The following is a 72,089-nucleotide window of genomic DNA, read 5'->3' as shown; positions in this document are numbered from 1 at the left end:
TCTGGGGTGCAGGCGGCAGGAGTATGTGCTCCTCCCCCAGCTTGAGATGTGGCAGGAGCAAGTGGAATCAACCCTGCCTGAGCTAGAGTGCCAAACATGCTCAAAAACTAGGCAAGAGTCTCCTGAAGTGCAGGAGTAGTAACAGGCATCTCAGGTGCCTGATCTCCAACTAGAGCTATTGGTGGCTCTGTTGCAGCAACTCGTACAGGTGCTCTAGCTACACCACGTGGTCTTCCTCGGCCTCTGTCCCGGCCCCGGCCTCTTGCGGCTCCAACAGGGGGCATGGGTGTCTAATCATCGGATCCAGTTGTGCGTGTCTTCACCATCTGTGAGAGAATAGAAAGACAATGGTTTAGAATTTCAAAGTCAATAATGTGCACGATAAGGAATCAAAGAGGTGAACATTTTCCTAACAGTTTCATAGCCCCCCGAAGATAAGTACAGACGTCTCTGTACCAATCCGCAATACTCTACTAAACCTGCTTGTAACTCATAATACCTATGAACCTGAAGCTCTGATACCAACTTGTCACGACCCCAAATTCCCTCCGTAGGATGTCGTGATGGAACCTAGTCTCTAAGACTAGGTAAGCCTATCAATGTGGAATAACTGAATATAAACTGAAATTAAATCCTTAACAGTTGAATAAATAAGAATTGCAAATTAAACCAATACAACTCCCAAAATTCGGTATATATAAGTCATAAACTTCTAAGAATTTATTCTAAGTGTCTCTATACATTAGAGTTTAAAGAGAATGAGGAAAACAACATAATAAGGATAGAAGGGGACTCTGAGGTCTGCGGACGCTGGCAGATATACCTTGAAGTCTCCGCGTACGGCTAGTTCACTGATATCTGGTCTGATAGGAAGTACCTGGATCTGCACAAACAAATACGTAGAAGCGTAGTATGAGTACACCACAGCGGTACCCAATAAGTATCAAGCCTAACCTCGGTAGAGTAATGACCAGCCAAGTCAGGCCCTACTGGAAATAATAAAAGTCAAGGTGAAAAGTTTAATAACATAATAATAATAATAATAATAATAATAATAATAATAATAATAATAATAATAATAATAATAATAATAATAATAATAATAATAATAATAAATGAGAATGGGAATGAATCAAGTAAGTAGTATGTCACAATATAACTACACTGAATAAGAACAAATAATACCTCGCAGAAGGAAAACAGAAATTTACAACTTTAAGGAAATCACCAAAATAACAAAAGGCAAATACAACCATAAATAAATATCAATAAGGGCACTCCCGAGGTACCGCCACGTATTCCCAAATCATAAATAAGTTCACAATATCTCATTTTCTTATATCACCGGGGGAGCCTTCACAATAAATTTTAAAGAAATATTTTTTCCCGAAATAGCATCCCGCGTTATAGCCACCCTTATCACACCGCATGACTTCTAGTAGTTCCTCTACTAGCCACGCGTATCAAGCCACCCTTATCTCACCACATGTGTTTCAACACCCAGACCTTATATCACCGCATGTGTATCAATATCACAATATATCACAATTTGCAGTTCAAGTGTCCAAATATTTTAACTTGCCAAAATAAATCAACAACAATAATATTTTCCGCAATAAGGAGCTCACAGCTCAATCACAAAGACTACAAAAATCTCACAAAATTTTTGGGAATGAATAACTCAGCCAAAATAATATTTCACAATTTCTAACACGTAGCCTCAATACCAAATTTAAAAATGTCAACTACTTTATATTAATAATAATTCAATTAAAAAATTCAACCTTCGATTAATGTACAGAATAAAATAAACAAAATTCCAACTAAACAAGTAAGACAATTAGCAAGAAAAGGTCAGGCAAATTTCAAAAAATATAAAAATAGATCAATGATGATGAATATAACATGATGAAATGATTTAATTAATATGCAACAGTGATCTACACAATTTATAGACATAACCTTTCACATTTAGTCCGTATACACACTCGTTACCTCGTGTACACGACTTTCAACACATCACATCAATACCAATCCTAAGGGAAGTTTCCCCCACACAAAGTTAGACAAGTCACTTACCTCAAACCACGCTCAATCAGTCAATAAGAATGTCTTTCCCTTGATTTTCCGATTCTGATCGGCTCAAATCTAGTCATAATTAATTCGATTCAATCAATACAAATTATAGGAATTAATTTCATATGAAAATACATATTTTTTCAACAAAAATCCAAAATTTATCTAAAAAATCGCCCATACGGCCCACGTCTTGGAATCCGACGAAACTCATAAAATCCGATAACCCATTCAATTACGAGTCCAACCATATAAGTTTCACTCAAATCCGACTCCGAATCGACATTTAAATCCCAAAAATTTATTTTATGAAATTTCTATAATTTTACCCAATTTCCATCTCAAAATACTAATTAAATGATGAAAATAATGATATATTCATGTATATTAACCAAATCTGAGTTAGAAACACTTACCCCGATGAATTCTTTGAAAATCCAACAAAACAACGCCACCAACCGAGCTCCCAAAGCCCAAATTCTGTCGCCGCGGTCCAAATTGTGCGGCCGCACTTCAGTGTGACTGCACTACTAGGTTTTAGTAAATTGACCATAACTTTCGGTACAAATGTCCAAATAATTAAAGGTATACCTTTCTAGAAACTAGATTCAAAGACTACAACTTTTGTTTTTGAATCATCTCTAAATTCCTTGTAGATTAAAAGATATAAGCTTTCGAAATCGGACCATCGAACCTGAAAATTTCCTTTCTGCGGCCGCGAGAGAAATTCTGCAGACCGCACAATTTCAGCTGCGGACAGCATAATTTCAACTACGGTCCATACAATTACCCCTGCCTCTGCACTTTGAGAGTTTGCGGCCGCACATCCGCACTCCAAAATATGCCCTACGCACTTCAACTATCCCAAAACATCATCAGAGTGCCGAAATACCCAGACTCGCTCAAAACTCACCCCGAAACATACCCGAGCCACTCGAGACCCCGTTCACATGTACCAACAAGTCCTAAAACGTCATACGAACTTAGTCAAATCCTCAAATCACATCAAACAACGCTAAAACCATAAATCATACCCCAATTCAAGCTTAATGAACTTATGAATTTTCAACTTATACATTCGTTGCCGAAACCTATCAAATCAAGTCCGATTGACCTCAAATTTTGCGCACAAGTCATAAATGACATAACGGAGCTATGAAAATTTTCAGAACTGGATTCTGACCTCGATATCAAAAAGTCAATTCCCCGGTCAAACTTCCAAACTTAAATTCCTCTTTTAGCTATTTCAAGCCTAATTTAACTACGGACTTCCAAATAAAATTCCGGACATGCTCCTAAGTCCAAAATTACCATACAGAACTGTTAAAATCATCAAAATTCTATTCTGGGATCATTTACACATAAGTCAATATTCGGTCAACCTTTTTAACTTAATTTTCCATCTTGGAGACTAAGTATCTTAATTCATTTTAAAACCTCACCGACCCCGAACTGACTACCCCGACAAGTCGCATAACAGTTATAAAGTATCGAATGAGCTATAAATGGGGGAACGGGGTTACAACTCTTAAAACGACTGGTCGGGTCATTACATCTAATCCATGCTCTTATTGGCTACTATCCACAATATTGTCTTGTTGAGCATTAAATGCTTCAATTAGTTGACTCACTTGTGCCTCCAGGTTGTGAATAGTAGCATCTTGCCTTTCTATGTGCAGTTGTTTCTCATTATTTTATTCCACAAGGCACCTTAGCATATCCTTGATCTCTTTCAAGTCATCATCCCTGGGTTCTTTGTTCATATTAACTTCACAAGAAAAAGAAGAACCATCAAAGTAAGGGGTTGGGGGAAGATAAGAAATATAAGCACAACTATGAAAGTGATCATCTTGATCACCACACATATTCCACACATAAGATTGAGTTGGTGCACAAAACTCACTCTCAAAAATATTTTGATAATTCTGCCATGGGTGGTTTCCTCTACAATATGTATAAGGAGGATCAAAAGTAGAATTACTAACATCAAAACCCTCATAATTCCAAGATGACATGTTTCTAAAATCAACAAGTAAAACAAAAAATAAAAAAAAATCAAATACAAGAAAACAAAAACAAAAGTTCAAACTTGCAACCTAGCAATATGTACACCTACAGCTACACCGTTAGTTTCCCGGCAACGGTGCAAAATTTTGATCATGCCCAACTATGCCTTATAAAAAGGACTAAGAGGTCGTTACAAATATAATCCAGTTTACAAGTCCGAAATCGAATCTCACAGAAAACTAAGGCTTAGCTATAGTTGTTCAATATTGCTAAGAAACACAAGTCCAAACAATTTCCTAGTTATAAAGATTTGATTTTTTATTTCCACTAATTAACTAACAAATATTATAAAGCAGTAAAATTATCAACTAACAAGGATGAAATTGGAGACAAGCCTAAGGAGGTCTAGAGTTATGATTTCTCCAATTGTCGGAATCCTTCCCGCTACGTCTTCTGGAATTTCGCCTAAGTATTCTCTACCGATCGTGAGTACTTCGGGTGTAGTAATTCTCTCTCGAGCAACTACCACAATTTACTAGACGTATTCTCTCGAACTACGCTAGCTGGCACTAATTCACCGCTCATTACGATCGCACCAAGGTTTCGTTATCGATAATCTCACTTTTAAACCCTCTGTATTGATCTCTCACATACGTTAGGAGTGATGTTGTTCAACAACTACCTAAATGCATACTCTCTCTCTCTCTCTCTCTCTCTCTCCCTCTCTCTCTCTCTCTCTCTCTCTCGAGCAATATACACACTAAATAGGCACAATTAATTGATGGCCATTCAATCAACAACAATAAACACATAGTTGAACAAGTAGAGAAATCCAACGGCTCAATTATATAAAAACATAACAAAAATCTATCCTACAAAAGGTTCTATCAAAACTCTAGATAACAAATTAGCTATTCATAATAGTATGCAAAACTACAATACTAGAATTCATAACCAATAATGATAATAGGAAGAAGGAAGTGAAAAACTCATAGAAGAATTCTTTGCCTTGCTCCTGGTGTGTTCTTGCCTCCTTAGGTCGAAATCCCATCTCCAAAAACGTCCCATTTGGTTGAATCTGCCCTAAAAATGGCTCTCCCTCGTTCAGACATGTTTAGGCAGTATTTATAGGCTAGGGTTGAAATCCTTGAATCCAAATCCGAGTCGGAGTCTTTTAACCCGTGACTTTTAATTACCTGGCTATAGACCTCGTGAAGCCTGATCTGTAGCGCGGTCAAGCTAGCTATAGATCTCGCGAAGCTTGGTCTATAGCGCGGTCAACTTGGCTATAGAGCTCGCGAAGCCTGGTCTATAGCGCGGTCAACCTGGCTATAGATCTCGCGAAGCCTGGTCTGTAGCACGTTCTGGGTACTTGTCATTTTTATGCTCTTTTCTTGTATTTTTGTCCTCTTTTTTTGCAACATTCACTCGTCTTTGTCTTCCGATGCTCCTACACATAAAACAACATAATTTAGCTCAAATGTTGCACAATATATCAATAAACCAACAAAATATAGGGAGAGTAATGTGCTAAAAGTATAGCATTTTGGCCTACCATCAATATCTTTTTCCAAGCAATACATACTAAATAGGCACAGTCAATTGATGGTCATTCAATCAATAGCAATAAATAAGTAGTTGAACAAGTAGAGATATTCAAAGGAAAAATTATATTAAAATGTAACAAGAATTCATCCTCCAAAAAGTTTCATCAAACCCTAGATGAGAAAGTTTAACTATTCATAACCATACTAACAATCATGATAATAATTGAGAGCATTAAGATACAGATTAAGGAAGAACGGAAGAGAAAATTCTTATGATTCGTTGCTTCCAAGTGTTCCCGTAGTCTTTTGCCTCTCCAATAATGTCTCCCCCCAAGAAATAGGTTTAGAACCCTTTTTATACATGTTGGGGGCGTGTAGGGTCGAAACTACTAAGTCCTAGCCGGATTAGGACGAAATCTGCCCTTAGCCATCTCGCTTGGCGCCTCGCGCCAACCAAGACACCGAAATTTTTCACTATTCTGTCTTTGGCGTTTTGGTTGGTGCGGTGCACCAACCTGGGCACCAAACTCATACTCCCTCCAAATTCTTCCATTTTTACTTCACTTTGCTTTGGCGTTTTGGTTGGTGCGGTGCACCAACCTGGGCACCAAACTCATACTCCCTCCAAATTCTTCCGTTTTTACTTCACTTTGTATGCAAGCTTGACAAATCACTTCAAATTGACTCCTACACATATAAACACCATTATTAAGCTCGAGTCACAAATATTTACACAAAAGTTAACAAGATTGAGGTATAATACAAGGCAAATTACATGTGAAAACATGGATTTTTAGCCTAACATCAGTAATTGATTAGCTTTGGATTCATTTTCAGGTCAGTCGGAATTTGGGGTACTATTCCTAAAAAGAATATAGGAATGGTAAGCGTGGGGTGCTTCTGGCTTTTTACCATAACTACAACCTCTTCCGTTTCTTTTTTAAAAAATACAACACGAGATGGGAAGAGTAGTGTTGTTTCATGAAATAATTAGAATATGAAAATGCATGCTACTTACTGGAGTAATAAAATGTTGCTCAATCATGAGCTTTTGGCTTTAGAAATACTTTACATGATCAGCTAAACTGAATTAGAAAACTCGCAATAACTTTTCACTTGGTGTATAAGCTGAAGTAAAAGATACTAAGAGAGCTTGTGGGGATTCCAATCGATGCTAGCTAAAACTTGCATGCTCGAGTGTTTTTCTAAATTTTGTTAACATACATAAACATTATCCTTATATTATTGTGCTTTGTTGTCTCTATATATAGTCACATGGAACTTGGCAAAAAGAACTCTGACGCTGGAAATAGTATTGCAGCTGTTGCTAGAACTTTTTTCCTCAATTTTTTTAATTATACAAGGACATGAGCTCGAATATATTGAGCTGAGTAATTCCTCCCGGTCATCAGCATTATAGCTTTGTGTCTTACTTACACAAATTACATTATTCTTCAAACAAAGGAAATTGAATTTAGGATATCTCTAGCTGTCGTTCAATGTTGGGCTCGTGTTGTGCTGCAAGCACCAACTAGTTGTTGATATAAACCATATGGGGCGACGGATTAAAACCATCAGCATTTCCTTTTTTTACATATAGAAGATTTATTTTTACACGTAAGATATGTATCTTTTACACATAAAAGATCTAAAAATATTATTTTCCTAAATTTAAAATTGTAAAGATGTACAAATTGCACGACTTACTTATTGATCAACCATTATTTAAGTTGCTTCATTAAGCATTGATTTATTGCTCGTCCCGATCGCCTCTCGTATGTGTTCCACTGAATCCATTCTCCTCTATATGGATAAAACACGTAGCAAAATACAATAGGATTTAATGCTAACAGTGTAATATTTTATTTTTTTTTGCATCGTCTGTGTAATTTAAACTTTGAAGATAAGTTATTTACTATTTTTATTATGTTACTAATTAGTAATATTTATTACGAAAAAATTATATATTTTATACGTGACGTTTGTATAAATATTTTTTATGCCATCAATGAAACTTAAACTCAAAATAATAATTTGTTACCTAATTAGGAGTCCACTACACTTAGGTATAGTTCTCAAAAGTAGATGAAGCATCTCATGTCAGATTGTATACTACTACTATCTTTTCTAACTTCTTAATAGAAAAACTCAAGATATTCACGACAAGATTATATCAACCTAATAGAAATTCAATAATATGCTATGAGGTTAGTTAGCTAACCTGTTTTATTAAATATTATTGTAAGAATAGAACTTTCTTGCTTAACACGGATGAAATACATGTATTTTATATCTTTAAAAACAATAAAAAGTTTTATTAAACCAAAATGAGTTGTTTCATCATATTAACATATGCACAATTTTTAAGCTGAAGAATCCGACAATCCACAAAGCTGATTATATTTTCTTCATCCTTCAGGTGTAAGACTTTTCTTTTCCCCTCAAATCTGATTATGGCACAATGAAGTTGGAGGCTTAAATACAAAACAAGGAAGAAAATTTGACCAAGTTGTAGTAAATTGGAAAGAAAATCACTATATGTATATATAAATTAATGCAAATTGGTGTATAGGTAATGCATGATTAAGGAAAGAATCAGCCGAGGTCGGCCAGGGAACAGCGAGGTTCGTGGTAAAGATGGAAACAATGGCCGAGATCGAGCACCGTTGATAGAATAGCAACATCTAGTTTTTGAAATAGGATATTAAAGAGAATATTCTGCACTTATACTATTAGGGTTAGTTAGAGACATGTTACAGATAAATAAGAAAATAGAGAAGGAAAAGAAGAAGGTAATATTCACGGGATAAGAACACATTTCAGAGGAAGATTCTCTCTTTTTCTCTCTTGTAAAGATACAAAGACTACCTTTTTCTCAAGATTCTTGCCCATATTATTCCACACTTTTCCACCATATCCGAGAATAGTTCGAATAAATCTTGGATTAATCTGTCATTCATCATTGTCAGGAGAAATATTCGTCCAATCCATCCTTTATTGGATGAATCATCTCTCCTATTTACTTAAATGACATTTATTGCCATTTATTGCTAGTTACACCTCCATTATCGCTCATTCTTTATGAACATTTTGTGCCTATCATTGTCAACACTTCATAGGATATATCCCTTCTCACACACATTTTTAAGATTCGCATCTAGAGTTATTATCTTTAACTAGATTTAACCCATTATTACATAAATTTAATAGTTTAGCCGAAAGTTGTACTTTTTGGTCAAATAATTTGACATCGTCTGTGGGGATTATCTAGTTAACTCTTTTAGTTTCTTCTAGATCTACAACTCACACTCGTCACTAACATAAAAAAACAAAAACAAGAACTTTTTTTTCCTTTGCATACATAGATCTAATATGGCATGTAAAAGGGAAGAAAGAACGAGAATAATGAGTGACCTCCCAACCAACCTCATGAACATCATCCATGAGAGCCCTGAAGCACGGGACGAGGACAGAACGCCCAATTCCTCCCCCAGGCGAGGTGGGTCACCCCATCCCCACTGCAGCATCACAAAATCCCTTGGTAAGACAGCTTCCATATCCGCGGTAGAGGAGGCGCCGCCAGCAATAAAGAAGCTCCTTGAGGCCTGGCTAACTAATACGCTGACCAGCGTCCTCCATAAGCACGTCTGGGATACGGCCACAGAAAATGCAAGAACTTGTGTTATACCACCATTGGACAAGCAACATGATCAACTTCCTCCTCCTCCCGCAATGACGGGTATTACTCACAATGTTGTTAACAATGCAGGTGACGACGCTCTCACGGCCATTCTTAAAAGGATGGAGGAAATGAAAAATGAGAACAAGGTACTTCGGGACCAAATGAGAGAACACCAAGAAAGATTCGATAAAATACCGAGCGCTCCTAAGATCTTGCCAAATAGAGATGCTGATTGGTTCGTCGAGCAGTCGTATAGTGACAGTGCTGCCCCACATGCCATACCCAAGACCTTCAAAATGTCGCCCTATCTGAAAATATACGATGGTACAACTGACCCCGAAGATCATGTGACTCACTACGTCACCGCCGTTAAAGGCAATGATCTAGCCTATGAACAAGTATCCTCCATTCTATTAAAGAAATTCGACGAGACCCTCGCGGGAGGCACGTTGACCTAGTATTCACAACTGCCCACACGTTCCATTGAAACCTTCGAGGAAATGGCCAATAAGTTCATAGCCCATGCTGGGGCCAAGAAGGTCGAGGCAAGAGTGAACGACATCTTTGCTATTAAACAGTCTCTGGGAGAAGGGCTGAGGGACTTCCTCGCCCACTTTAACCGAGTAAGAATGACCTTGCCAAATGTATTGGAAGGAATGGCGGTAGCATCTTTTCAAAACGGGTTGAGCAAAAATGGTTTAAGGGCAACAAGAAAGTTATTAAGTCAACTTATGAAGTACCCCCCGATGACCTGGGACAAATAAATAACGCGTATTGCGCCGAAGTTCGAGCAGACGAGGAAGACCTCAATTGGCCAACCCTTCGACTAACCTCGGTGCAAGCAGAATCCAGGAAAGATCAAAGAAATAATAACATAAGAGATCTCATGGCCTCGCGACCTAACCGGGAACGACATCTCCCATATGTCAGAACCACCGCTGCATCTTCATCCCGCCATGAAGAGGGCCTACCCCGATCAAGAACAGGGACTCACCGAAATGAGAGAGGTATGCTCCCTTTATTATCCGCTCATAATTTTTATGTGTCACCTACAAAGATAGTCTACGCCTTGGAGAAGCTCAGACCAAAGGTGAAGTGGCCACAAAAGATGAGATCAAACCCAAATACCAGAACATCAGATGCCCTCTGCGAGTTCCATCAAGAGCGAGGGCACAAAACCGAAGATTGCATCTCCCTAAGACACGAGGTCGTAAACATGCAACGACAGGGACACCTCAAAGAATTTTTGAGCGACCGGGGAAGGACAAACTTTGCCAGAGGACGTGAACAATATCAAGGGCTGCCAAAACCGCCCTCACCGACCCGCATCATCCACATGATCATCGATGGTGGGGACGACGCTTCCATCAATAGTGTGAAGTTCACAACCCACAAGCTCAAACGGTCGATCACCCACGAACGGTATGATGAACTCAAAGAAAGTATCATCTTCGATAAGTCAGATACCCACGGTTTGGCATTCCCTCACTATGATGCTCTTGTTATCACTTTATGAATTTTAGATACCGACATAAGACAGATTATGGTAGACTGTGGGAGCGGCGCGTTCATTATCCATCCTCGAGTACTTGCACAAATAAAACTCGAGGATAAGATAGTGTCGCGTTGTATCACACTAACAGGTTTTAACAATGCAGTTGAGCGAACATCCGGCGAGATCACACTCCCCGTCCTAGCGGGTGGCGTCACTTTGGAAACCACATTCCATATCATGGACCAAGACACAGTATACAACGCCATAATAGGGCGACCATGGATACACACCATGAGAACCATCCCCTCCAACTTGTACCAAGTCATCAAATTCCCAACTCCAAGGGGAATATTCATTATACGAGGGGAGCAACGCACGTCCCAGGAATGCTACCGCATCGACTTAGACTGTACGGCCACCCAACAAATAAAGGATAAAGAAAAATAGGCATAGCAATCAACAGGGTCGAGGTCGAGGTGCGATGACAGCGAGGACGTCATCAGAGACCCCGATATGGTCAAGGCCGCAGGATCGACCATAAAGGACCTCGACCCCGTTCAGTTAGACAGCAACGACCACAACAAGAAATCTTACATCAGCTGCAAACTTCAGAAACCGAGTAAGTTTCGTAAATTTTTAACTGCTAACGCGGACTCGTTTGCTTTTAGACATGCAGATATGCCAGGTATCCCAAAGGAGATCGCCACGCATAAATTGAACGTCGATCCACTCTACCCCCGATGAGGCAGGTTAGGCATAAGTTCAACTCCGCAATTAATGACGCGGTATGCGAAGAAGTGGAAATATTGTTGGAAAATGGCTATGTCAGGGAGTCGAAGTACCCCCAATGGGTCGCCAACGTAGTCATGGTGAAAAAGAAGAACGGCAAATGGCGTATGTGCGTAGATTTCACTGACCTGAACAAATCTTGCCCCAAGGATTCATTTCCATCACCCCATATCGACCAACTCATCGACGCAACAGCTGGGCATAAACTACTAAGCTTCTTGGATGCCTACTCGGGCTATAATCAGATCCTAATGGAAGAAGAGGATTAGGATAAAACCACTTTCATCACCTACCAAGGGACGTACTACTACAGTGTCATGCCCTTCGGACTTAAAAACGCGGGGGCAACTTATCAAAGGTTGGTGACGAAGATGTTCAAAGACCAACTCGGTAAAACGATGGAAGTCTACATAGACGACATGCTGGTCAAATCCAAAATGAAAAAAGATCATATTGACCACATGAGAGAAGCCTTCTGTATACTCAGGCAAAACAGCATGAAACTGAACCCCAAAAATATGCATTCGGCATGGCCTCAGGAAAATTCTTGGGTTTCCTAGTGTCGCAGCGAGGTATCGAGTTCAATCCCGATTAGATCAAGGCCATAGAAGGGATACCAGAGCACTTGACCACCAAAAAATAGGTCTAGACGTTGACTGGCCGTATCGCCGCCCTTTCGAGGTTTATTTCACGATCCTCCGATAGGTGCCATAAATTTTTCGGGATACTCAAAAGAATAACGGCCTCCAATAGACCCTTAAGTGCGTCCAAGACCTGAAGAAGTTAAAGGTGTACTTGTCATCGCCATCGTTGCTTTCAAAACCAGAACCGAGATAGTCCATCCTCGTCTATCTCGCCATGTCCAAAGTAGCTGTGAGCGCGGTCCTGGTTCGAGAAAAAAAAGGTACGCAATCCCCCATCTATTACATTAGCAAAATACTAGTCGACACCGAGACAAGATACCCCCATCTCGAAAAATTAGCTCTGGCCTTGGTCGTAGCTTCACGAAATCGTAGACCATATTTCCAATGCCACCCCATCTCGATCGTCACGACTTTCCACTTAAGAAGTATTTTGCATAAACCCGAGCTATCGGGAAGGTTGGCCAAATGGGCCATCAAACTAAGAGAGCACGATATTACATATCGACCGCGAACGGCGTTAAAGTCACAAGTCCTCGCAGACTTCGTCGCTCACTTCAGTGCAAAAATAATGCCCGAAGTCAAAAAAGAACCGTCCACGCTTCTCCCCAAATACAAGACCTCTGGGTCCTATACACTGATGGCGCGTCTAACGCGTCAGGGTCTTGGCTAGGACTCGTACTCGAAGTTCCAACAGGCAAAGTGATTTGCCAGTCCATAAGATGCTCGTACTTCGAGTACGAGTCCTAGCATGAGGCCGTAATTGCAGGACTAAGACTAGCACTCAAATACGGGGCGAAGCGGCTAAAACTACGTTGCTATTCTCAACTCGTGGTCAACCAAGTCACAGGGACTTTCCAAATCAAGGATCAAAGGTTACAAAAGTACCAGACAAAAATCTGCAAGCTGCTACCCGAGTTCGACGAATGTCAACTAGACCAGATCCCCCGAGCATAGAATACTGAGGTGGACGGCCTCGCCAAATTAGCCCCAGCCACCAAAAACATTACAACCGGAGAAAGAAATGTGGTCCAACTCCTCAACTCATCGATAGATCAAAGCGAGGTAAGAACCATAAACCTGACTTGGGACTGACGCAACCGAATTGTTACATATTTGTAGGATGGCGTACTCCAAGATGATAAAAAAGAGGCCAAGAAACTGTGAATGCAAGCAGGCAGATACAACATCATTCATAACAACCTGTACAAGAGGGTGTATGGCGGCCCTTTGGCAAAAGGCTTAGGCCCAAACCAGACATGGCGCATCCTTGAAGAAGTACACGAAGGTCACTGTAGATGTAATGACCCAACCGGTTATTTTAACTTTTAAAACCCCGTTCCCTAAAATAAAATTTCTCGTATGTGCATTTAATTATTTATGACTTGCGGGGATGGTTGGTTCGGGATTTGAAAGTGTTTGGGTTGAAATCGGAACACTTGGTTTTTAAGTTAGCTTTAAAAGGCCAAGTTTGACTTCGGTCAATATTTTAAGAAAACGATCTCGGAATAGAATTTTGATAATTCCAACATTTTCGTATGGTGATTTTGGACTTAGGAGCGTGTTCGAAATTTTATTTGGAAGTCTGTAGTTAAATTAGGCTTAAAATGGCTAAAAACAAAAATTTAATTTGAAAGTTTGACCGGGGAGTTGACTTTTTGATATTGGAGTCGGAATCCAGTTCTGAAAATTGTTATAGCTCCATTATGTCATTTATGAATTGTGTGTAAAATTTGAGGTCAATCAGACTTGATTTAATAGGTTTCAACATCGAATGTAGAAGTTGGAAATTTTAAGTTTCATTAAGCTTGAATTGGAGCATAATTCGTGGTTTTAGCATCGTTTCATGTGATTTGAGGTTTCAAATAAGTTTGTATAATATTTTAGGACTTGTTGGTATATTTGGTTGAGGTCCCGAGGGCCTTGGGTGAGTTTCGGATGGTTAACTGATCAAAAGTTGGACTTAAAAGGTTGCTGCAATTTTTCTCTTCTGGTGGATATTCAGGGTTGTGATCGAGCCCAGATATCTAGCCCAGGGATGACGGCCAGGGTCGAAGCCAGGGACGAGGCTCAGGATCGAGCCCATATATCGAGCCCAGCTCTAGGGCCATGATCAAAGGCTCAGGCTCGATGCCATGATCGAGGCCATTATCGAAGGCCTAGGCTCGATGCCATGATCGAAGGCCTAGGCTCGATGCCATGATCGAGGCCCTGACCGAGGCCCAGCCTCGATGCCATGATCGAGGCCATGACTTAGGCCCAGCATCGATGCCATAATCGAGGCCACGATCAAGGCCCAGGCTCGAGGGCCATGATCGAAGCCACGATCGAGGCCCAGTTCCGAAGGCTGCCTGGGCAGATCTATAAAGGAGGGAATTTCGTCTCATTTGCCATTTTTGATGAACTTGAGCTTGATCAGAGGCGACTTTTGTCAGATTTTCAAGGAAAGATATTGGGTTAAGTGATTCTAACTTGGATTTGGTCTATATACACAAATATATCATTGTTTTCACCATTTAATTAGTGTTTTGAGATTGAAATTTGGGAAAAATTTTAGAAATCTCATATAAACGAATTTTTGAGATTTTGGAGTCGGATTTGAGTGAAACTTGTATGGTTGGACTCATAATTAAATGGGTTATCGGATTTTATAACTTTTGCCAGATTTCGAGGTGTGGACCCCACGGACAGAGTTTTAATTAATATCGGAATTTATTTCGGAATTTAAAGAATTATTATCTGTGCTTGCTAAGGAATTATTGTTATTCCTGTAAATGAGATTAATTGATAAATTGAAAATTTATTGGAATTGAAGGAATTTAATTACTTCTGCTGGTTAAATAAATTATTGTTATATTCTGTGAATCATGATGATCTAGATATTCTAGTTTTATTTCAATTATTATTATTGACCCATAGTGAGTGTCAAAGTCGGCCATCTCGTCTTTACCACTTCGAGATTAGGCTTGATACTTACTGGGTACACGTTATTTATGTACTCATACTACACTTGCTGCACTTTTTGTGAAGGACCTGAGGCAAGTACTAGTGGGGGACCTATCGTCTTACACCCACGTTATCCAGGGGCATAGTGGTGAGCTGCCTTTCTGAGCCGTTCTGCAGCTACCAGTGTCTCTTCTTATATTTACATTCTGTCTATTTCATTTGAGACAGTATTTGTAGTTTTATAAAATCTAATAGATGCTCATACACTTGTGACACCAGGTCTTGGCACACACATTGGTAGAATTTAGAATTGTACTATTTTTCTTGGATTTAAGTTAATCGGTATCTTTTCTAATTTCTTGAACATTGCTAGTAAAATAATAGAATTTCTTAGAAAATTTTTCATAAAATAATTGATATATGTTCAATTTATTTGCTGGCTTGCCTAGCTACAGTGTTGGATGCCATCACGACCTTTAGTTGAAATTGGGTCGTGACAACATGGTATTAGCGCATTAGGCTCACGTAGGTCTCACAAGTTATGAGCACACCTAATAGAGTCTTGTGGATCGGTACGGAGACGTATGTACTTATCTTCGAGAGACTATAGGGTGTTAGGAAACTACCTTTCTTCATATTCTATCGTGCAATTAAGGTAATACTAAATATCCTTCTCTTATTCTCACACAGATAGTGAGAACGCGCTTTAATGAGGTTCCAGACCATGGAAGAGCTACTCCCCCAGTTGCTAGAGGTCGTGGGAGGGCTCTAGCCCGTGGTAGAGGGCGAGGACGTCCTAGGACTGTTTCCAGTTATGCCGTCATTGGGTCCAGCAGAGAACCCCATTGTTGAGGAACAGGATGATATGCCTGTGGCAGAGCCAGCTCCGGTGGATTTCACATCTGCATCGGGATTCCAGGAGCCAGCTCCAGTATGTTGTGGTTCATGGACAATATGACTCAGGCCAGTTTATTTCCGACAGACCCAGCCACATCTCAGGCGGGCGGGGGAGCACAGACCCCTACCACGCAGGCTCATGGGCAGGCTGCTGCTGTATATCAGACCCAGGGTGCACTACCCGTGGGTGGAGCCCAGCTAGTAGCAGCAGCTAAACCTGAGCCCAGGCCAGCTGCAGCTGCTGATCCGCATAAACTATTGGATAGATGGACTAGACTTCATCCTCCTGTCTTTGGGGGTGAGCGAGATGAGGATCCCCAGGATTTCATTGCTCGGTGCAAGGACAGACTATACAACATGAGGATATTGGAGTCTCATAGGGTAGACTTTGCTACTTTTCAGCTAGAGGGCAGAGCCCGTAGATGGTGGCAGTCTTATGTTCTTGGCAGATCAGCAGATTCTCCTCCCGTGACTTGGGACAGGTTCACCCGTATCTTCCTGTACAGGTATATTCCACCCTCCCAGAGGGGAGAGTTGAGGTTTTAGTTTGAGTAGCTCCAGTAGGGTCAGTAATCAGTGACCGATTATGAGGCGAGGTTTTCTGAGTTATCTCGCCATGCACTTATGATACTCCCTACTGAGGCGGAGAGAGTGCGGAGGTTTGTTGTGGGTTTACATACTGGCATTTAGGCCACTATGGCTCGAGAGGTTGAGATGGGAACTTCTTATGAGCTAGTCATATAGATAGCCTGCAGGATTGAGGGTGTACGCCAACGGAGCCGAGAGCAGGTTATGAGAGATAAGCGGTTCTGGTATTCTGGAGAGTTCAGAGGTGCTCCGTCTGGGGGCAGAGGTCCGTTCGAGAGAGGGCAGCCCGGTAGGCCCCCATATCTAGAACCGCCGCCTCCTCGAGGTGCTCCAGTGCGATCATATCTCAGTGCTATACCAGAGAGTTCTGATCGCCCACCAGTTATTCAGGGTCCTCCCAGTGGGTATTCAGTTCCCCTGGGATAGACTCTTAGTCAACAGCACATCGCACCAAAGAATTGTTACGAGTGCGGGGACCCCAGCCACATACGAAGATTCTGCCCCAGGCTTCGGGGTAAACTAGCGCAACAGGGTCAGCAGCCTATGATTACTGGACCAGTTGCTCCACCAATTGCCCGACCACAAAGAGGTGGAGGACAGGTGGGTAGGGGTAGTCCTAGAGATGGAGGTCAGTCAGGTGGAGGCCAGCCAGTTGGCGATCCAGCACGGTTCTATGCTTTTCCAGCTAGACCAGATGTAGAGGCCTCAGATGCTGTGATTACAGGTATTATTTCTGTTTGTGCCAAAGATGCCTCAGTATTATTTGATCCAGGATCTACGTATTCATATGTGTCATCTTTATTTGCTCTATTCCTGGGTGTTTCTCATGAGTCCTTGAGTACTCCTGTTTATGTGTCCACTCCTGTGGGCGATTCTGTTATTGTGAACCGGATCTACCAGTCCTGTATTATTACATTCTGTGGTTATGAAACTAGAGCAGATCTCCTATTACTTGAGATGACCAATTTTGAAATTATTCTGGGCATGGACTAATTATCTCCATATCATACTATTCTAGATTGTCATGTCAAGACTGTTTACCTTGGCTATTCCAGCATTGCCTAAGCTGGAGTAGAAGGGTTCGTCTGTTAGTTCATTTAATCGAGTTATTTTTTTATAAAGGCTCAACACATGGTTGAGAAGGGTTGTTTGGCTTATCTAGCCTATGTTCGGGATACTACTACAGAGACTCCGGCTATTGATTTAGTGCATGTAGTTAAGGAGTTCTTCGATGTATTTCCTTCAGATCTTCCAGGTATGACACCTGATCGTGATATTGATTTTTGTATTGACTTAGTTCTAGATACCCAGCCTATATCTATCCCACCGTATCGCATGGCTCCGAAAGAATTGAAAGAACATCTTGAGGACTTACTAGCCAAAGGGTTCGTCAGATCGAGCGTATCGCCTTGGGGTGCACGGGTATTATTTGTGAAGAAGAAGGATGGAACAATGCGGATGTGTATTTATTATCGCCAATTGAACAAAGTCACTATTAAGAACAAGTACATGTTGCCGCGTATTGATGATCTATTTGATCAGTTACAAGGTGATAGAGTGTTCTCTAACATCGACTTGAGGTCGGGGTACCATCAGTTGAAGATTAGGGATTCAGATGTTCCAAAGACTGCTTTCCGGACCAGATATGGTCATTATGAATTTCTGGTGATGTCATTCGGTTTAACTAACGCCCCGGTAGTGTTTATGGATCTGATGAACAGGGTATTCAGGCCATATATTGATTCGTTTGTCATTGTCTTCATTGATGATATTTTGATCTACTCGCGTAGTAAGGAGGAGCATGAGCAGCATATGAGAGTAGTGCTTCAGACGTTGCGGGAACAAGAAATATATGCTAAGTTCTCCAAATGTGAGTTCTGGCTAGTGTCTATAGCATTTTTGGGGCATATTGTATCGGGCGAAGGTATTAAGGTTGATCCCAAAAAGATTGAGGCAGTTCAGAATTGGCATCGTATACTTCAGCGACCGAGATCAGGAGTTTTCTGGGTTTAGCAGGTTATTATCGTCGGTTCGTGGAGGGTTTTTCGTCTATTGCAGCACCTTTGACCAACTTAACCCAGAAGGGTGTTCTGTTTCGATGGTCCGATGATTGTGAGGAGAGCTTTCAGAAGCTCAAGACAGCATTGACTACAGCACCAGTGTTAGTGTTGCCTTCCGGTTCGGGAATGTATACAGTGTATTGTCACACTTCACACGTTGGCTTGGGTTGTGTATTGATGCAGGAAGGGTGAGTTATTGCATATGCTTCACGTTAGCTGAAGCCCCATGAGAAGAATTATCTGGTACATAATTTGGAGTTAGCTGCGATTGTTCACGCTCTAAAGATTTGGAGGTATTATCTTTATGGGGTATCTTGTGAAGTTTACACTGATCATCGTAGTTTGCAGTATTTGTTCAAGCAGAGGGACCTAAATTTGAGGCAGCGCAGATGGATGGAATTACTGAAAGATTATGATATTACTATCATATATCATCCGGGCAAAGCAAATGTGGTTGCAGACGCCTTGAGTAGAAAAGCGAAGAGTATGGGTAGTTTGGCTTTCATTTCAGCAGAGGAGAGGCCATTAGCTTTGGATATTCAGTCTTTGGCTAACAGACTTGTGAGGCTAGATATTTCAGAGCTCAGCCGAGTTCTTGCATGTGTTGTAGCTTAGTCTTCACTATTTAAACAAATCAAGGCTCGCTAGTATGATGAACCACACTTAATGGTTCTTTAAGAAACGGTACTACGGGGTGGTGCCAAGGAAGTTACTATTGGAGCGGATGGTGTTCTACGACTCCAGGATCATCTATGTGTTCCTAATATGGATGGACTGAGGAAAAGGATCTTAGAGGAGGCACACAGTTCTCGGTATTCTATTCATCCAGGTGCTATGAAGATGTATCGTGACCTGAGGCAGCATTATTGGTGGCGACGAATGAAAAAGGACATAGTCGAGTATGTAGCTAGGTGTCTAAATTGCTAGCAAGTTAAATATGAACACCAGAGGCCAGGTGGCCTACTTCAGCAGATGACTATACCAGAGTGGAAATGGGAACACATCACTATGGACTTTGTAGTTGGGTTGCCGCAGACCTTGCAAAGGTTTGATGTAGTTTGGGTCATTGTTGACACGTTGACCAAGTCGGCACATTATTTTCCTGTTGTGACTATGTATACTTCAGAGAGGTTGGCTCAGATATATATTCAGGAGATAGTTCAGTTGCACGGTGTGCCAATTTCTATCATATAAGATAGAGGCCCTCGGTTTACTTCACATTTCTGGAGAGCAGAACAGAGTGAATTGGGGACCCGTGTAGAGCTCAGCATAGCCTTTCATCCACAGACCGACGGGCAGTCAGAGCGAACAATTCAGATTTTGGAGGATATGCTCAGGGCATGTGTGATTGACTTTGGAGGTCAGTGGAATCATTTCTTTCCGTTGGCTGAGTTTGCTTATAACAACAGTTACCAATCCAGCATAGAGATGGCTCCATTTAAGGCTTTATATGGTCGGTGATGTCGTTCGCCCATCGGATGGTTTGAGCCCGGTGAGGCTAAATTATATGGTACTAATTTGGTGAAAGATGCCTTGGAAAAGGTAAAGTTGATTCAGGAGCGACTAGATGATCTATTTGACCAGTTACAAGGTGCTAGGGTGTTCTCTAACATCGACTTGAGGTCGGGGTACCATCAGTTGAAGATTAGGGATTCAGATGTTCTGAAGACTGCTTTCCGGACCAGATATGGTCATTATGAATTTCTGGTGATGTCATTCGGTTTAACTAACGCCCCAGCAGCGTTTATGGATCTGATGAACAGGGTATTCAGGCCATATATTAATTCATTTGTCATTGTCTTCATTGATGATATTTTGATCTACTCGCGTAGTAAGGAGGAGCATGAGCAGCATATGAGAGTAGTGCTTCAGACGTTGCGGGAACAAAAAATATATGCTAAGTTCTCCAAATGTGAGTTCTGGCTAGTGTCTGTAGCATTTTTGGGGCATATTGTATCGGTCGAAGGTATTAAGGTTGATCCCAAAATGATTGAGGTAGTTCATAATTGGCATCATACTACTTCAGCGACTGAGATCAGGAGTTTTCTGGGTTTAGCAGGTTATTATCGTCGGTTCGTGGAGGGTTTTTCGTCTATTGCAGCACCTTTGACCAACTTAACCCAGAAGGGTGTTCTGTTTCGATGGTCCGATGATTGTGAGGAGAGCTTTCAGAAGCTCAAGACAGCATTGACTACAACACCAGTGTTAGTGTTGCCTTCCGGTTCGGGAATGTATACAGTGTATTGTCACACTTCACACGTTGGCTTGGGTTGTGTATTGATACAGGAAGGGAGAGTGATTGCATATGCTTCACATCAACTGAAGCCCCACGAGAAGAATTATCGGGTACATGATTTGGAGTTAGCTGCGATTGTTCACGCTCTAAAGATTTAGAGGCATTATCTTTATGGGGTGTCTTGTGAAGTTTACACTGATCATCGCAGTTTACAGCATTTGTTCAAGCAGAGAGACCTAAATTTGAGGCAGCGCAGATGCTTGGAATTACTGAAAGATTATGATATTACTATATTATATCATCCGGGCAAGGCAAATGTGGTTGCAGAAGCCTTGAGTAGAAAGGCGGAGAGTATGGGTAGTTTGGCTTTCATTCCAGCAGAGGAGAGGCCATTAGCTTTGGATATTCAGTCCTTGGCTAACAGACTTGTGAGGCTGGATATTTCAGAGCCCAGCCGAGTTTTTACATGTGTTGTAGCTCAGTCTTCACTATTTGAACAGATCAAGGCTCGCCAGTATGATGATCCACACTTAATGGTTCTATAAGAAACGGTACTATGAGGTGGTGCCAAGGAAGTTACTATTGAAGCGGATGGTATTCTGCGAATCCGGGATCATCTATGTGTTCCTAATGTGGATTGACTGAGGAAAAAGATCCTAGAGGAGGCACACAGTTCTCGGTATTCTATTCATCCAGGTGCTACGAAGATGTATCGTAACCAAAGGCAGCATTATTGGTGGTGACGAATGAAAAAGGACATAGTTGAGGATGTACCTAGGTGTCTAAATTGCCATCAAGTTAAATATGAACACCAGAGGCCAGGTGGCCTACTTCAGCAGATGACTATACGAGAGTGGAAATGGGAACCCATCACTATGGACTTTGTAGTTGGGTTGCCGCGGACCTTGCAAAGGTTTGATGCAGTTTGGGTCATTGTTGTCAGGTTGACCAAGTCAGCACATTTTATTCCTGTTGTGACCATGTATACTTTAGAGAGGTTGGCTCAGATATATATTCAGAAGATAGTTCGGTTGTACGATGTGCCAATTTCTATCATATCAGATAGAGGCCCTCAGTTTACTTCACATTTCTGGAGAGCAGTACAGAATGAATTGGGGACCCGTGTAGAGCTCAGCATAGCCTTTCATCCACAGACCGACGGGCAGTCAGAGCGAACAATTCAGATTTTGGAGGATATGCTCAGGGCATGTGTGATTGACTTTGGAGGTCAGTGGAATCATTTCTTTCCGTTGGCTGAGTTTGCTTATAACAACAGTTACCAATCCAGCATAGAGATGGCTCCATTTGAGACTTTATATGGTAGGCGATGTCGTTCGCCCATCGGATGGTTTGAGCTCGGTGTGGCTAAATTATATGGTACTGATTTGGTGAAAGATGCCTAGAAAAAGGTAAAGTTGATTCAGGAGCGACTTCATACAGCACAGTCCAGACAGAAGAGTTACGCTGATCAGAAAGCGCGTGATTTATCATTTATGGTGGATGAAAAAGTTTTTTTGAAAGTTTCGCCGATGAAGGGAATCATGAGATTTGGGAAAAGGGGAAAATTGAGCCCAAGGCTTATAGGCCCATTTGAGGTGTTGAAACGAGTTGGGAAGGTTGCTTATAAGCTTGCATTGCCTCCCAGTCTATCAGGAGTTCATCCGATTTTCCATGTATCTATGCTCCGAAAGTATCATACCGACCTATCACATATGTTAGACTTCAGCACAGTTCAGCTAGATAATATCTTGGGTTATGAAGAGGAGACAGTTGCCATTGTTGATAAACAGGTTCGCCAGTTGAGGTCCAAGAGGATTTCTGCTGTAAAATTCCAGTGGAGGGGCCAACCAGTCGAGGAAGCGACTTGGGAGGCCAAGGAAAACATGCGGAGTAGATATCCACATTTATTCAGCACTTCAGGTATAATTCTAAACCCGTTCGAGAACGAACGTTTGTTTAAAAGGTGGAGAATGTAATGACTCAATCGGTCTTTTTAACTTTTAGAACCCTGTTCCCTAAAATAAAACTTCCCGTATGTCCTTTTAATGATTTATGACTTGCGGGGATGGTTGGTTCGAGATTTCAAAAGTGTTTGGGTTGAAATCGGAACACTTGGTTCCTTAAGTTGGCTTTAAAAGGCCAAGTTTAACTTCGGTCAACATTTTGAGAAAATGACCTCGGAATAGAATTCTGAAGATTCCAACAACTCTGTATGGTGATTTTGGAATTAGCAGCATATTCGGATTTTATTTGGAAGTCCGTATTTAAATTAGGCTTGAAATGGCTAAAAATAAAAATTTAAGTTTGGAAGTTTGATCGGGGAGTTGACTTTTTGATATCGGAGTCGGAATCCAGTTCTGAAAATTTTCAATGATCCGTTATGTCATTTATGACTTGTGTGCAAAATTTGAGGTCAATCGGACTTGATTTAATATGTTTTGACATTGAATGTAGAAGTTAAAGATTTTAAGCTTTATTAAGCTTGAATTGGAGAATAATTCATAGTTTTAGCATCGTTTTATGTGATTTGAGGTTTCAAATAAGTTTGTATGATATTTTAGGACTTGTTGGTATATTTGGTTGAGGTCCAGAGGGCCTCGGGTGAGTTTCGGATGGTTAACAGATCAAACGTTGGACTTAAAAAGTTGCTGCAATTTTTCTCTAATGCTCGATATTCTAGGATGTGATCGAGCCCAGATATCGAGCCCCGGGTCGACGCCAAGGGTTGAAGCCAGGGACGAGGCTCAGGATCGAGCCCAGATATCGAGCCCAGCTCGAGGGCCATGATCGAAGGCTCAGGCTCGATGTCATGATCGAGGCCATGATTGAAGGCCCGGGCTCGAGGCCATGATCAAGGCCATGATCGAGGCCATGACCGAGGCCCAGCATCGATGCCATGATCGAGGCTACGATTGAGGCCCAGGATCGAGGGCCATGATTGAAGCCACGATCGAGGCCCAGTTCCAAACGCTGCCTGGGCAGATCTATAAAGGAGGGAATTTCGTCCCATTTGCCATTTATGACGAACTTGAGCTTGAGCAGAGGCGAATTTTGTCAGATTTTCAAGGAAAGACATTGGGGTAAGTGATTCTAACTCGGATTTGGTCTATATACACAAATATATCATTATTTTCACCATCTAATTAGTGTTTTGAGATTGAAATTTGGGAAATATTTTAAAAATCTCATAGAAACGAATTTTTGAGATTGCGGTGTCGATGCGTGGTCGAATTTGAGTGAAACTGGTATGGTTGGACTCGTAATTGAGTGGTTTGTCAGATTTTGTAACTTTCGCCAGATTCGGAGATGTGAGCCCCGCGGACGAATTTTTAATTAATTTCGGGATATTATTGAAAATGTAGTATTTTCTTATAGAATTGATACCTATAAATTTTAGTGATTGTATCGAATTATTTTTTTGGTTAGATTCGAGCCAATCAAAGTTGGATAATCGAGGAAAAGGCCTACTAGTAGACTAAATTGGAGCAAGACGAGGCAAGTCTCTTGTCTAATCTTGTGAGGGAAAAATTACCCCATAGGTAATTAAAGTAATAATTATTGCTAAATGTTGGGGCTACATATACAGGAGATGACGAGAGTCCGTACGTAGCTACTATTAATGCTAAAGTCCGGGCAGTTTAGGACTCAAAGCATGAATTATATATATTGTGAATTGTTAGATAAATATATTAAAGGATGGAAATCTCATATGCTTGATTTTCTGTTTAAATTAATTAATTATTAAGAGAAATTATTCTTTCTCTCGAATTTATCTTATAATAAATATACTCTCCTTCACGAGGTATATAAGAAAATGTCCTCCTTTCTTGTGGAGTGGGTCGAACGCCTCGGCAGGATAGTTGCATCTATGGATCGTGCTGCACGTCCCTCGGTAGTGTACACGACACTCTGGATCGGGCCATAAAACCTCAGCAGAAATCGTGCCTAATAATAATAATTACACAATACTTTGACAGTTTATTGAAGCTTGTGAAGCTAATTGATAAATTAGAAATGCTTGGAATTTAAAGAATTATTATCCCTGCTTGCTAAATAATTATTGTTATTCCTGTAAATGAGATTAATTGATAAATTAAAAATTTATTAGAATTGAAGGAATTTAATTACTTCTGCTGGTTAAATAAATTATTGTTATATTCTGTGAATCATGCTGATTTAGATATTCTAGTTTTATTTCAATTATTATTATTGACCCATAGTGAGTGTCAAAGTCGGCCATCTCGTCTTTACCACTTCGAGATTAGGCTTGATACTTACTGGGTATACGTTGTTTACGTACTCATACTACACTTGCTGCACTTTTTATGCAGGACCTGAGGCAAGTACTAGTGGGGGACCTATCGTCTTACACCCACGTTATCCAGGGGCATAGTGGTGAGCTGCCTTTCTGAGCCGTTCTGCAGCTACCAGTGTCTCTTCTTATATTTACATTCTGTCTATTTCATTTGAGACAGTATTTGTAGTTTTATAAAATCTAATAGATGCTCATATACTTGTGACACCAGGTCTTGGCACACACATTGGTAGAATTTAGAATTGTACTATTTTTCTTGGATTTAAGTTAATCAGTATCTTTTCTAATTTCTTGAACATTGCTAGCAAAATAATAAAATTTCTTAGAAAACTTTTCAGAAAATAATTGATATATGTTTAATTTATTTGTTGGCTTGCCTAGCTACAGTGTTGGGCGCCATCACGACCTTTAGTTAAAATTGGGTCGTGACAACATGGTATCAGCGCACTAGGCTCACGTAGGTCTCACAAGTTATGAGCACACCTAATAGAGTTTTGCGGATCGGTACGGAGACGTATGTACTTATCTTCGAGAGACTATAGGGTGTTAGGAAACTACCTTTCTTCATATTCTATCGTGCAATTAAGGTAATACTAAATATCCTTCTCTTACTCTCACACAGATGGTGAGAACGCACTTTAATGAGGTTCCAGACCATGAAAGAGCTACTCCCCCAGTTGCTAGAGGTCGTGGGAGGGCTCCAGCCTGTGGTAGAGGGTGAGGACGTCCTAGGACTGTTCTAGTTATACCGCCAGTGGGTCCAGCAGAGAACCTCATTGTTGAGGAACAGGATGATGTGCCTGTGGCAGAGCCAGCTCCGGTGGATTTCACATCTGCATCGGGATTCCAGGAGCCAGCTCCAGTATGTTGTGGTTCATGGACAATATGACTCAGGCCAGTTTATTTCCGGCAGACCCAGCCACATCTCAAGCGGGCGGGGGAGCACAGACCCCTACCACGCAGGCTCATGGGAAGGCAGCTGCTGTATATCAGACCCAGGGTGCACTACCCGTGAGTGGAGCCCAGCTAGTAGCAGCAGCTAAACCTGAGCCCAGGCCAGCTGCATCTACTGATCCGCAAAAACTATTGGACAGATGGACTAGACTTCATCCTCCTGTCTTTGGGGGTGAGCGAGATGAGGATCCCCAGGATTTCATTGCTCGGTGCAAGGATAGACTGTACAACATGAGGATATTGGAGTCTCATAGGGTAGACTTTGCTACTTTTCAACTAGAGGGCAGAGCCCGTAGATGGTGGCAGTCATATGTTCTTGGCAGATCAGCAGATTCTCCTCCCATGACTTGGGACAGGTTCACTCGTATCTTCCTGGACAGGTATATTCCTCTCTCCCAGAGGGGAGAGTTAAGGTTTTAGTTTGAGCAACTCCAGTAGGGTCAGATGTCAGTGACCGATTATGAGGCGAGGTTTTCTGAGTTATCTCGCTGTGCACTTATGATACTCCCTACTGAGGCGGAGATAGTGCGGAGGTTTGTTGTGGGTTTACATATTAGCATTCAGGCCACTATGGCTCGAGAGGTTGAGATGGGAACTTCTTATGAGCTAGTCGTATAGATAGCCCGCGGGATTGAGGGTGTATGTCAGCGGAGCCGAGAGCAGGTTATGAGAGATAAGCGGTTCTGGTATTCTGGAGAGTTCAGAGGTGCTCCGTCTGGGGGCAGAGGTCCGTTCGAGAGAGGGCAGCCCGGTAGGCCCCCATATCTAGAACCGCCGCCTCCTCGAGGTGCTCCAGTGCGATCATATCTCAGTGCTATACCAGAGAGTTCTGATCGCCCACCAGTTATTCAGGGTCCTCCCAGTGGGTATTCAGTTCCCCTGGGATAGACTCTTAGTCAGCAGCACATCGCGCCAAAGAATTATTATGAGTGCGGGGACCCTAGTCACATATGAAGATTCTACCCCAGGCTTCGGGGTAAACTAGTGTAATAGGGTCAGCAGCCTATGATTACTGGACCAGTTGCTCCACCAGTTGCCCGACCACCAAGAGGTGGAGGACAGGTGGGTAGGGGTAGTCCTAGAGATGGAGGTCAGCCAGGTGGAGGACAGCCAGTTGGCGCTCCAGCACGGTTCTATGCTTTTCCAACTAGACTAGATGCAGAGGCCTCAGATGCTGTGATTACAGGTATTATTTCTGTCTGTGGCAAAGATGCCTCAGTATTATTTGATCCAGGATCTACGTATTCATATGTGTCATCTCTATTTGCTCTATTCCTGGGTGTTTCTCATGAGTCCTTGAGTACTCCTGTTTATGTGTCCACTCCTGTGGGCGATTCTGTTATTGTGAACCGGATCTACCAGTCCTGTATTATTACATTCTGTGGTTATGAAACTAGAGCAGATCTCCTATTACTTGAGATGACCAATTTTGAAATTATTCTGGGCATGGACTAATTATCTCCATATCATACTATTCTAGATTGTCATGTCAAGACTGTTTACCTTGGCTATTCCAGCATTGCCTAAGCTGGAGTAGAAGGGTTTGTCTGTTAGTTCATTTAATCGAGTTATTATTTTTATAAAGGCTCAACACATGGTTGAGAAGGGTTGTTTGGCTTATCTAGCCTATGTTCGGGATACTACTACAGAGACTCCGGCTATTGATTTAGTGCATGTAGTTCAGGAGTTCTTCGATGTACATCCTTCAGATCTTCCAGGTATGACACCTGATCGTGATATTGATTTTTGTATTGACTTGGCTCTAGATACCCAGCCTATATCTATCCTACCGTATCGCATGGCTCCGAAAGAATTGAAAGAATTGAAAGAATAGCTTGAGGAGTTACTAGCCAAAGGGTTCGTCAGACCGAGCGTATCGCCTTGGGGTGCACAGGTATTATTTGTGAAGAAGAAGGATCAACAATGCGGATGTGTATTTATTATCGCCAATTGAACAAAGTCTCTATTAAGAACAAGTACCTGTTGCCGCGTATAGATGATCTATTTGACCAGTTACAAGGTGCTAGAGTGTTCTCTAACATCGACTTGAGGTCGGGGTACCATCAGTTGAAGATTAGGGATTCAGATGTTCCGAAGACTGCTTTCCGGACTAGATATGGTCATTATGAATTTCTGGTGATGTCATTCGGTTTAACTAACGCCCCAGCAGCGTTTATGGATCTGATGAACAGGGTATTCAGGCCATATATTAATTCCTTTGTCATTGTCTTCATTGATGATATTTTGATCTACTCGCGTAGTAAGGAGGAGCATGAGCAGCATATGAGAGTAGTGCTTCAGACGTTGCGGGAACAAAAAATATATGCTAAGTTCTCCAAATGTGAGTTCTGGCTAGTGTCTGTAGCATTTTTGGGGCATATTGTATCGGTCGAAGGTATTAAGGTTGATCCCAAAATGATTGAGGTAGTTCATAATTGGCATCATACTACTTAAGCGACCGAGATCAGGAGTTTTCTGGGTTTAGCAGGTTATTATCGTCGGTTCGTGGAGGATATTTCGTCTATTGCAGCACCTTTGACCAACTTAACCCAGAAGGGTGTTCTGTTTCGATGGTCCGATGATTGTGAGGAGAGCTTTCAGAAGCTCAAGACAGCATTGACTACAGCACCAGTGTTAGTGTTGCCTTCCAGTTCGGGAATGTATACAGTGTATTGTCACACTTCACACGTTGGCTTGGGTTATGTATTGATACAGGAAGGGAGAGTTATTGCATATGCTTCACGTCAGCGGAAGTCCCATGAGAAGAATTATCCGGTACATGATTTGGAGTTAGCTGCGATTGTTCACGCTCTAAAGATTTAGAGGCATTATCTTTATGGGGTGTCTTGTGAAGTTTACACTGATCATCGCAGTTTACAGCATTTGTTCAAGCAGAGAGACCTAAATTTGAGGCAGCGCAGACGCTTGGAATTACTGAAAGATTATGATATTACTATATTATATCATCCGGGCAAGGCAAATGTGGTTGCAGAAGCCTTGAGTAGAAAGGCAGAGAGTATGGGTAGTTTGGCTTTCATTCCAGCAGAGGAGAGGCCATTAGCTTTGGATATTCAGTCCTTTGCTAACAGATTTGTGAGGCTGGATATTTCAGAGCCCAGCCGAGTTTTTACATGTGTTGTAGCTCAGTCTTCACTATTTGAACAGATCAAGGCTCGCCAGTATGATGATCCACACTTAATGGTTCTATAAGAAACGGTACTATGAGGTGGTGCCAAGGAAGTTACTATTGAAGCGGATGGTATTCTGCGAATCCGGGATCATCTATGTGTTCCTAATGTGGATTGACTGAGGAAAAAGATCCTAGAGGAGGCACACAGTTCTCGGTATTCTATTCATCCAGGTGCTACGAAGATGTATCGTAACCAAAGGCAGCATTATTGGTGGCGACGAATGAAAAAGGACATAGTTGAGGATGTACCTAGGTGTCTAAATTGCCATCAAGTTAAATATGAATACCAGAGGCCAGGTGGTCTACTTCAGCAGATGACTATACGAGAGTGGAAATGGGAACCCATCACTATGGACTTTGTAGTTGGGTTGCCGCGGACCTTGCAAAGGTTTGATGCAGTTTGGGTCATTGTTGTCAGGTTGACCAAGTCAGCACATTTTATTCCTGTTGTGACCATGTATACTTTAGAGAGGTTGGCTCAGATATATATTCAGAAGACAGTTCGGTTGCACGATGTGCCAATTTCTATCATATCAGATAGAGGCCCTCAGTTTACTTCACATTTCTGGAGAGCAGTACAGAATGAATTGGGGACCCGTGTAGAGCTCAGCATAGCCTTTCATCCACAGACCGACGGGCAGTCAGAGCGAACAATTCAGATTTTGGAGGATATGCTCAGGGCATGTGTGATTGACTTTGGAGGTCAGTGGAATCATTTCTTTCCGTTGGCTGAGTTTGCTTATAACAACAGTTACCAATCCAGCATAGAGATGGCTCCATTTGAGACTTTATATGGTAGGCGATGTTGTTCGCCCATCGGATGGTTTGAGCTCGGTGTGGCTAAATTATATGGTACTGATTTGGTGAAAGATGCCTAGAAAAAGGTAAAGTTGATTCAGGAGCGACTTCATACAGCACAGTCCAGACAGAAGAGTTACGCGGATGAGAAAGTGCTTGATTTATCATTTATGGTGGGTAAAAAAGTTCTTTTGAAAGTTTCGCCGATGAAGGGAATCATGAGATTTGGGAAAAAGGGGAAATTGAGCCCAGGGTTTATAGGCCCATTTGAGGTGTTGAAACGAGTTGGGGAGGTTGCTTATGAGCTTGCAATTCCTCCCAGTCTATCAGGAGTTCATCCGATTTTCCATGTATCTATGCTCCGGAAGTATCATGCCGACCTATCACATGTGTTAGACTTCAGCACAGTTCAGCTAGATAATAGCTTGGGTTATGAAGAGGGGCCAGTTGCCATTGTTGATAAACAGGTTTGCCAGTTAAGGTCCAAGAGGATTTCTGCAGTAAAAGTCCAGTGGAGGGGCCAACCAGTCGAGGAAGTGACTTGGGAGGCCGAGGAAAACATGCGTAGCAGATATCCACATTTATTCAGCACTTCAGGTATAATTCTAAACCCGTTCGAGGACGAACGTTTGTTTAAGAGGTGGAGAATGTAATGACCCAACTGGTCTTTTTGACTTTTAGAACCTCGTTCCCTAAAATAAAACATCCCATATGTGCTTTTAATGATTTATAACTTGCGGGGATGGTTGGTTTGGGATTTGGAAGTGTTTGGGTTTAAATCGGAACACTTGGTTCCTTAAGTTGGCTTTAAAAGGCCAAGTTTGACTTCGGTCAACATTTTGAGAAAACGACCTCGGAATAGAATTCTGACGATTCCAACAGCTCCGTATGGTGATTTTGGACTTAGCAACGTATTCGGAATTTTATTTGAAAGTACGTTGTTAAATTAGGCTTGAAATGACTAAAAATAAAAATTTAAGTTTGAAAGTTTGACCAGGGAGTTGACTTTTTGATATCGGAGTCGGAATCTAGTTCTAAAAATTTCCATAGCTCCGTTATGTCATTTATGACATGTGCGCAAAATTTGAGGTCAATCGGACTTGATTTAATAGGTTTCGACATCGAATGTAGAGGTTGAAAATTTTAAGTTTCATTAAGCTTGATTGGAGCATAATTCGTGGTTTTAGCATCATTTTATGTGATTTGAGGTTTCAAATAAGTTTGTATGATATTTTAGGACTTGTTGGTATATTTGGTTGAGGTCCCGAGAGCCTCAGATGAGTTTCAGATGCTTAACGGATCAAAAGTTAGACTTAAAAAGCTGCTGCAATTTTTCTCTTCTGCTGGATATTCTGGGCTGTGATCGAGCCCAAGATCGAACCCAGATATCGAGCCCAGGGTCAACAGCCAGGGTCAAAGCCAGGGATGAGGCTCAGGATCGAGCCCAGATATCGAGCCCAGCTCGAGGGCCATGATCGAAGGCCCAGCCTCGATGCCATGATCGAGGCCATGACCGAGGCCCAGCATCGATGCCATGATCGAGGCCACGATCGAGGCCCAGGCTCGAGGGCCATGATCAAAGCCACGATCGAGGCCCAGTTCCGAAGGCTGTCTGGGCAGATCTATAAAGGAGGGAATTTCGTCCCATTTGCCATTTATGACGAACTTGAGCTTGAGCAGAGGCGACTTTCGTCAGATTTTCAAGGAAAGACATTGGGGTAAGTGATTCTAACTCAGATTTGGTCTATATACACAAATATATCATTGTTTTCACCATTTAATTAGTGTTTTGAGATTAAAATTTGGGAAATGTTTTAAAAATCTCATAGAAACGAATTTTTGAGATTGTGGTATCGATTTGGAGTCGGATTTGAGTGAAACTGGTAAGGTTGGACTCGTAATTGAATGGTTTGTCGGATTTTGGAACTTTTACCGGATTCCGAGATGTGGGCCCTGCGAACGAAGTTTTAATTAATTTCGGAATTTTATTAAAAATGTAGTATTTTCTTGTAGAATTAATTCCTATAAATGTTAATTCCTACGAATTTTCTTTGCTAGAATTCTTATTGAAATAAATGTTACCAAGCCCTTACCAAGCAAGGTACCGATCATGGATGAATCGGGTGCAATATTTGAACATATTGTTGAATATGATTGGAAGCCAGAATTTTGTTAAAAGTGTCTAAAAACTGGGCATGACTATGCAAAAATTCCCAAGGGGGAGTTAAACATGACCAAAAGCCCAGGAAAAAGAGGCCACCACCAGTGAAGCAGGTATGGAAGACTAAAGAAGCAGCAGTAGCTGCTACTTCAGGAGAAGGCCAAAAGCAGGTGGATGTACCAAGCAAGGAAGTAGAGTGTACTTCTAGGCAACCTGAGAATCTTCATGACAAGTAACTAGTAGAGGAAGGCCTACAAAGACAACTAAAAAAGGGAAAGATTGCAGTAGAGATCAATGGAGTTCCAATGAAACCACCTGCTACAAGTGGTCTAGCCCACCCTACCTGATGTCTTGGATGGTGTAGAACATAAGGGGTACCAACAAGAGATACAAACAAAAAGAGTTGTGTACCTATATAAAAAAGAATAATATTAAGTTAGTTGGCTTAGTAGAAACCAGAGTCAAGAAGGAAAAGACTGACCATATAGCTCAGCTAATGCTACCAGGATGGCAAACTAGATACAATTATGAATAGGCACTTAATCGGAGGATTTAGATGCTATGGGATCCTAACTTTTATGAGATAACGGTGCTAGAAAATCTCCTCAAGTAATGCACTGTAGTATTGTTGGTAGAAAGAATCCAATGAATTGCCTCATGACAGTAGTGTATGGCTTCAACACCATTGACCAGAGGAAACCTCTGTGGCAACAGCTACAATCCTTAGCAACACAAAGCTCTATACCATGGATCATCTGGGGTGACTTCAACTCAGTGTTGACAGTTCAAGATAGGCTTTATGGTAATCCAGTCACAAGCAATAAAGTGCAGGATTTCTCAGACTGTATGAACTCCCTAAACATGAATAAATTACCTTGGAAGGGGGATTTTTACACATGGTCAAACAAGCAACAAGGTGCTGATTGAGTCTATAGCAAAATTGATAAAGCTATAGGAAATGATGATTGTATGCAAACATATGGGCACATGGAAGTAGAATACAGACTACCATTTATTTCAGATCATGATCTGATGGTAATAACAATGAGGAGAGTAGAACTAAGTGGTAAGATTCAATTTAGATTCTTTAATGTATGGGCTGACCATCCAAACTTCCTGGCATTGGTAGAAAAAGTGTGGAAAGGTCACCTAAGTGCAGATCCTATGGAGAATATCTAGTATAAGCTGAAGGCTTTAAGACCATTACTGAGGCAACTAAATAACACAAAATTCAGAGGCATCAAAGAAAGATTTGATCAAACCAGAAATAAGTTGCAAGGGATTCAAGATCAAATGCTTAGTTGCTACTCAGATGAACTAGTTACTGAAGAGAAACAACTCCTAGAAAATCTGGAAAAGTGGTCATTAATAGAAGAAAGCATCCTTCAACAGAAAGCTCGAGCTAAATGGATAAGACTAGGAGATTCAAACTCCAAGTATTTTTCAGCAATTATGAAGGAAAGAAGACAAAAAAAAAGTCATCACAGAACTTGTTAATGCATATGGAGATAGACTTACTGACCATCACCAGATCCAAGAAGAGATCATTGCCTTTTATAAGCCCCAATGGGTGTCGCGCCCCGTTTTCTCGTGAAAGTAGGCCTAGACGTGTGACAATTCTTTTAAATGGAGGTATTAAAAGAGAAGAGTCATCACCTAACGATTTATAAGGTGCGTTGGGGCACCTATTTATAAATAACTCTGTTTGACTAGTCTGTGTCAACAAAGATCGGGTAAGGGCTCAAATTACCTCAAAGAGAAGGTGTTAGGCACTCTTCGAGGTCCACAACTATGGGTCCCGGCCAAATTTTAAACTATGTAAATTATGTGATTAGGCTAGGTGATCAAATAAACGAAGAGAGATATAGAAGTCGAAGAGTTTTATCATAACACATGAGAATCGGTACAAATCTTTAATGATTACAAGGATACAACTACATTGGTCTATATTAGGTGACTACGTGTAAATAACAAGTATATAAAGAAAAGGGGGGTCCTAAGTTTTTTAGCCTAAAAGATCAACCCGTGCAACATAAATAATACTTCGTAACTCCCTTATAGTAGGGGGTTGCTCATATTATTCAGCGGGCACAGACTATCATCTCCTGCTTCCCAATTACTATGTTGAAGTTGTTACTTAAAGGCGCTCTAATTCAGTTCTAAATCGTACCCTATACATGCACTACTCGTCATATGCCTACGACCCACGAGGCTTTGGACCTACTATTAGGTGGTTCTAGACTTTACTTAGGTTGCTCAAAATGATAAAACTAGGCGACATTCAAAACAGATAGGACTGCACACAATAGCAAATGAAAGGTTCAAGTTAACCTCCACACATAAGCACAAAAGCATGCGATCAGATTTCATGTTATGCGGTAGATAGTTTCAGGATTAAGACATATTTGATTCGTCAAATCCTGTAGGCATGGTTCCTATGTGATTCTAATTTCTTGTATTATGCAGGCAGTACTGCAATTTTTAGACTAATGCTTAGGCAGATTACAGGCATTGTAAATCCTATAGACAAAATTTCTAATTGTTTGCGCGATGAAACGATCTCAGAGTTATGAATTACCAGTGCTGATTTATAGACGTGTCCTATAGGCAGGATTTCTAATAATCGCATAGTGAGGCAGTGAAGTCGCTTGAAAACACAAGATTAGCAATGCCGATAAACATCCTATAGGCAGGATTTCTAACAATTGACAATTAGACTTGATTTAATAATGCTTTTATCCGAATAGGCATGTCATCTAAGTGAGGCAGTACAAAAGTAACATAAGGCAGTTGATCAATTATTAAACCTTATAGTCATGATATCTAGATTAGCAAATGCATTGTATTATTGTATCCTATAGGCATGCTTATCCAAAGCATTGAGCAGTAGACATGGAAACAAGTGTAGCAACACATTTTGACAACTTGAGTGAAGTGTGTGCGTGATTCCTATAGGCATGACTTCTATTAGTGTGTAGAAATGGAGCATGTCAAACAAATAGCAAACAAGGCATGTAGACCATATAGGCATGTTTTTCTACCCCTTTTATGCAAAAAAAGAATATACCCATTTTTCCAATTTTACTAACTCCCCAATTGTTTGTTTACAAATTATTACAGGGCCAGATAATGAGTACAAGTACAAATATTACGCAAAGAACCATCAGCGAGCCTGAGAACAGACCCAAACGAAAGTAACCCAGCACTGACTGGGCCTTCAACAACCTCACTCTCCACACAACCAGCATGCCCAAATCCCAAACTTAGCAGAACAATAGAGTATACCTGAATCCGGCACCTAGGTCCAACAGTATATATTTCCCAATAACATGCCTAAGATGCATGACTTACTTAACCATGCAAGTAACAAATATTCGATGAAGTAATTAAGCAGCTCTGGAGGCCACAGACTTAGTTCTTAAAGCTGTAACTAACAACAGTTCTAACCAAGGTATATAAATAGGATCACATGGAGTTTTGGAAAATTACAAGACATACATAAAGTGAGCTCATGCTAGGTTTCAAAGTGACAAGATTGAACATCATAAGCTAGCAAACTACTTCAAATAGAGTTTCAAAGTAAAGCACAGTACAGAATTAGCCTAAAAGTCTTTAGACAATTAACATGAAAATCTAGTAAAGTCATAGACAGGAACAAGTCGATGGCAGTTTTTACATGAAGGTTTTTAACATGAAAGCCTAGTGAGCATGTGGTCATAAATAGTACAAGAATATGCTAGTGGGCATAGTTTACAACAGTGGGCAAACATGTCACTTAGCCGAACATGAGACTTAACATATTGAGTATCAATCATAGTACAAAAGCTTCAAAGACAATATCAGAACTCATGATAGTTGAAAATATATCAACTCCAGATTAACAGGACATGCAGGCACTAGGTCCTAATCACATATAGGATAAGGAGCTAGATATTGAATCTCATTCTAAAGGTCTTAGGCAATATTAAAGAGCACTGAATTGAACAAATCAAAGAGCACACATTAAATAGAAAGAAAGCATGTTTGACTAATCAACATGATCAAGAAATAACTTCTAGGTAAGCATTAAGTTATATATGAATGGTCTAACATGAATTAGAACATATTCGGGGCTTAAATTGGTTTAATCACAAGAATCCAGAACAGGGTAGAAGATAAACTCAGGACAAGCAGTAGATGTAAGCATTCAGACACACACAAAACACCAGGCTAGACATGCTTAAGAAAGCTACAATCAGGGTTAGAATTTGGGCTAGTTCAGGTGCTAGAAAAAAAATATAGAGCCACGAGAATAACTTCAGAGCAAATAGGGCTACAAACAGAGATGACATAGTAGCACATTGATTCACAAAAGTTTCAATGGCATAAATATACAAAGCATGAACACAAACGAATAGAGAATGAAACTGCAAAGGCCAAAGGCACTTACCAATTACAAATTAACTGACAGGAAAGTAAGAAGAACAATTTCTATCAGTGCTTTAATTGTCAGTAGCAAAAGAGCAGCAGACCCCCCAAAAATCCCAGTGCGTCAGAGTTCCCAAGGGTTTCCAATGAACCCCGGGCAGTGCTCACACTGAGAATGAACACAATCAAATTCGAATGGCCTTGGATTTCAGCCGGCCAAGGTCTCGAATTTCAGAGTATAGTAAATGAGAGTGAGAGAATAATGCAGTGATTCCGGTCCCCATATAGTGGTAGAAGTTGAAAGAACAAACATAGAAGACAATCAGTTAAACACAAAATAAGGAAAGAAAATATCACATGCAATCAATGATAGAACTAGTAAAAGAAGAATCAGAGCCCAAACCCTAGTTGGAATCGAATTCAGGGCGAATCGTTCACATGCCCTAATCACGACGGAATCAACGAAGATATACTAGGTACAAGAGAGATTTTTCTCTTCTCCAGTGTATAGAACCATAAATGCACCCAGAACCATAGAATCAAAGCCAAATCTGTGAGGATTAAACTTGCCATAAGTATAATGGTAGCGAAAGTTACCATAAATGAATGATAATAACAGAAAAAGGTAAGTAGAATCCGCGTAGGAACGCATATGAGGAAGGGTGATGGGGATCCTTTAGGTCGGCTAAGGTTTATCTCAGAGAAGAAGGGCAAGTGTTTGAAGGCGGCGAAGACGGAAAATGGGGTCTAGGGTTTGGGTTATAGGGATATAAGGAGAATGTGAGATTTATTATGGGTCGTTGATCATTTGAGATCAACGGCCGAGATTAAAGGGCGCTAGGGTCGGGTCGCAAATGGACAGGCTTATTGGGTTGCTTGGTTTTGGGCTTTGGGGGGTCAATTGGGGATGGGTTCATTTGTTTGGACCTTAAGTGGTCCGAAAATTAGGCTTAACTTGGGCCAGATTTTAAAATAATAAAATTAAGAGAAAAATAAATTAATAAAATAGCTAAATAAGTATAAAAAATATTATTTAAATAAATAAGTATTTACAAATAATAGCTGAAGGTTGTAAGTATATAAAAAGTTATTTTGACCCTAAATAAAATAGTAAAATGCAATTAGTTGTAAAATATATGCTATTATTGTAAAAAAATATAAATAGCTCAAAAATACAAATATAATTACATGTAATGAAGCAAACAAATGTTATAAAATATATATATGGATGTAAATAATAAATTTGGATGATTAAGTCATCACAAGGTAATTTGAAAAGGGTAATTAATAAACATTTGAACAATTTAAATGCAAGAAAATCAATTTTAAAGTCTTTAAAAATTATGAAAAATTATAGAAAATACTTATATAACCCCAATAAATTGGATAATAGTGAAAATTAATATATTGAAAGTATATATAATATTTATAAAATATGAGGGCAAAATTGGGTATCAACAATGGAATCAACTGTAGTCCAATTACTAGCAGTAAACAAACAGGTGATGAAACTTGGACCAGTGCTCAATCATATACAGCAGATCGGTCTCTGTGCTGAAGTTACAGAACAAGAAATATATGAAGGGATGTGTGCTATTGGAGATGATAAAGCACCAGGGGTAGATGGATATAATGCCTTATTCTTCAAATCAACTTGGCCTCTTATCAGCTCAGAAATTTGTCAAGCAGTTAAGGATTTTTTTCAAACAGGGAAGTTATTCAGAGTAATCAACTGCACAGCTATCACATTACTTCCTAAAGTTCCTAACCCTTCTAGCATCAAAGAATACAGACCAATAGCCTACTGCACAGTGCTATATAAACTCATTGCCAAGGTATTGGCCAACAGACTCCAGAAAGTTATAGCTTTTATAATTTCAGATACACAAGCAGGGTTTATTCCAGGTAGAAAAGTGGCAGATAATGTCTTACTTGCCCATGAGTTGGTTAAGGCTTATTCTAGGAAGAACATTTCACCAAGATGTCTCGTCAAAGTGGATATCCAAAGGCCTATGATACAGTAGATTGGAGGTACCTACAACAAATGCTAGAAGGCTTGGGCTTCCCAAACAAATGCACTAAGTGGATTCTTGAATGTGTGACAACCGTTAATTATACTATACTCTTCAATGGGGAAACAACTAAGCCTTTTGATGCAACTAGAGGGTTGAGGCAAGGGGATCCAATGTCCCTCTTTTTGTTTGATATAACAATGGAATACTTGAGCAGGAACTTGAAGACTTTGAAGCATGAGAAGGCTTTTCATTATCATCCCATGTGTTCAAGGCTGGATTTAACTCACTTGAGTTTTGCGTATGATCTCCTCCTATTTGCAAGAGGAGATGTTGCATCTGTAACATTACTACATGACAGATTCAATATTTTTTTAGCAGTATCAGGTCTTAAAGCTAACCTAGCCAAAAGCTTTATTTACTATGGAGGGGTCAGCTTAGAAGTGAAACATGACATACAGCAAAAACTAGGATGTAGTCAAGGATCTCTCCCTTTCAGATATCTGGGCATACCACTTGACACAAAGAATCTCTCTGTAATGCAATGGCAGCCACTCGTTGATAAAATAATGGCTAGGATATCCTCTTGGACATCAAAGAAGCTCTCATATGCAGGCAAAATTCAATTGGTGCAACATGTAATCTTTGGTATTCAAGCTTATTGGGTTCAAATCTTTATCATACCAGCTAAAGTTGTCAAAGCAATTGATGCCTACTGTAGAAGCTATGTGTGGTCAAGGGAGAATATAATTACTAAAAAAGCTTTAGTGGTATGGGACAGGATCTTGCTCTCCCTAAAGCAACAGGGGGGCTTAACTTGATCAACTTGGCACTATGGAATAAGGCTGCAATCACAAAAATATACTGGGAATTGACAAACAAGAAAGATAAGCTTTAGATCAAATGGATCCATAGCTACTATATTAAGGATCAAGTCTTTGCAACCATTGGAGCACCAAAGCAGGCATCATGGATGGTCAGGAAAATACTTGGAGCAAGGGGTAATCTGGATGTCATCAGCAATAGGCAAATTCACCAAAGGAATGTAATCAAACAGGTTTACTTGCAAATGTTAGAAAAACTGGCTAAAGTCTCATGGAAAGGTTTAATGTATCAGAATCAAGCACAACCAAAAGCAATCTTCTCAATTTGGCTACAAGTTCAAGGAAGATTGCTCATTGCTGACAGATTGAAGAACTAGGGAATACAAGTGGAAGACACATGCTGCTTTTGCAATCAAACACCAGAAATGAGAGATCATATATTTGCAGAATGTACATTTGGTAGAAGCCTATGGTCCAGACTCATGCAATGGTTACAGATACAACAACCATCTACAACATTGTGGACTGATTGGCAGCACTGGATTGTAATGAAAACAAAGGGGCGATCTCAGCTGGCCAGGATACTCAAACTAGTGTACGCAGAATATACACACACATTGTGGATTGAGAGAAATGCAAGGATATTTGAGAAGCAAGCAACAACATGGATGTCCGTGCAAGGAGAGTGGTCTGCATGTGTAATATTAGAGTTGAGGGTTATACTCGTGTCCTTACAAAATGTAAATACTGAGTAGTTAGCTCGTGAGAGTAATTGTATAGATGAGGTTAGGAGGCTGTGAAGGTTAGAGTGAGTTATTTTTCCAGTTTGGAAGTAGGTTGAGGTGATCTAGTGCTTTGTAAATATTTGCATTGGTGGTTAATACAAAAATATTTAATTATCAAAAAAAAAAGATAATAAAATATTTCCAGTTATCTCTTTCTGTATCAATTGTTTAGTAAATGATCTTCTCTTAGTTTCTTTTGCAATTAATGAACCTTTTAGATTATGATTTAAATATTCTTAAGCTGAATTTTTTTCCAAAAAAATATTAGACTACAATCTAAATTTTACTAATTATTGCACATACCACATAACAACTTAATATTTTCTGAGCAAACTAAAAATTTTATGAGCAAATATTAAATCGGAGTCTTACGTTATCCGAAAAGAATAATTATTCCAAGACTCTATGCATAACTTCTTAAAATAGACAAAATTTAAACAGTCGCCTAAAAAGACCATTTTACGTAAGTCAACGCTAATAACGAAAGCCACGTGTCTAACTTTCTTTCCCTTTCCGGAGCTGAGTCCAGTTCCTTCAACCACTCATGCCAGGTGTCAAAGCTCCGAGTCCCTTCTCAGTTCTGAGTATACTACTGCTGCCAATTTCAGCCGAGTCAACCTTCCTCTCTCTCTGACCTCAATCTCTCTCGTCTTCTTCTTCTTCAATTCAAATTAGTTCAACAAAGTCATCGCCATTAAAGTTGCTCAATTTCTCAATTGTTTCACTTTATGCAATTCCCCTCTTCTCCGAATGTCGACAGCATCTTCATCCAAAACCGACGACGCCGAAGCTCTACGTCGGCATCGTATTCTCTCTAGCAAGCTGTATTTGGATGTGCCTCCTTCTAAGGTATATAACTGAAACTTGTTCGTTTTTAGTTCAATTTTTATTTAAAAATTTAAAGTAAGAGTTTTACAGGAATCTCTCGGATTTTAGTTTTGTTGTTTTTCCTGATCAGGTTCCGTTGATATACTCGTCATCCTATGACATTTCTTTTCTCGGTATTGAGAAACTGTAAGTGCTGCAAATCTATGCTACATTCAGGGTGAAATTTGTTTGAGAAAAAAAAAAGAAAAGGAATTGATTGCAGGATCAAATGGTGAAAGATATTGCCGAAATAAGTTTATTTTAATCCTTAAAATTTTTGATTGCTAAATTCCTTATGTCTACCTAAAAACGGATGCATAGTTATTGTCGTGGAAAGTTCTAGCAATGGTCAGGTCTAAGGTATGTAGTTCTAGACGGAAAAAAAATGGTGAAACTCTAGAAGTGCAATAGAAGTACTAAAGCTGGTTATCTTAGCTTTGTATTTTAAGATATAAGTTTAATGATATTGAGTTTGGAAGTAATTGGCATCTGTTCCTGGTAAATCATGACAATATGAAATAGGATGTTTTATATTATGCAAATGTGGTGGATATTGGAAGATGATAACTAACTTTTTCTATGTACATGACTGGAAGAAAATTTAAACATTGTGAAAAGTTGAACGGAGTGTTGATAAATAAAGAAGATGAAATAATGGAGGTATAGTCCAATTCAATCTGAATGAACAACATCTCACTATTCATATATCTATTCTAGATACATTCCTTCCGGCTACTTAAGTCCATTCCATTCAATACTAAACAAACAGATTAGGGGTTCTTTACTTCTTATCAAAAAAAGAAAAGAAATATTCATAAACAAACACCGGACTAACGTACGTATAACAACAATAACTAAGTTTTAATTTCAAAATAGATTGTAACGGCCCGGGCCCAACTACCGACGTATTAGCCACTCTAGCCTAACTTTTGGTGGCTCATGGTGTTGTTACCTTGAGCTTTAACCTAAAAGGCGCTTCAATAGTTGGATTCCTGATCCTACTTGGCCTCTTAACTTTTTCCTCCTATTCCAATGTGGGATATGTGAGACAAGCTTCAAATTGAATTCCCTACACATCCCCACCCCCCTAAAAAAAAAATAAAAAAAAAATCCATAGGTTGTTACATTCAACTCCTTATAGCTCAACTTCCTCGCTCATATTTGCCCCACCCTCGTACTAGGAGTGATATTGCTCGTGATACTACTTGTTACAACCTTGGCCTTGTTCCCTTTGGTCCAATATTTGGGGCCTAACAGTTTTGGCCCATTGGGCTTCTACCCGAAGGACGTCCCGAGAGTTGCATTCCATTTCTCGCCTTATATGGCCCATAACTTTTCCTCTCATTCCCATGTGGGATTTTCCTAAGGCAAGCTTTACAACGAACCCCCTTTCTATTTTGACTATCCGCTGTGGGATGCTACAATTAAAGGTTTGTATTATTTTCAATTTGTGCATTTCATCCTTGCACAAGGGCCTTGCCAATCTTCTCTATTTCATTCCAATTTTATTGAATTTCCCGTTTGTCATGAAGGTCATGGATATAAAATATAGCTCATTGACAAAATGGCAGGGGCCTCATTTCTATGCGTTTCATTTGCTGCACTTGAGGTGAAGTATACTAGTTTCCTTAAGCCAAGGGTTTACTGGAAACAACCTCGTAGGGTAGGGGTAAGGTCTGTGTACACTTTACCTTCCCCAGACCCCACTTGTGGGATTACACTGGGTTTGGTGTTGTTGGTATTGTTGAGGTGAAGTATCCTTGTTTGCAGAGCTGAATTTCTATTTGGTTAATTTTTTGTTGAGGGTCATGTCTGTTTATTTTCTCTCTAAAAAGATATTATTTTTTCTCTGAAAGAACTACTGCCTTAACTAGGTTTGAATTTAACTGGAGGCCTCATTCAAGCATTTAACTTCACAGGCATCCATTTGACGCTTCAAAATGGGGTCGAATCTGCCGGTTTCTCTCTAAGGACGGTATCGTGGATCAAAAGCATATAGTTGAGCCCGTGGAGGCAACAAAAGATGATCTGCTAGTGGTAGCAACTTCTACTGATATCAACTTAGTTATCTGTTGAGTTATTATATCCATTTATATTGTTTTCAAATGATTAGTTGAGTCAATTTGAAACATGCTCTTACACTTTATCTCCCTTAAATTTATGTATTCTTCACGCTTGCAACTTTTTAATCAACTTGATGAATTTCTATCTCAAAAAAAAAAAAAAAAAAAAATCAACTTGATGACCTGATATTTTCTAAGGAACACGGTGTCATTACTTTTTGAATCTAAGTTATCATCACCTCCATTCAGCTAAACTCAGATACCATTTTCATATATGAGATTCTGATCCCATCCACCAGTTATTTGAGTTCACACATCTAAGTTTTGAGGATCGTTTGTCGGAATAATTACTTCAGGATCCTCGCTGTAAATCTTTTAACTACCATTTTAAGGCATTGCCTATGTTTGAGTCCATAAATGCCAGGGTCAATTTGGAATTTCATTAAGGTGACATAGAATACATCTAGTTCTATTTTTGTATATATTTGCAATATTGTTGTCAAAACAGGATATTGTTGCTCTTTATCTGATCTAGGTGCTGTCAGCAATAATACTTAAGCCTTGTGCTGCAAATCTTTTAGTCAAGTATTGGGCTCCTCGTTGATTATATAGGAGTTCTTGAATGTCGAGGTCTATTTGCAATCTCATTTAGGTGAATTACAGCACACTGAGTTCCAGTTTTTTTGCATGTACAGAATTTACTAGTCACTTTAGGATGTTCTTGGTCTTTTCTCCAATCTAGGTGCTGTAACTCTACTTATTTGTTAGCTGTAGTCAGTATGACTAGCATTCTTATGGACCGTCCTTGTACCTAAGCATTCCTATGGACTGTCCTTGTATCTGGCAATGTTGAGGGTGACTGATTAATGTTTTGTCATTTCTGGTCTAGGTGCATTCAGAATCATACTTGAAAAGTTTGAATAGCAGCTTGAATGTCTCCAAGATTGTTGAGGTAAGACTCAGAGCTGAAGTTTGCTGGTGTTGATCCATCTTACTACTATGACAAGAACAAGTAAACAGACGTGTGGTGTCATCATAGATTTTCCAAGACATTGCTAGCTACCTGTTTTTCGAAAAGTTAGTTTTCTTGTTTTGATACTCTTGATTATCTCATGCCTGGACCTTTTAGGTCCCTCCTGCTGCAATGCTTCCCAATTGCCTTGTGCAGCAGAAAGTGCTTCGCCCTTTCCGCAAGCAGGTGAAATTAATTATTCACAGATCATCTTCTTTTTTTCTAGTTCTCTGGTTCATATTTTGTTGATGTTAACGTAGGAGAAAGATGCTAAAATCTATTTGTATTATTTCTTTACGCTTCACATGTTAGCATACATGTATCAATATATAGTTATATACACAGTAGAGTACACAAGGGTTAGAGTTCTAGGTACACTACTATACTCTAACACACAGCTAACTAGTCTAAACCTAACCCTTATAGTGTGGGAGATTGGATTCACTAGGAATATTACATGAAGTAGGACTTGCTCTAATACTCCCCTTGCAAGCCGAAGGTAGAGAAACAACATTCAGCTTGAAGCAAAGTAGCTCAAATCTAGCAGAAGCAAGAGGCTTGGTTAATACATCAGCTAGTTGGTCTTTTGTTGGCAGGAACTGGACTGAGAGATCCTTTCGAGCTACTTTGTCACGGACAAAATGATAATCAATCTCAACATGCTTAGAGCAAGCATGGAAAACTGGATTGATAGATAGATAAGCGGCACCAAGATAATCACACTATAGGACTGGAGGAGTGGGAAGTGGAATGCCCAGTTAAAATAATAAAGATTGCAGCCAAGAGAGCTCAGCAGCAGCAGCAAGAGCCTTGTAGTCCGATTCAGTGGAAGATCGAGCAACTGTCCGTTGTTTCTTAGAGGACCACGAGACTTCAAAGAAAAATGGCATAGCCACCAGTCGAGTTCCTATCATCCGAGGAACCTGCCCAATCGGAATCAGTGAATGCTTGTAGTGACAGACCTGGAGAGGCTAGAATGACAAACTGATGGTATTGTATGCTTGAGATATCCGATTATACGTTTACCTGCAGCCCATTGATTTAAGCTTGGAGAGTGCAAAAATTGGTAAACTTTAATCACCGCAAATGCAAGATCCGGCCAAGTGAGAGTTCATAGTAAGGCTCCAACTATAATGCGATATAACTTAAGATCATGAAACAAAGAGCTATCCCCAGTGTGTAGCTTTGTATTAGGTGCCATGGGTGTGCGAACATGCTTGCACTTGAGCATGCCAGTCCTAGTTAGCAGATTGCTAATGTATTGCTGTTGAGAGAGCCAGAGACCGTGGGCAGTATGCTTGGCCTCTACTCCCAGAAAGAAACTTAAAGAGCCCAAGTCACAAAAGGAGAATTCATCACCAAGCTTTGAGATAATAGAACTAAAGAAGGATGGATGGCTGCCAGTCAGAATTATGTCGTCAACATACACGAGCAAGTAAGCAACTATTGCATCAGCTTGATACACAAATAAAGATGTATCAGTTTTCGAGGGAGAGAACCCAATAGCCGCGAGAAATTGATGTTGCCTCATATACCACGCACGAGGGGCCTGTTTAAGGCCATAGAGAGACTTCCTGAGTTGACAGACATGGTTAGGATATAAGGGATGAGTGAAGCCTCCTGGTTGAGACATAAACACACGTTCATGAAGCTGACCATGTAAAAAGGCGTTTTGCACATCCAGTTGCTTCAGATGCCAACATTTTGATACAGCTATTGCAACAACCACTCTGATGGTGGAAGGTTTCATTACTGGACTGAATGTTTTAAAATAATCATGTCCTTCAAGTTGGTGAAACTTTTGGCGACTAGACGAGCTTTGTAATGCTCAACTTGACGTAAAGGGTTTCTTTTAATCCGGAATACCCACTTGCTGCCTAAAACATTTATGGAAGAGTTAAAAGGGAACCAATGTCCAAGTGCCATTGCGGAGAAGAGCGTTCATCTCTAAGGCCATGGCATCATGCCATACTTTGCGTTTGTTGGCCTCAGAAAAACTAGTAGGTTCAATGGAAGGGGGAGATGATTGTGAAATGGATGCAATGGATAAATTGGAAGGTGGTGGCATATGAAATAATTGCATGTGATGAGTGTGTTGGGGTGGAGCTGTGAGTGAAGGAATTCACGGTGGCTTGGGTGGTGATGGTCGCCACTGGTGGTGGAAGCAATGTGGACGATGAGTCCGATGGTAGCTCTGATACCATGTTAACATAGGAGAAAGATGCTAGAAATCTATTTGTATTATTTCTTCACGCTTCTCATGTTAGCATACATGTATCAATATATACACAGTAGAGTACACAAGAGTTAGAGTTCTAGGTACATTAACACAAAGCTAATTAATCTAAACCTAACCCTTATCGTGTGGGAGATTGGATTCACTATGAATATTACATGAAGTAGGACTTGATCTAATTGTTGATAATTCTTTGTAGGTGGGAGGAACAATCGTGGCTGCAAAGCTTGCAAAAGAACGAGGATGGGCTATTAATGTTGGTGGTGGATTTCATCATTGTTCATCAGAGAGGGGAGGCGGTTTTTGTGTTTATGCTGATATATCTCTTTGTATACATTTTGCATTTGTGCATTTAAATATCTCAAGGTACACCAAATGGTAATTCATGTATAATGTGTAACTATGTACAGTTAAAGGTCATGGCATCTCAGTGAAATCATTTATGAACTTTTTTCTTGCACAGAGTCATGATAATCGACCTTGATGCACACCAAGGAAATGGCCATGAAATGGACTTCTCCGAGGACAGTATGTTTCTCGTCATTCATCTTAAATTTCTGTGCCATTTAACTGTTATTAATTGGTGATTGTTGGGTGCTGGCAGGAAGAGTCTTTATCCTTGATATGTACAATCCTGGAATTTATCCACTTGTGAGTTTCCATCTTGAACAATCTGCTGCATGTTGAGCGGGCTGTTACTTTCCTCTCCTTTCCTTGTTCCTCACATGCCCCGTGCCCCCATCCCTGACCGAATCAATTCTGTCTTTTGATTTCTGATTCTCTTCTAATTGCGCTGATAGCATCAAAAGGTAGCAGTATCTGATCAGATCTGTTGCGAATCTATATCATTTTTTTAGGATTTTGAAGCCAGGCGGTACATTGATCTAGGAGTCGAAGTTCAGGTTAGATTCAAATTTATAGAACACGTTATTTGTTTACTTGAACTACACTGACATCTGTGGCTTCCTTAACTTTGGCAGAGTGGGACTGCAACAGATGAATACTTGACTAAGCTAGATCATGCACTTGAGGTATGTAATTGAACTTCTTCTCACCACTTTCCACACATTTTTTCCCTTAATAGTATCTCATTATTGCAAGTTATACTCTTGTGTCACCTTTTTGTGCCTATGTGCTGGTGACCTGTCAAAGCATGTCTACCACATAGTGGTTATTGTTTAATTCTAAGTCGTCATGAGAACTCTGCAGCTATTAGTTTTATTGCCTTCTCTAAATAAGGAGTGAGGAATATATGTTCTGCAAAAGATCAATGGATTTCCTCTGATGCTGATACAAGAAAAGTGATGTAACTTTTCAACTTTATTTGAATTCAAGTCCTCCATTCTGCGTTTACTACTATCTTCCGTATGTTCTGATCAGTGCAAAAGTTCCGTATGTTCATTTGTTAGATGGCTACAGGTAGGATTGCTGCAAATATTTCACTAGTGAAGTTGCAGATTATGTCAACATTGTCACTAACATCTTTATTTTTTTAATGATTTGATTGCGTGAGGAACTGATTTAGCCTTGGTTATGACCATTGCTCCTGGCACAAATTCTAGAATTCAGTCCTAGAAAAACCATGACGACTTTCTGTTAATATCTAGTGTTAATGAAGTTACCTAGAATTATCTAGGAAGAAGGCTTGTGGAGAGGAGCTCTTCCTTGTGCTTTTTGGTTGAGATGGAGTAAAAGGAACACAGGAACTTTTGAAGAAATCGAAAATGCACTGTGAAGAGTTAAAAGCTCCCTTTTGTTCCTATAATATTTTTTGTGTAAGAAGGATATTCCCTGTTGTGTAGAGGCTAGAGGGATCAATATCTTTGGAGCTTTGCAACCAGACTTCTGTAAAGTGTTTACATCTTTGTTGTCATGAAATCATTTGACTTAAAAGAACTAATGTGTCAGTGTCTTCTGATTCTTCTATGCTTTCTTTATTTATCGGAAACATTCAAACACATATATTCCTAGTGAGTTCTCGATTATTGTGTTGATTTACCCTTGTAATACATGATTGATTGTTATCCTAATGGACTTCCAGGTTGCAGAGAAGAAATTTGATCCCGATTTTGTTGTCTATAATGCTGGCACTGATATTTTGGATGGGGATCCACTTGGCAGGTTGAAGGTAAGACCCACAAACTGGAAACAAGCTATATATGGGTTGCATGTCTGACAGAAGATTGTGCTTCTTTCTGTGGCAAACCACACACAAGATGGAACTCTATGTGTTTTAATTACTACAAGCTTATAAATATTTTAACATTCTTTATACGGCTAACTGGAGGAGTATTTGTCATAAGCAAACAAGCAAATAATTATAAAATTTGGGATGTAAGAAAGTAATCTTTTTCTTTTTAAAAATCAAATACATGTTTTTGGCTTGAAAGGTAGGATGAAGATACGAAATATCCCAACTCTGTTCCAAGCATTAGGCACAATTTTATCGATAACTAAATTATGTAACGTACATGCAGTAGACTTGTTACATTCGCTCTATCTAATTTTACGTGATACTATTACTGGACATGTAACTTTAAATTTTAGCGTATGGCGAGTCATTTTACATATGCCTCAGCGAGGCATAAGCCCCGAGGCACAGGGCATAAGCCCCATGAGTATTTAATTTTTAATATTTCATAAAATAATATAATTACAGTAAAATATTTATAAATAGGTAAAATTGCATACAAATTGAAGAAAACTATAAATATGTGAAGAATTTATATAGATGTGCTCCATCCCCACAAAAAAACTAGTCAAATACGCTACTTACAAGCACAGGTTACTTGAGTTGAAAAGAATTAAGTTTTATACTTGGATGAACAAAAAGGATGACTAACCTACAATTTGAACTTTGAACTTGTTACTATGAAGGACAATGAAGTTCTCTTTGTATTTGCAAAAAAAAAAAATGATTGTTCGTTGCTTTTGGGAGATAGTAGCAGACTAGCGGACAAGATAAATAATTGAAGAAGAATATAAATTAGGGCTTATATCAATAAAAAAAGTCTTGACTTTTAAATTTAATGTTTCAGTTCTTTTTTAAACTTTTGAGTAATTACAAGCTCACTTTTGAGAATTTGGGTATTATATGAAGAACTTATTCTGCAAATTTTGTTTTAAAGTCTCTGGGGCTTACTACTCACTACAAAAATGCGCCTCAACGCCCTGACATACGCCCCGAATTGCTGGGCGTACGCCTCTTGAGACTTTCGCCTTACACCATCGCCTCGGGGCATTTTTGGTGCGCCTCGCCCCAGGGCTCGTCTTGAAAACGCCTTTTAAAACACTGTTTTTGTTTGACTTGTGTACAAGTGGTGAGGAAAATAGTTGAGAAATTGGTGAATATTAGCTTGGTGGAGAAGTCATCACATTGATGTTTATTTGATTATTTAAATGATTTTAAATTTTAGTAAGTAAAATAATTAAATTGTGGTAACATTTTTGTACATCTCGTAATAAAAATTGTGTCTTATGAAGTATGATTGATATTTGCTCCAGCCTCTGTGTATAGGCTTGGGCCTAAAGGATTTGTGTCTTTGAACTTAGCCAGAGAAAGGTAAAATATCAATCATGCTTCTCTCTTTGCTCAAATCCTTCAAATAGCCAAAATTAATGGGCATGCCTCGAATTCTGGCAATACTAAAGATTTGGTTTGATTGAAGCAGTTTTAGTTTCAGTAAGCATGTACTGCCAGTTTTGTTACAAATAAACGGCAGCCCTTTCTATTGCCAAATTAAAAGAGAGGGGTATATGAGTTTATGCCAAAATCGTTTGTTGCTATTTTTATTAATTGCATATGTGCCCGTGCAGATCAGTCCTGATGGCATTGCTAGTAGGGACGAAAAGGTTTTCAGGTTTGCTAGAGAGAGAAACATCCCCCTCATCATGCTCACATCAGGTTCAACCTATCCCCTGTTCTCTATTGCTGCCTAGTCATTGAATCATTTTGGCGGACTTCTTGTGCCATATGTTACCAATAACAGGTCTTTTTAATTACATTTTCAGGCGGTTACATGAAATCCAGTGCCAGAGTTATTGCTGATTCAATCATAAATCTCTCTGAGAAATCCCTTATAGACATGAAAAGTTTACCAGCTGGAAAAGCATAGTAGGTGAATGTCCTTTGGGCTACTTTGAAAGGCCTGAAATTTAAACTGTTTTCGTTTGTGTTTCTAAGAAGAGAGAATAATTTCCGTTGATAGTGGTTGCGTGTAGTATATGCTACTGGGATGCAGGAGAAGGGAAAAGCGAGAATGTTAAGATTTGTGCACCTTAATGCATTTAGCTAAGAATGTAAATTATATATTCCTATGTTGCTAGTTCATGTATGAACTCACTCATGCAACTTGTAATCTTCAACGCATCAGGATGTGGTATATGTAAAGGAGGAGCATGATTCAAGTTATGGCTCAACTCTTGGTAGCAGATTGGAATCTGTTTGTGACTTATTGCTTATCGTTGATTGACACAGCTCTACACTCGTTGTTATTCCTAAACCGTGTTCTTTCCAAAGACAACCCCAAAATCCACTGGAAAAATGTAACAACAACAAACCATCTCCTTATTAGGGTGAGTTCACTGTCCTAGGCAGTAAAAAATAAGTCTTGTAAGCCATGACTTGAGCTAGTAATGACTTGAATGTAAACCTGTGTTCACTGTCTTCTGTTAGCTTGTCCTATAGTACTACAGTATTTATTACTATTAGCATCTTTAAGAAGATTGACCGTGGATATTTGATCTCGGTCAGTACCTTAAAAAATTGACCAAAAAACCAAAAAACAAATGCTGCATCTCTTGGTCTTGGGGGATACAATATCTTCCGTTATTTGGTTAACTTGGATAGGTTAGCATTTTGCATCAGTCATACAAATTATAGTAGCCTAAATGAGAGTAGTTAGGTATAGACTTAAATTTATCAAGCTTGGTCAATAGCTTAATGTATCAATAGAACCTTCATCTCATATTTATTAGCCTGATAAACTTAGTCAATAACTTTAATATGTCATGAGAAATTTCACCTAATTTGACAATGAATGGCTAGCATGCGGAAGTTGGCGATAGGTGATTTGAATATTGTGTAGGTTTAAACTACTTCAAGGTCTAGGATAAATATTCAAATGGAAGATTATAGAAGAAGTCAAATCATCCAAGTTCCTCAAGGTCATTTTTCTAGTTTAGATAAGTTGATTAATAAAAGTAACCAACGATAAAATCACAAAAACATCGAATAAAATAATATAGACATAAAAAATAGAACTTGATTTTAAAATGAAGTTGTCTTAACAATAAAAAATATATATATTATTGCCTCGAATTCAAGTTCATATTTTTATTTTTCTACCCAAATTATTTGTCAAAACTAATAGGGATTGGTTGAGAATCCATTGCATAAACTCCAAATTTACACCTTCAGTCTTATTACTTGATCTAAATAATCATAAATCTATTAGGGGATTGATTAAGAGTTCATTGGATAAACTTATTAGTTTACATTCTCAAATCTTTTTTTTCACTTTTTCTTTTGTCGGACTATTGTTGGTTACGCATACTTTCTTTTGTCTTCCAACTAATAGAGAAATATTATCATATATTTGCACATGTCGATAAATGCAAATATAGAATCACTCAAACACAAACTAGTAGAGAGAATACAAATTCAAAGTAACACCTTTATTTTTGGCTTGATAACTAAAGATATGATAGTGCACCTATACTCTTAAAATTCTGAATACCCTCTCCTATCATGTCTGATACATAATTTGAATTTCTTCTCTGTCTTTTTTTTGGCTTTATAATACTGAAGTATCGCCAAATTGCAATCTTCTTCTCCTTTTACTTTTAATTCCCTTATTTATTTAGCATGTAACACATGGTCAAGTGACAAACATCCCTCAACTGTCTTTAATCACTCTCACTAAGTCATATCATTCAATCTTTTATTTTTGTCCAGTAATACAACTATAACCCAATGACCAGAGACTAGTGTCTGTGAGTCCTCATATCTCTAGTTAAAATCTAACCATGGTTACTTTTTAACTTATCCTACAAGTGTCTATTCCTACAAGTCTACAACTACAAAAATTCAATCTCTGTCCCTCTTCTCTCGCATTTCAACACACAGTACGCGTGTGTCAGTGTGTGTTCCATATATAATATATATATATATATATATATAAATACACACATGTACAGTGTAGTACTAAGCATCTTCTGCTACTGAGTACAGTTTGTACAACCTGTCAAAACCGACAAACCGACGCTACTATCCCCCGTCGCCGTCGCCGCCGTGCAATGAGTGCTCGGAGTCAGAGGAGATCATCCTCGCCTTTAACATCCTTTTTGGCAAAGCTGTCAACAGTTTCAGCAATTACTCTATTGCTGCTTTGTATCGCTTTTGTTTCTGTATTAGCACTTGCATTTGCGCTTCCCGAATCAGATCAGCAGCTCGATGGAGGAGGAAGTAGTAGCGGCAATGCTAGTGAATTGAGCAGTGGACCTCGAAGTAGTCCTAAAGAGGATAGTTTTGCTGATATGATCGATCGGGCTCTCGAAAAAGAGTTCACTGAAAATGATCAAACCGAAGGTTTATTTCCACTAGATCTTAACTCCTCACAGCTCATATTATATTTCGGTTTATTATGTTGCTCATAGAGTTGTACAAAAAAGAAATATCATAATTTGGTCAGTTGAATTGGCAACTGGAGATATGCGTTAAAACTGTTTATTTTTAAATAAATCAATAATCTTACTAAAGATTCTCTTGACTGAAGGATTTAATGTGATTGATTTATAGTTTCATTGATGGTTGTATTTATTGAAAAAATTAGTATGTATAAAGTAGTGCTTTTGTAGTATCATATGCAATTTCAGAAGGTTGGTAAAGTAGAAAAATGATGAGTTACTAACTGATATCGCCATATTTCTTTCCCTATTTAATTGGCAGTTAATGATGCGGGCAGCTTCAATAATAGTGTGGCCGAGCAGCAGGTGTGTTACATCTTACATTATCTCTCCTCTTCCTAGTGATTTTTTTTGTTCATGGTCTTCCTAATTAATGTGATTTTTATTAGTTTGATTTGCTATGTGTACTCATTCAGTTAAAGAAGGTCACTTATTCCCATCAGCTGAACCTTTTGTGGCAAAGTTACCACGTACCTGTACTAGTGAAAAGATACAAGTAGTCGGTGGGACACCACCTTTATAAAAAAAGTTAAAGAATTTCCTATGATAAAGGGAGTAAATTTAAGACTGATATATTGGATAAATGAAATAGCATAATGCATCAGTAAACAAACTTGTTCTTGGTTTTGATACCATCCGATCTCCATTAGTAAGTGCCTGGGAGGTAGCCGTTCCATTATGCTTCTCCATTTATTTCTGTTAATATGGTTCGTCCTCTGTCGGTTCTGAGAAGGAAAACTAATATTTATCTTATAACTTGTAACAACTTAATGATGTGTTTTCCGCTGTTTATAGTCAGGTATATAAGTTTCATTTCTCAGTTTTATTTTGCTGAGGTACAGTTACTGGTTTTTAACTTGTAACATATTTCTAGTTGACCTAGTAATAAGTGGGTATGTATTTAAGTTGTGCTTATACATTGACTGTCATTCTGATTTGTTTTTCTTTTTCATAACCATTATACCATTATACTGATGTTCTTTACTCGCTTATAGGCTACTTGAATATCTGTTGTTTCAATGTAATATTCCTTTCTTTTCCAGGCAGTGTTGGAGACTGTGGCGAGAGTTAAGCCCAAGAAAAATGACACAAAGAAAGAGGACAAGTATATGCTTAATGCAATTTCACGAATTAACTTTCTACAGTATTTAGCTCCTTCTTGGTTCTTGATTTCATGTTTTGTACTATTACTTTGTAGATCCTTTCAACTTCACCATGTTTTCAAGCTTGATAATGATCAAGGAGCAGAAGAAACCCCAACTTTGATAGATAGGAAGGTAAGCTTTTAGTGGTGACTTATTTTGCTTCAGCGCATGAGTTGATCGGCTGGGTATGGTTTGGAAAATAAAGATCCATATTGATGGAACATAATGCTTGATATTTTGGTTATTCAGGACAATGTCTTCATCATATCTAATTTCAAGTCCAAGTATCCAGTGTTACAGTTAGATTTGAGGTAAGCTTTCTGCATTCATATGGATGATGACAAGCATTTATATGGCTCACTGCTGCTTGAAATGTCTAATGTTTAGGTTGATATCAGATCTGGTAGTGGTCATTGTTTCTGCAACATGTGGTGGAATTGCTTTTGCTTGTGCTGGTCAACCGGTTGGATCACTTATCTTTAACTGAGTTCTTTTCATTACTGATAAAAGAACATGACTGATTTTTTCTCCATTCAATAGTGTACAATAGGCGTTTTCTTCGGTAGTTTGAAGGCCTTCAAGTTTCTAATTCTTAGTTCATAATTTCTCAGGTTATAACTGGATACTTACTAGCAGGATCTGTCGTTGGACCTGGAGGCTTCAAACTTGTTAGTGAAATGGTGCAAGTATGTAGCTTTGACAAAATGATATTATGAGTTGCTTATTTTCTTCACCTAATACAGTGCAATTGTTGTTTCCCATGGTCTAAAAGGTTCCAGCTGAGCTTGTAATACTTGAAAAGGACGTTTTCCTGATCAGTTGCTTGATAAGAAATGTGAAATGACCTACTTTCACAAGTTTAGACCAGCTTAAGTGAGAATCTCAATTTGATAAGCTTAATAGAGCATATGGGTTCTAAATGACATTTTTGGAAAATGGAAAATGATGGAGACATGCAAGTTCCCAGTAACATTTCAACTTACTGGTTTTGTATTTGCAATTAAGAAAAATATAATGCTGTTTGGAAATTGTTAAAGAAAGTTATCTGGCAATAATAAACTTAGTGTTTTTTTTTTTTTGCTTTTAATTCATTTATCAAGCTTTGTGACACTTTTAACCTGTTTCTGCATATAGGTTGAGACAGTGGCTCAGTTCGGTGTAATTTTTCTTCTTTTTGCTTTGGGGCTGGAGTTCTCAACAGCAAAGGTTGGCTAATGTCAAAATTGTCATTTTTCTTGATGTAATTATGGAGTCATTATTGATTATGTTATACAAACTGTGGGTAACACTGATATTTTATGTCATCTAGCTTCGTGTTGTTCGAGCAGTTGCAGTTCTTGGAGGACTGCTTCAAGTTATGCTTTTTATGTGTCTCTGTGGAATTACAGCTTCGGTAGGTCTAAAATTTACTTGTTTTATGCTGTCTGGTTTTATGTAACTATGTGTGCTTCATTTCTTATTAGTTGTTGAAAAACTGTCATTCTGATGACTGCTTTGTTGCTATGCATTGACAGTTACCAGCTATTTTAATTAGAAAAAAATAGTTTTAATATGTGTTGTATCTGAGGGTCTTAAAAAAAAGCCTGAGGAGAAATGAGGATGGTGTCTGGTGGAATTAGCTTCCTATAGTAACAATAGCTACTAGTGACTTAGCTCAAGAGTCAATTGATGAAACTTTCCTGCTCAATGGGAATGGATTGTTCTTCCGTTCAAATTTGACTTGTTGGCTATACTGCTACACTGAATTGCAGAGCTAGGAGAAGACTAATAGTCTTATGCTGGTTGCCTCTGAATGAGTGCAAACTCCGATGAAATGGTATAAATACATACTAAAAGCATCAAATGCTGTAGTTATCTTATAAAGGTGAAAGCTCTTGGTAAATTTTTAATGGGGAAAAAGTTTGATTCTGTTTAATTACATAACTAGTATAATTAGCTTTCTATATTTTAGTAACAGACAATGTATCCAATATAGTCAATTTAAACGTAGAAGTTTTCCACTTTATCTCATTTTATGCGTATAGCCAATTAAAACGTAGAAGTTCTCCACTTACCAAAAGAAGACCGTATAATTTTCCACTTTACCTCATTTTATGCTTAATAGCTCAGCTGAGTTAAATTGTTGATCATAAGAAAGATGTATATGCTCATGTGACTAAGTCATGCTTGTTAATTATTTTGCCACCTATACATATTGTATGGTAGGAGAAAGTTGCTCCAAGCTAGTACTATGTCTCATCCTTTAGTGCATGCCAAAAGTTTTTCCTCATTCATAAAAATATGAACTTATGCAACTTGATGATTTTGTAGTTGTGTGGCGGTAAATCTTCAGAGGGTGTATTTGTTGGAGCATTTCTCTCAATGTCTTCTACAGCAGTGGTAAGCTTGTTGATATCCAGTTTGCATTTTCTTTCGGGTATTGTGGACTCTGAAGGTTCTGACGGTAACTGACTTTTTTCTTTGCCATAGGTGTTGAAGTTTTTGATGGAAAAGAATAGTACAAATGCCCTTCATGGCCAGGTTACAATTGGCACACTTATTTTGCAGGTGCTTCGTCCTCCGATTTATCTTCTGCACGTCCTTCTTTCTTTACCGTATGCAAGAGCAACTAGTTGAATATTGTTGAATAGAAGTCTAAATGGCGTGCGGCCAATTCAAAGGTCACAAAATGATTTTTCTTTTTTGAGAATGAACAAAGAGAATATTTTCTCACCACTATTTTCATCAGCACAAGAGTAATACTTGCTAAACATTTAATCCGTGGAGCCTGGTGCAGCTATTATTTATCTCACCCATAAGATATTACCACATAAGAATAGATCATAGTAAGTTCATACTCTTCCTTCCCTTGAATGAACAGTAATGTCATGTCTAAATTCCAGGTGCTTTCTCATTCTTTCAGGATTGTGCTGTAGGTCTGCTCTTTGCTTTGCTTCCAATCTTGGGAGGCACTTCCAATTTTCTGCAAGGGTTAATATCGATGACGAAGTCGTAAGTTTGCATACTTGACTTCTTGAACCACTTCTTATTCCCTCTCTGTATATGCTTTGGTGCAGGTCAGCTATATTTGTAAGAACTAGTTGATTTCTGTTTGCTTTCCCTCGGTTTGGAATCTTCTTAAGGAAGGAAAGAGTGTTCTCGAACATATTTTAGGCTCTGTCTCTTGAGAACTAAAGATAGGCTTTTATTGTGTTAGAAGCTGATCAATCTTGCAACTGACCTCTTTTCAGAGCTCATTTGCTGCATGAAAAATGTCCGTTCTATGCTATCATGTCTTGTATGTTTAGCATACTTTTTAACCAGATCTTGCCTAGAGGCATCTGTTCAGTTTTGTAGATTTAACAATCTGACCGTTGATTTCTTTTATCCTGATCTTTCCCAACCGGGATGTTGCAGGGACGCTTGCGCTTGAGTTCTGAATTTAGGTTTTAAGTTCTTAGGAGTTCATTTGGCCCTCTAGAATGTCGTAACTAACTTACGATGAGTTGAGTCTTAAGTCTGTATGACTAAGTCACTTGAGGAGGGAAGGTGGATTGTTCTTTTTAAAAACCAGGTATGTTGAAGATAGAGGCCCAATTAAATTATTCACAATGAAAGCTGGATACCCAAAGAAGTTATTGAAAGCGGTGAACAAGTTAGTGCCTGCTGATACTTTATAATTTGCAAGGCAAGGAAGCTGCACTTGTCCATCTAAATGATGATGACATAGATATGCATGTATAGTCAATATCAGAGTCTAGCAACCTTTTAATTTAATGTAAGTGAGAATTCTCTTTTCCGCAGATGAACATACTAAAGAAGATCAGTTTTCACGAGAGTCTTCTCAATAAAGATTAATGGAAGTTAGAAATTGATGGGTGGATGGTTGATGGTCATATCCCTACCATAGGTTATGCAAGAAGATCTTTAATTGGGTCAAATGTGAAAGACATATATTTGTTATGATGGAGCAGAAAGAGTAAATCATCAACCGAACACCTGTGGGAAGGTATATCATAAATATGATCCTACATGATTATTGCAAAATTTCACCTAAATTCCTTGGGGTTGGGGTTGGGGTTGGGGGGTGGGGTGTTGGGAGTGTAGCATTGATTCTTTTTTTTGATTTGCACCGGGTGTCCAAGTCTCTTTGAGCCCCGACTAATTCCGGTGGTGCACAGGCCCTCGGCAAGGAGTTTCCCGCAAGTGCACCACGGTTAATTCAGGTTTTACCCAGTCCGATGGCCCTCAGAAATTGTTTGCACCCAGTGGGTTTCGAACTTGAGACCTTGAAAGGGAGCAAACCCCAAGGCTCAAGTCAATTGCCACCAGACCAACCCCTGAGGGTTTGTAGCATTGATTCTTTTCTTTTTTTCTTTTTATCAAGGGGTGTTGCATTGATTCTTGTGAGCCATGTAATAATACTTAACCTTCGTAATGATTCTTGCATATAATCCTGTCTTGTGAGACAGCTGATATAATTCAAATATGGTGCAGAGCAATTAAAAGTGGCCCTGCTGAGAACAAGACACTTCTATATCTGTGTATTTAGCTCTAAAATCTGTAACTTTAGTACCCTTTACTTTTTCATACTCTTATGCTAAGTAGCAATACTTTTAGACTGTCGCTAGCTGCTTAAATGAGGGCGATCTCTAAATATTCTGCATGGCGAGTCTGTAGTATGGCATACTTATTGATTGTTCTTTTGTAAAGAGGACTGATTTTGGCACTTTTGTTAAGGAGAAATTTACTTTTAATTGGGATGACCTTCCAAAAATTACTTTCTGTTACTAAAATTTACATTTCTTGTTGGAATGATTGCGTTGCAGCAGAAATGTCAGTTTCCATGCGCCTCAGTTCTTTATGGTATTGTAATAGACACCGAAGTAACTCAAATGATATTGTATTATGGTGGTCCTAATATATTGCATAGTTGGCATATACTGTACTTACTACCTATAGTGGCATAGTACCGCATTATTTGTTTGTCCTCCATAATGCAAATTCTGGGAAATGTGGAAGGTCTGAAAGTAGATGCTAAGGGAGTACTGCTGGAATTTTGGTGCTTTAAATTGTTTGAGACTCTTGCTTGTCGTTATTTTTGCACCAATCCTACTTATTTGTTGCATTATACTGATTCATCTATCAGCCAGGTTGGTCGTGTTGCTCTCATTTTTGGCTATTTTGTCAATATTATCACGGACATGTGTGCCATGGTTCCTGAAGCTGATGATAAGCTTATCATCACAGGTATGAACTTCCTAACTAAAAAAATTACATTTGTTAACCAATAGCACTTTCTGAGATTTGTGGAGGAGAGGATTCATATAGCCAACCCAACTTGTTTGGCATTGAGGTGCAGTAGTAGTAGTAGTTGTTATAACCAAGAAATCCCTGAGGGTCGGTGGCATATGGCATACAGTTCGAAACTCGATGGATAATGGGCCCACACGTCTACCTTTCTTCACTTAAATACCACCATGCATTTGTCGGTGATAGGGGTCGAAACTGTAACGTGCAACTAACTCACAGATCACGCGCTGCGCTTTTACCAGTAGATCAAAGCAAGAATTAGAGAGAACTAGTTGACTGATCTTAACGCAATTCTTACAAAATACACCTACAACCTATTTATAAGTATGGATATTCTGTAGAACATAAAGAATTACGAACATACTCTAGAAAATAGAGTGGTTTGACCCATTTATATGGTGGGGTGCCAACCTTGACTTTCAACACCGCGCCTCCCTCCTCCCACTCCTCTCTAATTCAAAGTGGGAAAACTTACATGAGTTTGAAACTAATTAAGAAAACCAAGATGAGTCAAGCGAGCCAGAAAATCTAGCACCCAAGGGTGGCCTAGTTCTCACATTGAGTGTTTTGCAGATGTGGGTTGGGCTGGCTCTAAGATTGATAGAAGGTCTACTACCGACTATTGTGTCTTTGTTGGTGGAAACTTGGTTTCATGGAGAAATAAGAAAAGAAATGTTGTATTACGGTCCAGTGCAGAATTCGAGAATAGAGCTATGGCACAGTCTACGTGTGAGATTATGTGGATAAATCATCTTTTAAGCAAAGCTCCGTTGTGATAATCAAGCTGCTATTCATATTGCCTCAAATCCGGTGTATTGTAAAAGAATTAAACATATTGAGGCTGACTGTCATTTTTTTTTTGATAACCGTGGTGTCCGGGCCAGCTTGTGCGCACCTCGACTAATTCCACGGGATACTTGTCACCTCCCACCAGCAACACTGACTGTCATTTTATTCGTAAAAAGATTCAGAAAAACTTAGATTTCCACTGGCTACATGAAGACGAGACAACAATTAATCGATTTGTTCACGAAAGGCATTTATTGGAAATCGAGTTGACTACCTTTATAACAAGCTGAGCATGATCAATATCTACGCTTCAGCTTGAGGAGTGTTATAGATAGCATATTTATAGGGATTCATAGAAGATTTTGAAGGTTTCCTTTTTTGATTCTCTCCATAGTTGGAACGCTATATACATGTATTTATACCTGTTGGTTCTTGCAATAATATGGAAGTTATTCTCCAATACTGTCTGTTACCATACGGTAGTACATACATAATTAAGTATCGAGAATCAATGATCAATCTACTAAGTCTCAATTCTAAATATTGAGTGTTAATATACTCCACAAAATACGAGGTGCACTTAGTTTACGCATTATTAAGTTGGCGCCGAAAGCACTTATCATATGCTCTATCCATTATTATGTTGGCACTGAAAGCTTTTCAACTGAACCATTGATATTGATTTTCTTAGTTCTCATGAGTTCTTCATGACGATTTGTGGGCATTGGTGACAGATACTTATGATTTATCTGAAAATTTAATTATGTCCTTTTCTTTTTGCAGACCAATGAACTTTATCAATTGGCTTCAGTGGCATTTTGCCTCCTTGTAGCCTGGGTTGGTTATTCTTCTTGTCACTAAGCTTTTTTGAACTTCTATAATAGAATATGCATTTGGATTGTCTTTTCTTTCTGCTTTCTGGTTATGCATTACTTCCTGTTGACCAGACCTCTCTCTATATCCCCTGGTAGAAAGATTCATGACTTGGACTTTTGAAATTGGAGTTTAAAATTAATTATGTCCTGCTCAACATATCTGTAATGTTAGATACATTCTTTTTTTGTTATCATTTTTGAATAGAAACATTTTTTGAAAGTTCTTCACAGATATATGTTCATATAGCCAATATAATCTTAGTGCTGAACTCTTGAGTTCTTCACAAACAGCTCCTGAACTGTGCTGCAGTCAAGAAGAGCTCAGAACAGCTTGGTCATGCTTGGCCTGCTAATTTTCCTAATTCCATTTGCTATTTTGTTCCAATCACTTCATCAAGTTTACTAATCTGTGCTTTAAGAGAATTTCCTTTATAGTGCATATTAATTGAATTCTTGCATTTTTATTCAGAGAGATGCATGTTGAATGTTTTCTTTTTGTTGGTGCATGCTGAGAACCAATTCTTTTGTTGTATATCTTATCAATAACTGTCTTTTCTTATTGTTTGTACAATTTCAGTGCAGTGACAAGCTAGGTCTAAGCTTAGAGTTGGGTTCATTTGCTGCTGGAGCGATGATTTCAACAACTGATCTTGCCCAACATACTCTTGAACAAGTAAGACTTCATTTTGGTATTTCTCATAAAAAACGACTTCATTATGATATTTGTTTAGTCATTATAAACATAGGGACAAGAAGCATCATGGTGTCAATAGGCATTAGTAAATAAAATCATTAGGCCTATCTGATATTTGAATAGAATCTTATACATGTTTGATATTGCTGATGAAGACATGTATTGCCTGGTATTGAATTACTAATGCAAAGATAAACTTCAATTGTGCTTTTATTGGTACGCCTGAAAGAATAAAGTTGTAATAGTGCTATATTGGTTTTTGTGGGTTTTTACTTAAGGTAATTCATATATTTATCCTTTCTGAAGCAATGTTGTATTGTTAAGGGACAGTTATTGGTTAAGATTTGATAATTATTCTGACATTCTGAGAACTGATTTTTCTTGTTTAGCGTTCAAGATGATCGATCTGTGTAGACCATGATTTCAAGTTGATCAAAAACAATCTTGTTTGTAAATTCTGTTTTTTGACCAAAACTTCATTCGCTCTGCGTGCTAAATAGTTCCAAGCATAGTTTATAATGATCAAGTTGGGATGGGATGGGATGGGATGGGATGGGATGGAAACACTTAGGTTTTTAAGATTGGTTGCAACGCTAAGCTACCTGCAGTTTGTTCTATTTGTCATCAATTGATGTGATAGACATTTTATTTGTTTGAAGATGGTAACATTCAAGGTCATGAATATTGTACCTTTGTGGAGTAAAAATTTGATTCACTTAACTTACAAATAAAACAATAAAAGGACTGCATCCAAATGTGTAACTTTGTAATCAATTATAGTTATATTTTGGAGGTAAAATAGGACTGATTTAATTAAGTTCACCAAGTTAAAATACCATCTATTCATGGTCTGGACCATTAATGGGATCAAGAATGATTCTTATGTGCCTCCTTATGAGAATACATTGGGAAAGTAATCAGAGTATTTAGTTAGAATACAAATCCACTTTTCTTCTGATAAGTAAGGAGACATTACAGTCACGACTATCATCATCAAATCTGCAATGTATTTTGAGTTCTGGGTCCAAAATAGCTTCCGGTTTATGGCCTGCCTTTTTCTGATATTTTTGAATGTGTTTGGTGGGCAAGTGACCCTGCAAATGGGGATTTCTGTTCCCTTAATCCTATTAATGAAATTAAAGTGCTAAAGATTGAACTTGTCAGATTTAGTAAAAGGTTGGTGTGTATTCATCAAAAAGAAGTGAAAGGTCTGGTATGTATGGACGTAATTGGTCCACTTAAACAAGAAAACGACTCGATCCTCTTGTTGTTCATTCTAGTGCAGAGACAAGACTTGTAACGTTTCTGCCATTCTCTGCTGGATACATTTGGTTAAGGTTTATTTTGGTGCAGGTTGAACCCATACGCAATTTCTTTGCAGCTCTTTTTCTCGCCAGTATTGGGATGCTCATCCATGTCCATTTCCTCTGGAACCATGTAGATATCCTACTGGCATCAGTGATACTAGTGGTCATTGTGAAAACTGCTGTGACTTCTGCAGTTGTTAAGGCCTTTGGCTACAACAACAAAACTTCACTGCTAGTATGACTCCGCTGCTGTATTGAGTTTACCTTTTTGCTGGATAACTAAATCTTGTTAACTAAGGAGACTGACATTTTGTAGGTTGGTATGTCTCTAGCACAAATAGGAGAATTCGCTTTTGTGCTGCTCAGTCGTGCTTCTAATCTCCATCTTGTTGAGGTAATTGATACTACTGTTCTCTATGTGATAGGATTTTCTGATTGCTATCCAACTGTAAAAATGGGATAAAATGAGAACTCACACTGCATCATATTTACTGCCTCCCATTCATTGGTTTCCCAGTTTGCTTCCCAGCACTTCTATCTGAAAGGAGTCCTTTTGTTTGACGGATAAATGTATACTTGCAACTTTCAGGGAAAATTGTACCTGCTGCTTCTAGGGACTACAGCTCTCAGTCTGGTATGAGCTCTTGGCTTTTTTAATTGTCTCCTATTGTCTCTGTGCCGATAGATGCTACAGATTTGGCCATTTATATCATTATCTTTGGCTATTTGGACCCGGAACACATGTTATCTTCTCTTCTTTTTCCCCCTCCTACCTATTTGCTTCTATTTTTGGAGTTTGAGTTACTTGTTATTGGAGAAGGCTTATTCTCAGTCCATCAGTACCAATTACAGAGAGAATGCCTCAGGGCTCGAGGATGCTGCGCCTTTTCTAACATTTTACATCACTTATGAGCTGTTTGAACAACATGTTGAACAACTTTTTGAAAAAAAAAAAGAAGAGTTTTTGGAAGTCGGAAATGTGTTTGAATAGTTTAATTCTTTTACTTTTTAAATTTGTAAGTGGAAGAAGAACTTTTGGGGTGAAAAACAGCTCCTAACACTTCAAAAAGTTTAGAAGCACTATTTTCCAAAAAATAACTTCACTTTTTGCAGGAAATTTGCACAAATGCCTTCTTAGTATTTTCCCATAATCGTTGTCGTGAGTGAGTTGAAGTATGTGTGGGCAAGAGAGGGAGAGAGAGAAAAGTAGAATTACTATTTTTAATGAAGGGAACTGTACAGGATAATATTTAATCATCCAGCTCGAGCTAGAACAAAAAGAACCAAATGAATCCATATATATACATATAAAATATATATATGGTACCTGTATTTACACATATACATATATGATAAAGGCCTTATTGGGTAGAATACCTTGTGCTGTGGGTTATCAACCCACGGAAAATTGCCCGAGGCCTGTGCTTTTCTGAATCTAATCGTAGATATTATGCCAGTCATACCTCTGTTCTTTTTTCTCTTAGCCTTTGTTTGGCAAGCTGCTGTAAGTTCTCGATGAGATCGACTTCCGAGTCCAAATCCACCGCTGCGGGCAGTTGCATTTCCATGAGCGTGACCTAGCAAGAAGACTAAATTGGTCTTAGTTACTCTTCGGGGCAGAATGGGTGGGGTGATCGAACCGACTCATCTACAACTCATCTGGTATTTCATAACTATATGATTGAGCAGCTGCCCTTACACCATCTAAAAAGGAATATTTATTATTTGATCCATATCCCACATAAGAAGTGCAAAGGCATTTCTATGATTGCATATGAAGAATAAATCGTTTTCTAATCGCTGTCTTTCTTTAGTTCTGTTTTCTAGCTGAGTTATGACAAAGCTTTTGGCAGGTGACTACTCCATTGCTTTTCAAGCTTATACCTGCTGTAGTTCACCTTGGTGTGCTGCTTAGGTGGTTCCCACCTGATAGTCCAAGCGAGGTAATTGCTCCCTTGATTCTCATACACACTAGGACAAAGATTCACCATCAGCACAATTTTAGGCTGCTTGATTGTCTCCTTTTTCACTAAATGCTCCCTTGGACTCACTCATTTTCAGTTGGGATTCAAAAGTGACAACTTCCGCTCTGATAGTGCTAAGCAAAGAATTGCACTGATATCCAAGGATCTGATTCATGAAGGTTAAATTTGTGAGGAAGGTCTAGATGAGCTATTTTATTTGGAAAAGTGTTCCTAGTTCACAGCCTGAATGGTGCTGCAGAAGTTGTGGACTCGGCTTTTTCCTGCCTCTTCCTAATGCGAGGGATTTGATATGTTATTCTTGTTATATATCTTGAGTTAGAGAAAGGCATCACAGGTGCCTCGGAAGACGGGAGAGACTCAACTAACAAGTCAAAGCTTCATTTTCACCTGAGGTAATAGAGATTTTTTCTAGTGACCTGATTCTTTTTTATTTGTTCCTTCTCAATGTAAAATAATTTTGGCTTGTGATGTAATTGAAACTGCTATGAATTCCCAAACTCTCATTTCGATTTATGTTCCACATGTAGCTTCCAGAATGTAATAGTTCATATTTTTATGATATGAGGCCAAATGTATAAAATGTCATGCCTTTGTTTTTCTTTTATGAAAATGATATTGTTTTGTACTTCTTTAATCTTTTTTCCTCAGAAGTCTCTAGTAATTGTTCAGTGCTCAAGTTTGCATGGTAAGTGAGATTGTGCAACTTGCAATCCTCCCATTTCCAACACTATCTGTCAAGTGCATTTATCTCTTCGCTGTCCTACTCCCTATCCATTCTTAGCTCACAAGGGTTATAATGGAAATATCTGGGGTTGTATTCTTTATGCTTGTGAACTGTCAAATATGTGGTAATGAGAGAATTGCATAGTCTTTAATCTAGTTGCTGCAGTTGCAACAAAATTTAACTAAAAGTTTGAAAGCTACTCTTCTCACATTTGATTTGATGACATAGTAAGGTCTTTGGTTTGTTTATTCATTTTCTTTTTCCTTTTGATAGTTGTATATATTTATCGAATTTATTTGAGGCTAGAATGCAGACTTCTTTTCAATGTTTGGACTTTTATGAATACTTAAATTGATGTTATGTTGACCACATTGTTTTCTTTCAGACGTGTTTTTCATGTAATTCTGAATCATCAGAATAATAGCCAATCTGTGTTCTATGGTCTACTTTTGTCATTTATTGTTTTCTTGTGCTTTTGACTGACTTCTGCACGCATCCAAATTTCGATAGAATATGCAAGGTTTTTAGTAAATAAGTATCAGGTCTCTTGTTCTCTTATGTGCTCTGGGAATTCTAGCTTGACGCTGTAAAGTCAAAAACCTGTAAGTGACAATTCAACTTTCACTTTTACAATTTGAGGTATTGCAAATTATGGTACCAACAGTAGTAAAATTGATCTTTTGTTTCTTCTCCTCCTGGAGGGATATTGAAAAACTGTACAACAACAACCCAGTATAATCCCACTAGTGGGGTCTGGAGAGGGTAGTGTGTATGCAGACCTTAAACTTAGGGTAGAGAGGCTATTTCCGATAGACCCTCGGCTCCCTCCCTCAAAGAACTCCCTACCTTGCTTTTGGGGTGAATCGAACTCACAACCTCTTGGTTGGAAGTGGAGGGTGCTTACCACTAGAGCAACCCATATTGAAAAACTGTATGATTGGGAAAATGCAAAGAAATCTAAGTCCACATTTCTCTTAAACGGTTCTAGTGCTGAAGTTTTGTGCCAAATATAACAAATCCAATAGTAGTAATCCTTCTGAAAATCTCATTCTTGAGGCTTAGAATGCTAAATAATAGACTCTCAACAGATTTGGTCCTAATGCCCCCTCCAAGTGTTTATGTTGCAAGACACAAAAAACTGAATGTATTGAACACATTAATGAAGAGTGAAGGTGCCCTAGCAGCATGGCAGATGTTTGGTAGCATTAAGAGTGTTATTGGGCTGAGACTATCTGTTTGAATGGTGGCTTCCTAAGCCTAAGAATGCAATTCTTTCTTTCATCTTTCAATGTCTTCAAAGTTTCATTTGTTGGGAAATATGGAAAAGAAGGTGTACGGTGAGGTATGGGGATTGGGGTTGAGAAAGTCTATGTACAAAAGCTCCTCTGTCAGATCCAACAAATGATCAGTACCTTGGTTAACATTCAATCAGCTTTAATATCTGGAAACACTACCCTTCCTAAAGATTATCCCTGTTGGATGGAGAATTCAATTCAAGCTAATACTGATGGTTGTAGCAAAGGCAATTAATCCTGGCTTAACAGGAGGATGAGGGTGTTTAAGAAATCATAAGGGGGGGGGGGTGCTAATTATGGCTTACTACTCCTTTGGCAATTGCACTAATAATTTTGCTGAGCCTAAAGCTTACTTATTAGATTGAAATGGTGCTTTGAGAATGGATATAATAAGCAGATTCAGGTGGAGGAATTAGATTTTCAAATGCACAATAATGCTGGTATTAACAAATTTTCTGATGGCCCATGGCAACTTGCTAGTATTATAGAGAAAATTAACAATTTGAAGCTAGTGGAATTACACTTTCTCACATTTTTTTGTTTTGTTTTAGAGAAGCCAATAGCACTGCTGACCTTCTTGCTAACTGGAGTGTTCATATGAAATCCTCTACCTGATGATTATTTCAGAATTAAGACCAGAAAAAAGGCTATTAGGCGGAAAACGATACAAGTCAACTTTCCTTTTTCTTGGAAATAATATAATTCCGATTTTTCTTCTTGCTCCTTTTTTTTTAACTCGTCCTTTAAAAAAAATTAAAATTAAATTAATGGCTGTACTAATTCAAAAATATCCATGTCTTGCCTTTGACATGGTAATTACTGGTGTAAAAATTAGGAATTCCCATTGTTTGGGTCCTTGGACATTCCCAGCCTATTTGCTGACTTGCCCTTTTTCTCAATCCTATGTTTGAAGAGTATATACGGTCAAAACCGAGTTTGCCCTTCGTATGAATAATCGAGATTGGAACATGATAGACCAAGGTTCAATTTCGTGTAATATCGAGCCATGATGCGAAGTTAGGTTGCCAAGCTCGAGACTCAGAGACCGGTCAAGATCGAGATCGGCTAAGATCAAGGTCGAGCAAAATAGAGACCGGTCAAGATCGAGATCGGGCAAAATAGAGACCGATCGAGGAAAGCTTATCGAGCCAAAAAACAGAAAGCCGGAATATCTGCAATTGGGCGAGAATCTCGGCGGAAATCACGGCGCATATCAATGAGAGGTCAATCAATTAATCTATCATGGGATTCCTTGTTGTATTTAAAAATTATATTAAGAATAGGACTTCCCCACTATATAAAGGGAGTGTCTGATCATTTGTAAAGGAGATTCATTCAGATTCATAGAATACAAAGCAATATACTGTCTTTCTTTTGGTTTGGATATTCAGTCATTTTTGTACTTGTATCAGTCTGCTCTCCATTCAGTTTGAAAGTGATCAAACTTGAGGGCCTAGGCCAATTAATTCATTCGGTCTGCATTCGTTTTTTACAGTTAATTTCGATATTCATTTATATATTTTCTTAATTTGTACCAAGTTATACTATGTATCCTTAGAACCACGTATAAATTCAATTGTTATCCATTTTTCGGGTAAACAATTTGGCGCCCACCGTGGGGTTAAGAATAATAGTGGTTATTTGATACAAATCTCTGTCAAACACACTATTTTACATTTTCTCTTGGAAGTATCTTTGATTTCAGGATGACGAACTCTCAATTAATACCCCTACATATCGACAACGAATCTGGCCATCAAGGGGAGAATAACAATGAGATGCCCAGGAATGGAAGGCCACCCGCTGACCCCGTTGGAACTCGGGTCGTGGATCCGATTGATGTTAATTCGCATGTGGCCATCGAAGCGAACCAACATTCCGGTCCCGAAAACAACATCCATGGTGGAATCCGATCTGCAGTTCGAAATACCCAAAATGTTGGAGAAGACGGGATCAACCTGCGTATGATCTTTGAAATGCTGTAAGCTCAACAGGTGGCGATAGCTCAGTTGTAGAGCCAAACCCAGGCACTGAGCAGGGCTGAGCCCGGTTCACCCCAAGAAGTCACCCACAGAACGGGGCCAACTGTGGTAAGGTCAAATGAACAAGAATAGGGGACAAACCCCGAAATTATAAAGATGCTCGAGGAATTGACAAAGCGGATAGAATCAGGGGAAAAGAGGATCGAAGCGAACGACAAGAAAGTGAAAACTTATAACTTCAGGGTTGATCAGATCCCGGGGGCACCACCAATACTAGAGGGTTTGGATTCCAAAAATTTCGTACAAAAGCCTTTCACCCCGAGCGCAGCTCCTAAACCGATCCCCAAGAAGTTCTGCATGCCCGAGATTCCTAAGTATAATGGAACGACCGACCCCAACGAGCATGTCACCTCTTACACGTGTGCCATTAAAGGGAATGATCTAGAAGACGACGAGATCGAATCCGTATTACTAAAGAAATTCGGGAAAACCTTGTCAAATGGAGCAATGATATGGTATCGTAATTTACCACCTAACTCTATCGATTCTTTTGCCATGCTTGCAGATTCTTTTGCAAAAGCACACGCTGGAGCCATAAAGGTCGAGACTAGGAAGTAGGACCTTTTCAAGGTAAAGCAAAAAGAGAACGAGATGCTATGAGAGTTTGTATCTTATTTTCAAATGGAACGAATGGATCTACCATCGGTCACAGACGATTGGGCCGTTCAAGCTTTCACCCAAGGACTAAATGAACGAAGCTCAGTGGCTTCACAGCAGTTGAAGCAGAACTTGATTGAGTACCCGGTTGTTACTTGGGCCGATATACATAATCGATATCAATCAAAGATTAGAGTTGAAGATGACCAACTAGGGGCTCCTTCTGGATCCGCTACCAAAAGAGACATCGATCAAGAACCGAGGATGAATAGGGATCGATACCAACCGCATAATAGAGATCGTAGGGGAAACGGATATGGGCACAACTCCGTTTGAGGTGAGAGGAGAAGCGATCGAGGCCAAGGCTCTCGAGGGATGATCAGCAAGAATGGTTTCGACAGGCATACCAGACCTAAGGAAGAACCGCGATTATCAGAGTATAACTTCAATATTGATGCATCCGCCATCGTGTCGGCTATCGGACGCATCAAAGATACTATATGGTCTCGACCTCTGTAGACTGATCCATCCCAAAGAAATCCCAATCAATTATGCAAGTATCATGGCACTCATGGCCACAGAACAGAAGATTGCCGGCAGTTAAGTGAAGAAGTAGCCTGGTTATTCAATGAAGGGCACCTTCGGGAGTTTTTAAGTGATCGGGCCAAGAATCACTTCAAAAACAGAGAGTTCAATAGACAAAAAGAGCAAGAAGAACCGTAACACATTATTCACATGATTATCGGAGGGATCGATGTTCCCCAAGAGCCAGTGTTTAAACGCACTAAGGTCTCGATCATAAGGGAGAAGCGATTTCGGGCTCAGGATTACATACCGAAAGGAACCTTGTCCTTCAACGACGAAGACGCAGAAGGAATCATGCAGCCCCATAAAGATGCACTGGTAATATCTGTACTCATGAATAAGACTCAAGTTAAGTGTGTGTTAATTGATCCAGGTAGTTTGGCCAACATCATTCGATCGAAGGTCGTAGAGCAACTCGGTATACAGGACCAGGTTGTGCCCGCGGCCCTAGTGCTAAACAGATTCAACATGGCATGTGAAACTATTAAGGGCGAAATAACTTTGCCAGTAAACGTGGCCGAGACCATCCAAGAAATGAAGTTCCACGTGATCGAGGGCGACATGAGATATAACGCCCTGTTCGGGTGACCATGGATCCACAACATGAGAGCAGTACCCTCGACCCTTCACCAAGTTCTAAAATTCCCAATACTAGAGGGAATCAAAACAATCTACAGGGAGCAACCTGCCACAAAGGAAATGTTTGCCATCGACGAAGTGATTCCGATATCGTCACTCTCATCGACAAAGGGGTCAAATTCGAAGGTAAAACAAGAGACCAAATAGCAATCACAAACGTCGGCCTCGACCCAACTAAAGAAGCACGAGTCTGACGAAGATGATGATTATGGGGTCCCTCGATCCTTCATAGTCCCCGATGATTCCGACGCTACCAAATCAACGATCGAAGAACTGGAGCTAATCATACTAATCAAACATCTGCCCGAACAAAAGGTATACCTGGGCACGAGGTTAAATCCCGAGCTCAGGAAAAAGCTTATTCAATTTCATATAACTAACATGGATTGTTTCGCTTGGTCCCATCTTGACATGACAGGGATCCCACTGGAAATCACTACCCATAGACCAAGCTTGGATCCGAAGTTCCATCCGGTGAAGCAAAAATAAAGACCCCAGTCCGAGGTTAAAGATGCTTTCATCAAAGACGAGGTAACCAAGCTTCTTAAAATAGGATCCATCCGTGAAGTAAAATACCCTGAATGGTTAGCAAACGTAGTAGTGGTCCCTAAAAAAGGAAACAAACTTAGAATGTGTGTAGATTACAAGGATCTAAATAAAGCATGCCCCAAGGATTCTTTTCCTTTGCCTAATATCGATCGCATGATCGATGCCACGACCGGCCACGAGATCCTCAATTTTCTCGATGCCTATTCCGGGTACAATCAAATACAAATGAGCCCGGATAATCAAGAAAAGACTTTGTTCATCACTAAGTATGGTATCTACTGCTACAAGCCATTTAG

General features: G+C 39.3%; 2 protein-coding genes and 1 non-coding gene across 5 annotated transcripts; 2 read left to right on the top strand and 1 right to left on the bottom strand.

Moving 5' to 3' along the window:
* Positions 1 to 40,957: 40,957 nt before the first annotated feature.
* LOC107817285 (histone deacetylase 2) lies at positions 40,958 to 51,067 on the top strand. 2 transcript variants are annotated; one of them, XM_016643085.2, is made up of 13 exons: positions 40,975 to 41,259; positions 41,369 to 41,424; positions 43,197 to 43,314; positions 44,230 to 44,292; positions 44,470 to 44,538; positions 46,788 to 46,954; positions 47,052 to 47,116; positions 47,193 to 47,239; positions 47,446 to 47,490; positions 47,569 to 47,619; positions 48,630 to 48,716; positions 50,405 to 50,492; positions 50,600 to 51,067. In XM_016643085.2, the coding sequence occupies exons 1-13, from the start codon at positions 41,161 to 41,163 to the stop codon at positions 50,701 to 50,703; spliced, it is 1,059 nt and encodes a 352-aa protein (XP_016498571.2). In that variant the 5' UTR covers positions 40,975 to 41,160; the 3' UTR covers positions 50,704 to 51,067. The 2 variants fall into 2 exon arrangements, with proteins under 2 accessions (XP_016498572.2, XP_016498571.2); XM_016643086.2 differs by lacking the exon at positions 44,470 to 44,538 and having other exon boundaries at positions 40,958 to 41,259.
* LOC142177718 (U6 spliceosomal RNA) lies at positions 42,704 to 42,808 on the bottom strand. The gene has a single exon (XR_012706279.1). It is a non-coding gene; the product is annotated as a U6 spliceosomal RNA (small nuclear RNA).
* Positions 51,068 to 52,665: 1,598 nt separating the features above from the next.
* Positions 52,666 to 65,972, top strand: LOC107817284 (K(+) efflux antiporter 4-like). 2 transcript variants are annotated; one of them, XM_016643083.2, is made up of 20 exons: positions 52,666 to 53,177; positions 53,538 to 53,581; positions 54,319 to 54,380; positions 54,474 to 54,552; positions 54,670 to 54,731; positions 54,808 to 54,883; positions 55,032 to 55,106; positions 55,555 to 55,626; positions 55,730 to 55,813; positions 56,731 to 56,799; positions 56,890 to 56,967; positions 57,323 to 57,411; positions 59,553 to 59,649; positions 61,285 to 61,338; positions 61,954 to 62,049; positions 63,424 to 63,612; positions 63,694 to 63,771; positions 63,967 to 64,011; positions 65,231 to 65,320; positions 65,439 to 65,972. In XM_016643083.2, the coding sequence occupies exons 1-20, from the start codon at positions 52,886 to 52,888 to the stop codon at positions 65,523 to 65,525; spliced, it is 1,818 nt and encodes a 605-aa protein (XP_016498569.1). In that variant the 5' UTR covers positions 52,666 to 52,885; the 3' UTR covers positions 65,526 to 65,972. The 2 variants fall into 2 exon arrangements, 1 of the variants encoding a protein (XP_016498569.1); XR_012705824.1 differs by lacking the exon at positions 63,967 to 64,011 and having other exon boundaries at positions 63,694 to 63,795; positions 65,210 to 65,320.
* The last annotated feature ends 6,117 nt before the right edge of the window (positions 65,973 to 72,089 follow it).

The sequence above is a fragment of the Nicotiana tabacum genome, chromosome 23 (genome assembly GCF_000715075.1).
Source record: "Nicotiana tabacum cultivar K326 chromosome 23, ASM71507v2, whole genome shotgun sequence".
NCBI lineage: Eukaryota > Viridiplantae > Streptophyta > Magnoliopsida > Solanales > Solanaceae > Nicotiana > Nicotiana tabacum.
The sequence above is the reverse complement of the archived record's forward strand: the minus strand, read 5'-3'. Positions and strand labels throughout refer to the sequence as shown.

What these genes read in the sequence shown, in the direction of transcription:
- LOC107817285 (XM_016643085.2), top strand. Translation starts at nt 41,161, where the DNA reads ATGTCGACAGCATCTTCATCCAAAACCGACGACGCCGAAGCTCTACGT. An exon ending in ATCCTGGAATTTATCCACTT is followed by an intron (nt 47,240 to 47,445) that starts GTGAGTTTCCAT and finishes TCATTTTTTTAG; the next exon opens with GATTTTGAAGCCAGGCGGTA. An exon ending in ATCCACTTGGCAGGTTGAAG is followed by an intron (nt 48,717 to 50,404) that starts GTAAGACCCACA and finishes GTGCCCGTGCAG; the next exon opens with ATCAGTCCTGATGGCATTGC.
- LOC107817284 (XM_016643083.2), top strand. Translation starts at nt 52,886, where the DNA reads ATGAGTGCTCGGAGTCAGAGGAGATCATCCTCGCCTTTAACATCCTTT. An exon ending in CTAATCTCCATCTTGTTGAG is followed by an intron (nt 63,772 to 63,966) that starts GTAATTGATACT and finishes TGCAACTTTCAG; the next exon opens with GGAAAATTGTACCTGCTGCT. An exon ending in GGACTACAGCTCTCAGTCTG is followed by an intron (nt 64,012 to 65,230) that starts GTATGAGCTCTT and finishes AGCTTTTGGCAG; the next exon opens with GTGACTACTCCATTGCTTTT.